Genomic DNA, 72089 nt, shown 5'->3' with positions numbered 1-72089 from the left:
GCCTATAACCCTAACCATTCGCGCACACACACACTCAAACATACTCTGCAGCCTATAACCCTAACCATGCGCACACACACACCCCACAGCCTATAACCCTAACACTGCGCACACACACACACACAGGTCCCCTGCAGCCTATAACCCTAACCATGCGCACACATACCCACACCCCGCAGCCTATAACCCTAACACTGCGCAGACACACACACATGTCCCCCGCAGCCTATAACCCTAACCATGCGCACCCACACCCGCAGCCTATAACCCTAACCATGCGCACACACACCCCGCAGCCTATAACCCTAAGTATACTCACCGCGCAGCCTATAACCCTAACCATACACCTCCCCTTCGCAGCCTATAACCGTAACCATGCACACACCCTGCAGCCTATAACCCTAACCATGCACACACCCTGGAGCCTATAACCCTAACCATGCACACACCTTGCAGCCTATAACCCTAACCATGCACACACCTTGCAGCCTTTAACCCTAACCATGGACACACCCTGCAGCCTATAACCCTAACCATACACACCCTGCAGCCTATAACCCTAACCATGCACACACCCTGCAGCCTATAACCCTAACCATGCACACACCCTGCAGCCTATAACCCTGCAGCCTATAACCCTAAACATACACCCCCCCCCACCCCCGCAGCCTATAAATCTAACCATACACTTAGCTTATAACCCTAACCATACACACACACATCCCGCAGCCTATAACCCTAAACATACACCTCGCTTCTTATGTATCGCAGGACACCCCAGGCCTCTCTACCTGTGTAGTAGGATACCAGCCAGGCCGCTCTACCTGTGTAGTAGTACACCCCAGGCTGCTCCCCCTGTGTAGTAGTACACCCCAGGCCGCTCCCCCTGTGTAGTAGGACCCCCCAGGCTGCACCCCCTGTGTAGTAGGACCCCCCAGGCCGCTCCCCCTGTGTAGTAGGACACCCCAGGCCGCTTCTTATGTATTGTAGGACACCCCAGGCCACTCTCCCTGTATAGAAGGACACCCCAGGCCACTCCCCCTGTATAGTATGATACCCCAGGCCTCTCCCCCTGTATAGTAGGATACCCCAGCCTGCTTCCCCCGTGTAGTAGGACACCACCTGCCGCTCGCCTTGTGTAGCGGGACACCGCAGCCTATAACCCTAACCATGCGCACACACACACCCCGCAGCCTATAACCCTACCCATGCACACACACCCCGCAGCCTATAACCCTAACCATGCACACACACACCCCGCAGCCTATAACCCTAACCATTCGCGCACACACACACTCAAACATACTCTGCAGCCTATAACCCTAACCATGCGCACACACACACCCCACAGCCTATAACCCTAACACTGCGCACACACACACAGGTCCCCTGCAGCCTATAACCCTAACCATGCGCACACATACCCACACCCCGCAGCCTATAACCCTAACACTGCGCAGACACACACACATGTCCCCCGCAGCCTATAACCCTAACCATGCGCACCCACACCCGCAGCCTATAACCCTAACCATGCGCACACACACCCCGCAGCCTATAACCCTAAGTATACTCACCGCGCAGCCTATAACCCTAACCATACACCTCCCCTTCGCAGCCTATAACCGTAACCATGCACACACCCTGCAGCCTATAACCCTAACCATGCACACACCCTGGAGCCTATAACCCTAACCATGCACACACCTTGCAGCCTATAACCCTAACCATGCACACACACCCTGCTGCCTTTAACCCTAACCATGCACACACCCTGCAGCCTATAACCCTAACCATGGACACACCCTGCAGCCTATAACCCTAACCATACACACACCCTGCAGCCTATAACCCTAACCATGCACACACCCTGCAGCCTATAACCCAAACCATGCACACACCCTGCAGCCTATAACCCTGCAGCCTATAACCCTAAACATACACCCCCCCACCCCCCCGCAGCCTATAAATCTAACCATACACTTAGCTTATAACCCTAACCATACACACACACATCCCGCAGCCTATAACCCTAAACATACACCTCCCCTTCGCAGCCTATAACCGTAACCATGCACACACCCTGCATCCTATAACCCTAACCATGCACACACCCTGCAGCCTTTAACCCTAACCATACACACACCGCAGCCTATAACCCTAACCATACACCTCCCCTTCGCAGCCTATAACCGTAACCATGCACACACCCTGCAGCCTATAACAGTAACCATGCACACACCCTGCAGCCTATAACCCTAACCATGCACACACTCTGGAGCCTATAACCCTAACCATGCACACACCCTGCAGCCTATAACCCTAATCATGCACACACCCTGCAGCCTTTAACCCTAACCATGCACACACCCTGCAGCCTATAACCCTAACCATGCACACACCCTGCAGCCTATAACCCTAACCATGCACACACCCCGCAGCCTATAACCCTGCAGCCTATAACCCTAAACATACACCCCCCCACCCCCCGCAGCCTATAAATCTAACCATACACTTAGCTTATAACCCTAACCATACACACACACATCCCACAGCCTATAAACCTAAACATACACCTCCCCTTCGCAGCCTATAACCGTAACCATGCACACACCCTGCAGCCTATAACCCTAATCATGCACACACCCTGGAGCCTATAACCCTAACCATGCACACACCCTGCAGCCTATAACCCTAACCATGCACATACCCTGCAGCCTTTAACCCTAACCATACACACACCGCAGCCTATAACCCTAACCATACACCTCCCCTTCGCAGCCTATAACCGTAACCATGCACACACCCTGCAGCCTATAACCGTAACCATGCACACACCCTGCAGCCTATAACCCTAATCATGCACACACCCTGGAGCCTATAACCCTAACCATGCACACACCCTGCAGCCTATAACCCTTCCCATGCACATACCCTGCAGCCTTTAACCCTAACCATACACACACCGCAGCCTATAACCCTAACCATACACCTCCCCTTCGCAGCCTATAACCGTAACCATGCACACACCCTGCAGCCTATAACCGTAACCATGCACACACCCTGCAGCCTATAACCCTAACCATGCACACACCCTGGAGCCTATAACCCTAACCATGCACACACCCTGCAGCCTATAACCCTAACCATGCACACACCCTGCAGCCTTTAACCCTAACCATGCACACACCCTGCAGCCTATAACCCTAACCATGCACACACCCTGCAGCTTATAACCCTAACCATACACACACCCTGCAGCCTATAACCCTAACCATGCACACACCCTGCAGCCTATAACCCTGCAGCCTATAACTCTAACCATACACTTAGCTTATAACCCTAACCATACACACACACATCCCGCAGCCTATAACCCTAAACATACACCTCCCCTTCGCAGCCTATAACTGTATCCATGCACACACCCTGCAGCCTATAACCCTAACCATGCACACACTCTGCAGCCTATAACCCTAACCATGCACACACCCTGCAGACTTTAACCCTAACCATACACACACCGCAGCCTATAACCCTAACCATACACACACACCGCAGCCTATAACCCTAACCATATATACACCCAGCTCTTTTCTGACGGCTCCATCGCCTGAGCTTCAAGTGAGGTCTGCTGTTCCTATGTTCATTTCTTTTAATTAATTGGGACGCCAGCACATTAAGTTACATTTTTTTACCATTAATTACATGTGATTTATGTATATTTTTGTATATATTATGTGTTTATAAAATATTTTTGATATTTCAATTGAACTGAGACTTGTATTATTATTGAAAAGGGGGACCTATATTACATTTAATTTTTAACTTTAATCAAAGGTATAATTGCTAATGCTGTGACGGCTTTCCAATTGTTTTCTTTTATTTCTTACAAGCTGGTTTGCTTGTTATCATATGCGGCTTTCATTGGCTATTAACTGTTTTATTAAATATAGCACCAGAGGTATGGTGTGACTCATTACCTCCCACCCTTTTTTTTTACACTAAAATAGGTCACATTCCTCTTATTAGAATTTGATCATAACTAAAAAAAAACAAATTTGATCATTGCACAAAGCCAAAATGTCTCCGGGAGGGCTGCTGCGCATGCACAGTCATGTGTAGCTCCTCCAACAGTCCTTTGCAGGGAGGACCGTGGGAGGAGGCACATGCCCAGCAGCCCCCCATCGACACTCCCTTTAACTCCTGTGATCCAGTCTGGAGACCGCACCACTGCCATGCCAGAAGGGGGAGGCCTGGCTCTGTGTTCCTGCTTCGCATCTGCGGACACCGGGGAAAAGGGGAGCGGCTGCCTGGAACTCGCTGCTGGAGGGGAAACCATCAAGTCAGACAGAAGGAACAGATTGATCGCCATCCCTGGGGGGAACACTCAGCCTGGTGGAGTTCCATGACCTGGTAAGGTCAGCATGCCATGTATAGGTAGGCATCATTGACTCTGGCACCTGTATCCTAACCCTGTACACAGACACACACACACACACACACACACACACACATTCTCACTCATATGGGTGTCATACTCATTGTCATGGGTTTGTAATGCTTGTAGCCAGTGGTAATGCTCGTTTACAAGGGTGTGTTATTGTTAAACATTTTTAAAAATCCAATGTTTATTCTTACAGTACAATTTTACATTTCTGAGTTCAAAAAATAAATTGAAAAAAAGCAATGAAATTCCATAGACAAAAAACCTTACGGTTTCACATGTCCCATTAAGGCTTCTTACACATGATCTGGCATTTCTGAAACCTGTTGTAACTCTTCCACTCAAACGCCAAAAAGCAATGAAATTCCGATCATTAAGGCTGATGCCTTAATGGACGTGTTCCTTGTGCAATACAGATATGGTACGCCATCACAGCCTGTGGGTAAGTGCAGATTCAGCACTCTCACAGAGTGAGATTGCTGTCACTCACACAATGGTGGAGCTGCTAATTCACAGATTTGTGTGCTCATTGGAATACACACATGCAGTCTATGCAACTGAAGGTCTGAGCAGTTATGTGGCGCACTCATCCTAATAAGTACCTACAATCATCTAAAACTGTCTAGCCCACTGAATTACTATAGTGTTCATTCTAGCACCCGCCATCTTTGAAAACCCATGCAGTTCCTCTTCCCTGCCTGGGGTGTAGCTGTCTGCTGCAGTGCTTCTAGCACAGTGTGATCTGTATATAATCACTGCAAACCAGACCTGTGCTAGAAACACTACAGCAGACAGCAACTCCCCAGACAGGGTAGAGGACCTGCATGGGTTTTCAAAGATGGCGGGTGCTAGAATAAACACTATTACTAAAACTATCCCACTGAGGGTCCAACATCTTTCACACCCATTTAATTTAGTATTCACATGCAGTTACCAGAAACATCTTTCATAATTGCAAAAACTATAATACTCCAAACTACTATGCATCTACACTTTCTTCTCATATACGCCTCATCCATGACACAGTTTCCTTCCATCTGTGCCACTGGCTTCCCCTCTATTAGTGATACTCTGTCTCTCACTCCATCCATGCTGCTCTGCCCGCCTCATCCATGACACAGTTTCCTTCCATCAGTACTGCTGTCTCCCCTCTTCATATGTACTACTCTGTTTTCCCTTTATCCCCTTTGCTCCAAACCCCCTCCCCCATCAGTCTTGTCTTTCCTCCAACTGCTCCTCTGTTTCCCACCAAATAGCATCACTCTGTCTTACTTTCCCCAATCTGTGCCACTGTTTTCCACCCATCTGCTTCGTTAGTCCCCCCATCAGTGCTGCTTAGCCTTCCTACCACACTGCCTCCTACCCCAATCAACACCATTTTTACCCCATCCTCTTGGCTCTGTTTACTGCTCAGACCTTCAGTTGCATAGACTGCATGTGTGTATTCCAATGAGCACACAAATCTGTGAATTAGCAGCTCCACCATTGTGTGAGTGACAGCAATCTCACTCTGTGAGAGTGCTGAATCTGCACTTACCCACAGGCTGTGATGGTGTACCATATCTGTATTGCGCAAGGAACACGTCCATTAAGGCGTCAGCCTTAATGATCGTAATTTCATTGCTTTTTGGCGTTTGAGTGGAAGAGTTACAACAGGTTTCAGAAATGCCAGATCATGTGTAAGAAGACTTAATGGGACATGTGAAACCGTAAGGTTTTTTGTCTATGGAATATATATATATATTGTGCAGAGCCTTGGCACTCCCAGTAACTTGGATATCTTGCGTGCGGTGCCTTCACAGTGGGAAAGTATAGTGCATGAAGGTGCGGCACTCGTACGTCAATAATAGTAGTCAAATAATCACTCGGCAAACAATGATCAGGATGACAAATGGAATACATTTGAAACGTTGACCTGCAAACTTGTTTGCCGAGTGATTATTTACCTTCATGCACTATATATATATATATATATATATATATATATATATATATATATATATATATATATATATATATATATATATATATATATATATATATATATAGAGTAACACAGAGGAGGCACTCCTGGGGCAACCAAACAATAGCAGGAGGGTATATAATTAACACTGGTGCCTTCTGGAAGTAGGGATCACCTACAAATGTAGCAATCCTGGCAGCGGCACTCAGCTATAGAAATAACCACACCGTAGGCAGTGGCTTAAGCCGACGTTTCAAACCCTTTGCGGGTTTTTTATCAAGGTGCAAAGAGATAACCACATACATACATGAACAACACTTAAATACCTTACAGATCCCGTTCACATCTCCTGCTGCGTCCCGGCCAGGCGCCGACTGATGACGTCACTGGGTGAGAGCGTCGCTGGAGACGCGAAGAGAACCTGTATCACATAGAAAACACCAATGGAAAAACATAAACAAACTGTAACCATGGGGACAAGACCGTGCAAGTGAATATATATTAAAAACACACATCTAGCAGGATAAAGATACAGATGGGTCTGTTCCCATCCTTGCAGGGGATGGCGCTGGCGTCGCCAGCCGCCATCCCCCGCCAGCGCCATGGCGATCGTGAGAAGGGGGCGCGCGCGCACGAGAGGCGCGCGCGCCCCCTTCCGACGGCGCTTCCAAACGTTTCCCCGGGTCCCCGCCGGCTTGCCGGCGGTAACCCGGGGTCCCCGCCGCCTGCCCGCATCCCCCCTAACCCCCCCCCTAACCCCGTCCATCTCCCTGAGGCGGAGACGGACAGGGTTTCCGCCACGCTAGCGACGGAGACTGAGACGCGCGTGCACGTGAGACGCACGCGCGTCTCAGTCTCCTCGCTGGCGAGGCTGCTGGCGGGTCGCCAGCGCGTACGTTCTGGCGACCCGCCAGCAAGGATGTGCATAGGCACATACTGTAATATAAGACCCAAATGAAAAGGCTATAAGCGGGTCACGCTAGAATCTACTGTCTCCACTACATCTTTGCATAAATGGGGACATTAAAGTATAATCAATGCACAACATAAATGTGTTAAACAGTCATACAATGGTAATGCTGTCACATTCCGGCGATAATGAATCAATGTAGAAACATAGGAAATAAAAACGGCAGTAACTTAGAATGATGATAGTCGACATATTGTGTCAACACATGTTATAATTAACACATTGAGACTGACAAAGTTACAAAAAGCATGAAAGACCCAAATGTTCATTTAGGCCTTTTGGTGACAGTGTATCAAGGAGATAAATCCAACGGCATTCAGCCCGCAATAGCATTAATGATCTATCGCCTCCTCTTTTAGGTGGCGGTATATGATCGATGATGCGGTGGCGGAGGGATGACAGCGAGTGTCTAGCCTGAGCGAAATGCCTCGCTACAGGCTGTTCACTGGTTCCAGACACTATCGCTGCCTTGATGGCAGAGCGGTGAGCCGCTGCTCTTTCTTTGAAAGTGCAGTCGGTTTTGCCGACGTAATGACGTCCGCAAGGACAGCTTATAAGATAAACAACGAAACGGGTGTTGCATGAAACCCGATGTCGAATGTAGTACTTTTTCCCAGAAAAAGGATGGCAAAATGAGTTACCCACTATCATATAACTGCAGGTGGTGCAACCGCAACACCTGTAACATCCAAGTTTGGGGGTCCCCAAGAATGTGGTGACAGGCAGAGGAAAAGTCACGTCATTTTTCACTAACAAATCGCGTAGGTTGCGGCCCCTGGAATAGGCGCACATTACCGATTTATTTTGCATGGAGTGTAGTGAGTCATCCGTGGCGATAATCGGCCAATGTTTTTTCACACTCTGTCTAATGGGTATGCTTTTTTGGTGAAAAGTGTTGACCCAAATCAGTCTATTCGCTGTTTTATCAGCAGTTACAATCTGATTTTGGTCAAAATTAGGTTTCGGTAGGGCCAGAATCTTGGATTTAGTTTGTTCCAATTCACAGGCAGGGTATCCCCTTTCGAGGAATTTAGTGCACATCGCATCTAAAGATGTTACCAGGGTATCACGATCACTGGTGATCCTATATACTCTAAGCATTTGGGACCTGGGTAAACCCTTTTTAAGCGGTAGTGGATGGCAACTGGACGCCAAGAGCATATTGTTGCGATCAGTAGGTTTAGAATAAAGTGACGTAACAAATTTTGCATCTGAGATCTGGATATTCACATCCAGGAATTGAACCTGTGATGGATGGATAGTATATGTGAATTTAACCGGGGAATTTGATTCATTATGTTCCTCAATGAGAATTTTAAGATTTTCGGCTCCACCCGCCCACCCAATTAGGAGGTCATCGATATATCTTGTAAACAAGAAAATCGAGCCTCTCGTGATGGGATTGTCAAAAAATAGCTTTTTTTCAATGATGAACATAAAAGAATTTGCTAGCGACGGGGCCACAGAGGAAACGTAATTATTTTCTTTTTAACAGCAAATACTACCTGCAGCTACGTGTTTGTGCGATGGGGTCCTCTGTGGCCCCGTCGCTAGCAAATTCTTTTATGTTCATCATTGAAAAAAAGCTATTTTTTGCCAATCCCATCACGAGAGGCTCGATTTTCTTGTTTACAAGATATATCGATGACCTCCTAATTGGGTGGGCGGGTGGAGCCGAAAATCTTAAAATTCTCATTGAGGAACATAATGAATCAAATTCCCCGGTTAAATTCACATATACTATCCATCCATCACAGGTTCAATTCCTGGATGTGAATATCCAGATCTCAGATGCAAAATTTGTTACGTCACTTTATTCTAAACCTACTGATCGCAACAATATGCTCTTGGCGTCCAGTTGCCATCCACTACCGCTTAAAAAGGGTTTACCCAGGTCCCAAATGCTTAGAGTATATAGGATCACCAGTGATCGTGATACCCTGGTAACATCTTTAGATGCGATGTGCACTAAATTCCTCGAAAGGGGATACCCTGCCTGTGAATTGGAACAAACTAAATCCAAGATTCTGGCCCTACCGAAACCTAATTTTGACCAAAATCAGATTGTAACTGCTGATAAAACAGCGAATAGACTGATTTGGGTCAACACTTTTCACCAAAAAAGCATACCCATTAGACAGAGCCGAAAACATTGGCCGATTATCGCCACGGATGACTCACTACACTCCATGCAAAATAAATCGGTAATGTGCGCCTATTCCAGGGGCCGCAACCTACGCGATTTGTTAGTGAAAAATGACGTGACTTTTCCTCTGCCTGTCACCACATTCTTGGGGACCCCCAAACTTGGATGTTACAGGTGTTGCGGTTGCACCACCTGCAGTTATATGATAGTGGGTAACTCATTTTGCCATCCTTTTTCTGGGAAAAAGTACTACATTCGACATCGGGTTTCATGCAACACCCGTTTCGTTGTTTATCTTATAAGCTGTCCTTGCGGACGTCATTACGTCGGCAAAACCGACTGCACTTTCAAAGAAAGAGCAGCGGCTCACCGCTCTGCCATCAAGGCAGCGATAGTGTCTGGAACCAGTGAACAGCCTGTAGCGAGGCATTTCGCTCAGGCTAGACACTCGCTGTCATCCCTCCGCCACCGCATCATCGATCATATACCGCCACCTAAAAGAGGAGGCGATAGATCATTAATGCTATTGCGGGCTGAATTCCGTTGGATTTATCTCCTTGATACACTGTCACCAAAAGGCCTAAATGAACATTTGGGTCTTTCATGCTTTTTGTAACTTTGTCAGTCTCAATGTGTTAATTATAACATGTGTTGACACAATATGTCGACTATCATCATTCTAAGTTACTGCCGTTTTTATTTCCTATGTTTCTACATTGATTCATTATCGCCGGAATGTGACAGCATTACCATTGTATGACTGTTTAAAGTATAATCAATGCACAACATAAACGTGTTAATGTCCCCATTTATGCAAAGATGTAGTGGAGACAGTAGATTCTAGCGTGACCCGCTTATAGCCTTTTCATTTGGGTCTTATAGTATCTTTATCCTGCTAGATGTGTGTTTTTAATATATATTCACTTGCACGGTCTTGTCCCCATGGTTACAGTTTGTTTATGTTTTTCCATTGGTGTTTTCTATGTGATACAGGTTCTCTTCGCGTCTCCAGCGACGCTCTCACCCAGTGACGTCATCAGTCGGCGCCTGGCCGGGACGCAGCAGGAGATGTGAACGGGATCTGTAAGGTATTTAAGTGTTGTTCATGTATGTATGTGGTTATCTCTTTGCACCTTGATAAAAAACCCGCAAAGGGTTTGAAACGTCGGCTTAAGCCACTGCCTACGGTGTGGTTATTTCTATAGCTGAGTGCCGCTGCCAGGATTGCTATATATATATATATATATATATATATATATATATACCCCTGACGAAGTCCAGACGAGACAAAACTTGTCGGGCGTGTTTCTACTGTGACGTACTTGGAGCTGGGAGTCTGTTTGATGGGACGTCAGAGGCTTCGCGGCTTCAGTGCTGTTTGAGAAGAGACATCCACCTGCTGCTACTTGTGTATACATGCTGGCAAGCTGTTTAACTTTTACCTAATATGTACGTGAACTGCTATTTCACTGGTCATCTCACGGCTTGACTACTGCAATGTTCTCCTCACTGGCCTCGTTCGATCCCAACTGGCTCCTCTCCAATCAGTCCTCAATGCGCGCAGCCAGGCTTATCTTCCTCTCCCGCTGCTCTAATTCAGCCACTCCCCTTCAACAAAATTTGCACTGGCTCCAGTTCCCCTACAGAATCCTCTTCAAACACCTCACACTCACATACAGGGCCATCTCTACATCCATTGCTCCATATATCTCTAAACTCATCTCCATTCATACACCCTCCCGCCCTCTACGGTCGTCAGACGACTGTCGTCTCTCCACCACCCTGATCACTGCATCCCATGCTAGAGTACAGGACTTTGCCCGTGCTGCACCCCTTCAGTGGAACGCACTCCATTAGACTCTCCCCGACCTTGCAAAGCTTCAAACGGGCACTGAATACTCACCTATTCATCAAAGCGTACCCTTCCACTGCATAAACTAGCTGACCCCTTGCCTGTTTACATCCGGCTATCTAGCTACCACCCACTTGCTTGCACCTCTTGTAATCTGTCTGTCTCCCCTTCCTACTAGATTGTAAGCTCCCCCGAGCAGGGCCCTCTTCCCTCCTGTTGTCAAAGCCCACTTCTCTTCACATTTCACTCACAGCTCTCCTATACTCAAACACTCAGTGACCATCTTTGTCTGCATACTCATCTCCATCATTGGCCTTGTATGTTGATTGAGTCTTCACTAATTATATTTAAGCTGTAATGTGTATTGAACTGTGGTGCTCTTTATTTGTACTACTATTTTTGTTATTTATTCAATGTTATGCCAAGTTTTGTCTCCCCGCACCATGTATACTGAATTTTATAGATTTTAATGTGCCAATATGAATGGAAATAAACCCACCACTGGGGATTTGTTATATATAAAAATCACCCCCAGTTGGTTGAGGGTGCCGTCAACTGATTAGATATATATAGAGTACAAAAAAAAGAAAGAAAAGCAAATCAGTTTATCATGACGCACTCTTCATTCATAGCGTCCAAAAGGACTAAAATTTGTGCAGTTCTTTTAATAAGTGTAGATACTTAGGGTGACATTCTATGGGATGCGATTTGGGTTTTTGGGCGTTAATTAGTCAACAAAATGGCGACATCGCATTTTTCCGTCAAATCGCCAATTTAATAGGGTGCGCTAAGGGACTGAAATCGCATATTATGTGCGTTAAGGCATGCGGACCAAAAGTGCGAAATTAATTCGCATTTTTATCGCATCCAGATGTTTTCGTATAGAAAAGTATACAACTCGCTTATTTAATGCAATGCGCATTTGCAAATCGCACGTTTTAGGTGTCTAATAATCGCACTTATTTCAGACCAGGTTCTGTTTGGCGATTTGGCCCAGAACTCATTTTGGTCAAGTGCACACATGGTTAATTTCACCACAGGTGCCCTCATTATCACTCACAAACACCCCTACATAAACCCCAACATCATTGAGGACACCTGTGAGGGTTTGAAACATGGAGATTTTGCAGAGTGGTTTGGAGTTGCTTATCTGTGATGTGGCCCATTTGGAGGAGCTGCGCAGGAGGGAGGAAGCTGCGCGCCAGATCCAGGTAGCCCCCCAACTACTGCGTAACCCCACGTATGTATCGTGCTCGGCTGTACCTGGACTCCCTCTTGGATCAACAGGTTGTGGGGATGTTTAGGCTGAACTGCATTAACCTGTTGGACTTATATGAGCAGGTGAGAGATGATTTGGACCCTTTTGGGGGAGGCAACTATGCAGTGTCTGGCCTGCACAAATTAATGTGTGCCCTCTACTATTTGGCCACAGGCTCCACTCAGTCTGTGACCTCATGGGCCTTGGGGGTATCACAGGCCACTTTCTCTAAGCATTTTACTCAAGTGTTACTTGCTTTAAAGAAGTTGTGGCGGACATACATCAGATTCCCCAGTTCTGAGCAGGAGTGGCAGGGCCACAAGTTGGCTTTCTATAGACTCTCAGCATTCCCTCGCGTGCTGGGAGCTATAGACTGCACACACATTGGAATTAGGGCACCGCACGTGCGGGGACATGTCTACGTCAATAGGCGTGGGCGGCACTCCCTGAACGTGCAGGTTGTATCCAATGCTCATTTGAAAATCCTGAGTGTTGTGGCAGGCTTTCCGGGAAACTGCCATGACGCCTATATTCTGAGACACTCAGCCCTCTGGAACAGATTTACCGACCACCAAATGCCAGAGGGCTGGCTACTAGGTAAGTACCTTTTTACATATTACCCTGTCTGTCCTTAATTGTACCTGCTGTAATGTGTGTGTTTCCTCTTTCACAAGCATATTGCTCTTCTACCAGTGTGTACTGTTTGAAATAAACACATACCTTACCGTATAAGGCATTCACTCCCATCTGTGTTTAAGGTGACTCAGGATATGGTTGTGTTTCCTGGCTCATGACACCTTTGCGCTCCCCAGAGGGCCCTGCACAGCACTGGTATAATGAAGCCCACATTGCAACCCGCAATGTGGTGGAGCGCACATTTGGCATTTTGAAGAGTCGCTTTCGGTGTTTGGACAGGTCGTCTGGTACACTGCTTTACCACCCTGCCAAAGTAGTGATGATTATCCAGGCTTGCTGCATGCTGCACAACATAGCCCTGTCCCAACCTGCCTATGTGGAGGAGGAACATGCAGCAGTCGTGCAGGAAGCCCAACCTACCACACCTCGGGTAGTGACGGGTATGCTGAGGGGGAATCTGGTGCGCACACACATCATCAGCCATTACTTTTCATGTGCCCTGTACTCCAAAATGTACCTGTGTTGTAAGTGTACTCATTAACTAATGTGTGACCAATACCATCTGCTTCCACCCACATTTAGCATAATACACAGTGCCCAACGGATGCACATGGTGGTGCTGACCTATCCCTTGCTGGTATCTAGCTTGTAAGTACATTTGATACACGTCTGAATGAAGTTTGCAGTCAAACATGGCTCACTGGTGTTGTGAAACTACATGTGCCAGCATGCCCTGACAGACTACAACCATTGCAGGCCAAACCATGAGTGTCAGAGCCTGCTGGAATATGTAGATCCACAACCTTTGCCGGCCATGGAGTTACCCCACACTACTTTAGTGCAATCCCATTGTCATATACCATTGCAATATGTTATAATTCACACAATAATTGGTTTTGCGAAAAAGACACAACCACAATGGTATGCGGTTAGACAGTTTTACTTCTGCCTACTTTTTCAGACGCAATCTGCATTTTTGCAGGTGAAACTTAACAACTGTGGGGGCATGTTACAAGATGTTTGGGATTAGACAAAATTAACAAACATATATATGAGCTACCTTCTCCCAGCACCCCTACACCACTTCTAGACCCTGCACCAAGGCCACCACGGGTCCTAACACTCCGACGGGGTGGGGAAATGGGGGAGCCACTTATTGGGGTGCTGGATACACTGCTGAGGGTTGATGCTGCGCCACCTCCCACATTGGCTTCCAGCTGCTGTATTTGGGCCTGCATAGCTAGTAAGGCATTAGTCTGCGCTGTGCATGATTGGGTTAGTGCAGCTATACTTTGCGCCAGGCTGCCAATATGCCTATTCTGTTCCCTTACAGCAGCAGTTTGTTCTGCAAAACTGGTGTCAATGCTGTTAGCAATGCGCACATGAGTGCCTACACATACCCGTACAATACGTGCCATTTTGCGTAACCGAAGGAAGGTGTCACGCATGTACCCCCGGATGTTACCTATTTGGAGGCTTTGGGAGGCCATGAATTCTATCTGCTTGTCCTTGAAATTGACCAAGGAGTTAGCTACTTGGGATGCAGAAGCTGCTGTATGGGGTGTGTTGGTGGGTGGGGGTGGGTTGGGAGACACCCCTCTTGGGGGAAGATCACTCTGTGACGAGGTCTGTATTTCTTCCTCTGCCGCAAAGGTCTCGACCGGATCAAGAATGATGTCCATTTCGTCTAACACCAGTATTGAAGAATCTGTTTGGTTGGACCCTAGTTGTATAGCACCTGTGGATACAGATGAAGAGGTAAGTACTGATGCATATATAGGCCACACTGTCGTCTATACTGTTTTACATAGGGCTTGAGATGCTGGACGCACATACCTAGGGGTGTTATGTACTTACACATGTACCCCGATACAGCATGTAACATTGACATTAATAATAAGTCACATGCCTAGCTCAGATGACATTCATTTCCGTTGCAATGTAGCAGCAGGAGATGAATGTAGTGTGAGATATTGTTGTTGAGACATGGGTGTGTGTACTGTATGTGTAATGGCGTGTTTTTTGTTCATTTACCTGCTTCCGCAGATTCTGCAGCAACGGGACTTATTCTCTTGGATGCTGCAGCACTTCGGGATCGACAATCTGTACAAGGAAAGATGGGCAGCCATTATGGACCTTACAATGGATAAGCATTTACAAAACCCATGCATTGAAATGACTATAATGGACAATACTTTCTTTGGATTTGGACTGCATTATTTCTTCACCACATTTTTTTTTCTTTTTGTAACACTATTATTTGGTGAAATTATTATTAAATTAGTGGCCACATGACAACTATTGGATAATCTGTGGTATGTAGTCATGGCAGCTAAACCACCAGTACACCTCTGTGTTTTTGGCCACATACATGTTAGGCTGCTAGAAAGAATGTTACAGTGTTGAACAATATGAGCAGTTGTGGAACTACAGGGCCCAGCATTATGAGCAATTTGAAAGTAGGAGCATGCAATTTCTTGTGCATGACCTTGCTGGGCTATGTAGTTCCACAGCAGCACTTTACTTAGCATACAGATGGGGCCGGGCTCATCTTTCCAGGGGATGGCGATGGCGACGCCATTCGCCATTCCCTGCTCCGGCGCCATCTGTGTGTCGGAAGGGGACGCGCGCGCACGAGGTGCGCGAGCGTCCCCTTCCGACGGTGCTGCCGTCCCCTTCCGACGGGCGCCCGGTGCCCACACCGGGCGCCCGCACCCCCCCACAGCCGCCTCGGGTCCCCCCAGCCCCCCTCGAGCGGGAGGCGGACAGTATTGCGTCCGCCTCGCCCGCCGGCCGCCCGGATACTGAGACGCACGTGCGTGGGGGACGCACGCGCGTCTCAGTCAGATGGCGCGCCGTGTTGCTGGCGGATCGCCAGCGGCATGCTGCTGGCGATTCGCCAGCAAGCATAAGGCTTGCCCCATCTGTAACAATACAAGTGAACATTATAGTTATAAAACATTGGCATGTATGTTTAAGTTTGCATGGGGTCACACTTACCAGCTCTGGATGGCGTTTGCGGCCTATCAGTATCCACCACGTGCATGCCAGGCAGGACCTCAGGGGGTATGATGTGCTTCAGCTTCACCTCATACGAATTGTAGCACACAGTGGTGGGGCTTCCTCCTCCAGTCTTGGTGGCCTCCTCCAACTCCATGGCCATTTTACTTTTCAACTGCCGTTTGATGTCGTTAAATCTCTTTTTCACATTGCGGACCAGGCGCTTGTGCTGACTGATAGCATTCACCGCCTGGGTGATGTCCTTCCACATAGCCCTTTTGCGCTGTGCAGTGGTCTTGTGGTGAGATTTGCCAAGCAAACGGTCAAACACTGGCAGGATAGCCCGGACAAGTGCTGCATTTTCCTCATATGAAAAACGGACCTTTCGGCCACTTTTTGTGCGGCCAGCTTCCACCTCCTCCTCCTCCTCCTCATTTTCTACTCCAGCCATGCACCCCTCCTCCTCCATGCCAGTGTCTTCCTCCTCCTCACCACCATCTTCCTCCACCTCTGACATGTGGCCCTCCTGCAGCTGCTGTGGGGTATGGTCAAGGTCTTGGCTGTAGGATGGGGATGCCAGCGGATCCTCCACCTCCTCCTGCTGGGGCTGGACGCCCAGGACATGGCCTGGGGCTGGCCTTGCTGTGGCCATGCTGCCTGCCACACTGCTGGCTCTCCCACTTGGCTGGCTGCTGCCACTGCTCCCTCTGCCACTCCTCACTCTGCCACCAACTCCTCTTCCTCTAATCACACTGCCACTGCTCCTCTCCATGCTCCTTACTTCCTATCAAAGAGTGAAATGGCGCCAATGCCCTTTTATATAGGGGGTGTGATGCATAATGGAGGGGACAGAGATGGGCCAATAGGTTGGGGGGTTCTTAGTCATGCGGAGACAGTTTTGTAAATCGCACTCCGGTTGGTCCAAAATTCGCACATGACGGGCGGAAGAACTCGCACTTTTTTGTGACTTAAAATCGCACCACTTCGCCGCAAATCGCACCTCTTCGCACTTTTCAGCCTCCAAAGCGCATCACATTAAATATGCGAATTATGACTGAAAAGTGCGATTTGAAAAAGTGCGAATAGCGGCGATGTGGTGCGCTAAAAAAACATGCGCATTTATCTCAAAGCATAGAATGTCACCCTTAGTATATTTAATTTTTAATATCACTTACAGGCCATCATGCAATACTGTAATAATCTTTAATTTTCATTAATATAGAAAGAAAGAAGTTATAATAGATTAAAAATTACTCTCTGCTAACCGTTGTAGTAGATTGTTGCTCAAATTAATTTGTAGATCCTGCTTATTACGCAGGTAAGTTTAGTATATATAGTCTTAGTGCAAATGTATATATTAAATGGTTTTATTCCCAATCTCAAGTCAAATGTCCACTCTTAATGTGTGTTTTATTTTAATTAATTGCGTGATCTCATCTTATATGGGGAATTTATTCAAGCTGCTATCCACATTTAGAGTGACCCTTCGCAACAGTTCAATGTATGTTACTCCTTGCAGGATACATACAGGTACACCACCGATTTTCTGGCATCATCGGTTCCAGTGCCGTTCCGGATTATCGATTTTTCCGGATTATCGAAGGTTTCATGGATGACTAGTTTTTTAGTGATTTTACACTTTCATCACATTTCTAAAGCAATAATTAGTAAAGTATATGCAACAGCATAATATTAATGAATGAATAAACACAGTAGAGTATGCAAAACTGTTTATTACAGTGTAGTACGTGCTGTACAACCAAATCAGGTACATTTTGAACAAACACAGTAAGGGCCTTATTCTAGTTCACTCTTTCTGACAAAATCCTTCTTAGATGGACAGAACCATGTGCACTGCAGGTGGGGCAGATATAACATGTGCATAGAGAATTATGTTTGGGTGAGTTATTTTGTTTCTGTGCAGGGAAGATACTGACTGCTTTATTTTTACAATACAATATAGATCTCATATAGAAGTAAAACCTCACCCAAATCTAATTCTCTATGCACATGTTACATCTGCCCCACCTGCAGTGCACATGGTTCTGTCCATCTAAGAAGGATTTTGTCAGAAAGAGTGAACTAGAATAAGGCCCAAAGTGCAGTATGAATTAAAGTCACTACAGGTACAGTACCTGTACTCTAAACCTCCTACAGCATGACAGTAACTCTAACCCCCCTGCAGCCAAACATCCACTACGCCATATGTACGTACCTCCAAAGCTGAACTCTAAACCTTCCACAGCCCACCTCTAAACCTTCCACAGCCCACCTCTAAACCTTCCACAGCCCACCTCTTACCACTTACTGTAAACCTTCCACAGCCCACCTCTTATCACTTACTGTAAACCTCCCACACTTACTGTAAACCTTCCACAGCCCACCTCTAAACCTTCCACAGCCCACCTCTTACCACTTACTGTAAACCTTCCACAGCCCACCTCTAAACCTTCCACAGCCCACCTCTTACCACTTACTGTAAACCTTCCACAGCCCACCTCTTATCACTTACTGTAAACCTCCCACACTTACTGTAAACCTTTCACAGCCCACCTCTAAACCTTCCACAGCCCACCTCTTACCACTTACTGTAAACCTTCCACAGCCCACCTCTAAACCTTCCACAGCCCACCTCTTACCACTTACTGTAAACCTTCCACAGCCCACCTCTTATCACTCACTGTAAACCTCCCACACTTACTGTAAACCTTCCACAGCCCACCTCTAAACCTTCCACAGCCCACCTCTTACCACTTACTGTAAACCTTCCACAGCCCACCTCTTACCACTTACTGTAAACCTTCCACAGCCCACCTCTTATCACTCACTGTAAACCTCCCACACTTACTGTAAACCTTCCACAGCCCACCTCTAAACCTTCCACAGCCCACCTCTTACCACTTACTGTAAACCTTCCACAGCCCACCTCTTACCACTTACTGTAAACCTTCCACAGCCCACCTCTTATCACTTACTGTAAACCTCCCACACTTACTGTAAACCTTCCACGGCCCACCTCTTATCACTTACTGTAAACCTCCCACACTTACTGTAAACCTTCCACAGCCCACCTCTAAACCTTCCACATCCCAACTCGTATAACTTACTGGAAACCTCCCACAGTCCAAATCCCCCTCCAACCTTATCATCATCTTGGACTTGAAGTATTTCAGGTGGGACAGTCGCATCTGGGATGCCTGGGGAATAGGGACCTGTTGTAGAAGTTGAAGGAATTGGAGATGCTAGAGTACTGGTTCTGCTCAGAGGCACATTCTTACATAGCTTCTTAAACACGACATCAAGTTGAGGTTGTTTCATAAGTTTTGACCTTTCCCTGTACAGTTTTTCTTTCATCAATTGAAAATGCATTAGTTCTTGTGCTGTCACAAAGTTACGTTGTTCTAGTCCTTTGATTAGCTCACTTGTCATCTCAATCAGTTTGTCAATCATCATCATCACTTTCAATGATTTTTTCAGGATTCAAAACCATATCTATTATTTCAGAGTCAGTACAGTGACGTACAACAGGTATTTCAACGTCAACCTCCATCCACTCTGCTAGGTTTTCTTCGTTCAGCCTACTGGATAGATCGTTGGCAGCAGTTCCAGTACCTGTACATCTTTTTGCATATTCAAGTAAATCAAGAACACATTCTTTATCATTTGCTCCACGAAATCCTGTGAAGGCAATACTTTGATCTTCATCAGGTGCATTTTCAAACACCATGGCAGGCCACAACTTATGCCATCCATTCTTTAGTGTTAATGAATTTACATTCTCCCAGGCACTAGCAACAAACCAAAGAACATCTTTCATGTTAAAGTCTTTGATAAATGACTGAATAGGCTTTCCTGAATTCACCACATCTAGCATGTGTTTCATGAAAAGTGTGCGATACTTGGCCTTCATAGAGCGCAATATTCCTTGATCTTGTGGTTGGATAAGCGATGTACAGTTTGGTGGTAAGTATGCTATAAAAACATTATTTTTGCGCAGCAGTTCAGCACTAGGGTGAGCTGAACAGTTGTCCAGGATAAGAAGAATTTTGCAGTCCTCTGCTAGGCCTACAGATGTGCAGTGTGCTCTGGCTTCTGCCACAAAATACTTTGTAAACCACTCTAGCATTAACTCAGTGGTAATCCATCCATTTTTATTTGCACAATAAATTACAGGATACACTTTAACACCTTTTAAAGCCCTAGGGCATTTACTTTTTCCGATCACTAGTGGCTTACATCGGTGAGTTCCAGCAGCATTGGAGCAGCCTAAGACAGTAACTCTGTCCTTAGATTGTTTAAACCCTGTGGGGGCTTCTTCATCCTCCATTGATAAAGTTTTCCTAGGAGTGCATCTCCAATAAAGTGCAGTTTCATCCGCATTATAAACTTGCTGGGGGGTGAGGTTTTTGTCAGACACAAGCTTTGCAAACTCAACCACATACTCTTCAGCTGCTTCATGGTCTGCAGATCGTTTTTCTCCACACACTTTACGCATCGAAATTCCGCGACGTGTCTTAAACCTATGCAGCCATCCTTCACTGTAATCACACTCATAGTCAAGGTTTAGTGCTTTATGGAACAACTTAGCTTGTTCCTGTACCATGATGCCCGACAAGTCTACACCATCACTCCGACGTTGTCGATACCATTCCAGCAACACTCGATTATTGCTCAGTGCTTTTACCTGTTTTCATAGTTTTGCGAATGCTCATTTGCTTCTTTGATTCACTTTCTGCAAAGAACTGCAATATTTTCTCCCTTTGCTTTTTCATGTCATACACTGTTGAGGAACCAAGACTGTATGTATCACACAGCTTCTTCACTGACACACCACGGTCAAGTTTTTGTAATATCTCAACTTTTGCCTGCACCGATATAGACTTGTGTTTACGCTTTATACCTGTACCACGACTGTTCTTGGAAGGCCTAGCAGCATTACTGTCACTTGAACTGTCCTGGGGATGCCATAACAGCCCCACTGCTGCTTGCTGTGTCACCTGCAGTGTGCTTGGAAGCTGTACCCAGTGGCACTTGCTCATGCTGTGTGTTCCGCCCATGTGCGGCACTTGCTGGGACCTTGGCCGCCATATCACCCCCACTGCTGCCTTCTGTGTCACCTGCAGTGTGCTTGGAAGCTGTACCCAGTGGCACTTGAACATGCTTTCTCTTCCGCCCATGTGCGGTACTTGCCTGGGCCTTGGACGACATATCACCCCCACTGCTGCCTGCTGTGTCACCTGCAGTGTGCTTGGAAGCTGTACCCATTGGCACTTGAACATGCTGTCTCTTCCGCCCATGTGCGGTACTTGCCTGGGCCTTGGACGACATATCACCCCCACTGCTGCCTGCTGTGTCACCTGCAGTGTGCTTGGAAGCTGTACCCAGTGGCACTTGAACATGCTGTCTCTTCCGCCCATTTGTGTGCTGCCCTGGAGTAGTCAGCCTGTGCCGGCATATTGGGGGCCCACACCCCAGACCCACACCCAGTGTTAGGGACCCCCAGTGACAGAGATGCCTTGACGTACGGCCTGGGGGCTTAGCCCTATATCTGCAGATATATGCAACCAAGATCTCTGTATTATCTGATTATTATATGTATATTTCTCATTCAGTGTGCAATTGGGATACAAACTGTTTTTTTCCTAACCAGATTAACCCCTCCCTGAATGACTTTACCTCTGATTGAGCAGCTTGCCAATAAAAGTGTTGTCCACACATTAACCCTCCAGTTTCAGGAGTTGTTTATCCGGGTTAACACTCCAGTGGTGCCCAATGAGGCAGCCCCCAGTGCTGGGAACACAGGGTCTGTAGTCAGGGAGCCTAAAGTTAACCTACCTCACCGCTTTTCGGGAGATAGGTCCCAATTTTTTAACTTCAGGGAGACCTGTAAGTTATACTTTAAACTCAGACCACAATCTTCTGGTTCTGAGAAACAGAGGGTTGGTATTGTGATCTCTCTATTGCAAGAGGATCCCCAGACATAGGCATTTGGTCTGGACCCTGCTAGTCCTGCCCTACAGTCCATAGATGCCTTCTTCTCTGCCTTAGGCATCTTATATGTTGACCCTGATAAAACTGCTTCAGCAGAGGCACAGATTAGATCCCTTTGTCAGGGTAATAGACCAGCTGAGGTGTACTGTACCGAATACCGCAGACTGGCTAATGATACGCAGTGGAATGATCCGGCGTTACGTAGTCAGTTCCGGGTAGGACTTTCTGATATGATTAAGGATCTGTTGGTGCAGTACCCAGCACCTACCAGTTTGGATCAGTTAATGCAGCTGTCTATCCGCTTGGATAGAAGGATACGGGAGTGTAAGCAGGAGAGAGGGCAAACTGCCATGGTTCCATTTAATAATATCCCTGAGACATCTGAAGAAATTGATGAGCCAATGCAGATTGGGGCTAGCAGGCTCTCCACTCACGAGAGGGCTCGCAGGAGGGCCCAGGGATTATGCTTATATTGCGGAGGCAAGGGTCATCTGGTGGCATCATGCCCTGTTAAGCAGGGAAACTTCAGGGCCTGAGGGTATTGGGGAATATCCTGTCAGGCCAAAATTCTGAGATCCCCAGTTAAACCTTTTTAATTCCTGCCGCAGTCTGTATTAATGGGGTGGTTCACCATGTTAAAGCTTTTGTGGATAGTGGGGCTGATGGAATATTTATGGACTCTCAGTATGTTCATTCTCATAATATCCCCACCAGACCTTTACCTTTTGAAATCAGGGTATGTGGTCTAGATGGCGAACATTTGTCTCAGGGAAGGATTTTTTCTGAGACTATGCCCATTTCCATGTCTTTAGGGGCAATGCACACGGAAAAATTGTCCTTCCTGGTAGTTGCCTGTTCTTTGCCCCTTTGGTACTGGGATTACCATGGTTAAAAAAACATAACCCGGTATTTGATTGGGGCTCTGGAGACATTCTGAAGTGGGGTGAGGAATGTTCTATGGGGTGTTTCATACAGCCAGTTCGGCTGGCTCAAACTCAAATGTCAGCTTTGCCCAACCAATATTCAGATTTTACCGATGTTTTTTCTAAAAAGGTCGCTGAGGTATTGCCCCCACATCGACCTTCTGATTGCGCCATTGAATTGTTGCCAGACGGCAAGCTCCCTAAGAGCAGACTGTACTCTCTGTCACTTCCTGAGTCCCAGGTGATGAATGAGTATATTAAGGATAGTCCTTCTCAGTCACCTGTGGGCTCAGGATTTTTCTTTGTAGAGAAAAAGGACGGTTCATGCATTGACTTTAGGGAGCTTAATAGTATTACCATCAAAAACTCATACCCTCTTCCTCTCATCTCTGTACTCTTTGATCAGCTCCGTTCTGCCACCATTTTTTCAAAAATCGATTTGAGAGGGGCATATAATCTCATCCGCATGAGAGAGGGTGATTAGTGGAAAACAGCGTTCAATACGCACTCGGGGCATTATGAGTATTTGGTAATGCCCTTTGGTCTATCTAATGCCCCGGCTGTATTCCAGGACTTTATTAACAATGTCCTTAGAGAATTTCTTGACAGATTCTTGGTAGTCTCTTGATGATATTTTCATTTTTTCAAAGTCTGTGAGTGAACATCGGCAGCACGTGCGGGCAGTCCTGCAGAAGCTCAGGGAGCATCACCTTTGTACTAAACTCGAGAAATGCGAGTTCGAAGTGAATAAGGTCACCTTTTTGGGGTATGTCATCTCCCCTAAGGGATTTTGTATGGAAGATTCCAAGGTGCGTGCTGTGTTGGAATGGGTACAGCCTAGCAGTCTTAAGGCAGTCCAGCGATTTTTAGGTTTTGCCAACTTTTACAGGAGGTTTATCCCGGGGTTTTCCTCTGTTGTGGCATTAACCAAGAAAGGTGCGGACACGGTTCATTGTCCAGAAGAGGCTATATGGGCATTTGCACGTCTTAAACAGGCATTTGTCTCAGCCAAGGTATTGCGTCATCCTGATCCTGAGCGTCCTTTTGTTGTTGAGGTGGATGCTTCTGAGGTGTGAATTGGGGCAGTTTTGTCCCAAGAGGATGATAAGGATGGTCGCTTGCATCCATGTGCCTATTTCTCCCGTAAATTTTCTTCTGGGGAAGCTAATTATGATGTGGGTAATAGGGAGTTGTTGGCCATTAAGGGTGCACTTGAGGAGTGGAGACACTGGCTTGAGGGGGCTAAATTTATGGTCACAATCACTGACCACAAGAATTTGGCGTATTTGGAGTCTGCTAAGAGACTGAATGCCATACAGGCTCGCTGGGCGTTGTTTTTCACCAGGTTTTATTTTCTGATTTCTTAACGTCCTGGTTCGAAAAATGACAAAGGCAGATGCGCTGTCTCTGAGTTTTACTCCTCTTCAGGAGACTGGCGAGAAATGCTTGCCTATTATTCCCTCCTCCAGTATTAGAGTGGGAATCACTCAGGATCTCTTGTCCTTGGTCCTTAGGGCACAGAGATTGGCTCCCCCTGGTCTTCCTGATGGTCTCTTGTTTGTACCTGAGAGACTTAGGAATGTCACAAACCTGACTTGATTCACATTTATTTCCTGATGCTGGCCTGGTTCCTAGCTGCTGCTGTTGCAGCTGCTTTCCATTCCTCAGTGATCAACTCCAATGAAGCTTCCTGAGTTCTGCACCAGTCACATGTTCCAGGTACTCAAGGTATAATTCTTGGTTCTGGCTGCTGCTGCAGCTGCAGACAATTAGCAATCACCTGGAGGAATATAAGCCAGCTTCCCAGAGTCCTCCTTGCCTTGAACAACTGTTCATTCTGCTTCCTGAGTGGTTACCCCAGAGACAGAGAGTTCCAAGGCTCCTGGTTATCCAGTCTCCTGTGATCCCATCTCCAAGTGTCCTGCTGCTGCTACTGCTGCTACTTACCTGGTTCCGGTCATCTCCAGAGACTCCTGCTATTCCATCCTGCGGTTGAGTGAGCAAGCTATTCCCTGCAGAGGATACCACTGGCACTGGCCAGCAATCTCCACTAGCTCCCAGGCTAGACCCCTTGGCTCCCAGGCCAAACTACCTTCAAAACCTATCAGTGACTTTCTTCCATCTCAGTCCTGATCTGCCGACAGGCACTGTCTACCTCAGTCGACACTCAGCTTCTGCCGTCTATTCCTGACTAACAACATCTGTGTCATCCCTGACGTCCATCAGTTGCAGCATCTGAGTATTGTCACGTTATCATCTATTGTCGACATTGTGTCAACTGTTTCCCAAAGGGCCTCCAGAGACTCTGTGTTTCCGTCATCTCCTGGTGACTAACAACATCCGTGTCATCTCCGACGTCCACCAGTTGCCGCATTCAAGCATTGTCACACCTACATCTGTTGTCGACATCCTGTGTCAACTGTTTTCCCAAGTGTCTCCAGAGGTTCTGTCACTCTCTCCAGGTTATCTACATCATGTACTGACGACGCCCAGGACATCACCACTGGCTCCCAGGCCATCCCGCAGCTCCCAGGCTGCCAACTGTCATCACCGGCTTCCAGGCCGTCTCGCAGCTTCCAGGCTGCCTACTACAACTCTGGCTCCCAGGCCATCCCGCAGCTCCCAGGCTGCCAACTGTCATCTCCGGCTCCCAGGCCATCTCGCAGCTTCCAGGCTGCCAACTACAACTCCAGCTCCCAGGCCATCCCGCAGCTCCCAGGCTGCCAACTGTCATCTCTGGCTCCCAGGCTGTCTCACAGCTTCCAGGCTGTCAACTATCTTCCCCGGCTCTCAGGCCGTCTCCAAAGACATTTCCTCATTTCTCCAGTGTCCTCACTCCCAGCCCGCGTCCAGAGGACCAGGACAGGGGGCCGCGACCTGCTTGCCAGACGCAGCCAAGCCCATAGTTCCTTGCGGGACTCCCTGGTGAACACCGCTGGTAAGTTAGACTCCGCGCCCCTGCTTCTGGTCTCCGCCAACCCTCTGGTTCGCTCTGCTCGGGTTCCCAGTGTATGTCAGATATAAAGTCTCTTGCTCAAATCTACTCCCAGAGTTCCTCCTGTGTCAGCGAGGCTCCCAAGACTCCAGGTTTCCCAGTCTCATCTGAGAATCCATCCAGTTGCTATACCTGTGCCTCCAGTCGTCTCCCATCTGACTGTCGACATCCTACGTCGACAACTCCCGCAGCTTCCAGACTGTTCACTGTCAGTAGCCAACACTGAGTTACTGTGCCCTGCTTTCCCTGTGTAGGTCATACCAAACCTTCTATATCCTGCTACCCAGCGCCCTCCACTGGCCCACCACGGTCACAGCCGAGTACACAAGAACCCTCGGTGCTGACAGATTGTTCAAGGCTGATGTACTTGGCTCACGACCCAAGTGTGGGACCAGCGGCTCTTCCAGGTGTCTCCGGCTGTATGAAGATCCAAGAAGCCACTCAGCAAGGGATAATGAAGAGTCTCCAGGGAGTATCCACCCGATTGGATACTATACAGCAGTCGTTGGCACCTCTTGCGTCGACTGCCAAAAAATTTTTTGCGTCACCTATTGCCACTTCTAGTTTGGATGATCTCCAGCAATTTCTGGGTACTTCTAGTCCATATTCCAATTCAACACCGGTTGTTCCAGTATCCTGTCCCCGGTCCCCTATGGATTGTCCGCGGATTTCCCAGTCCCCTTGTCCAAGGGATTCTGAGCCTCTGAGCGTTCTTCATAGATTGTTGGAACAGCTACAAAGTCTTCTGTCCACTATAATTCTGCTAATACCAGAGATTCTTCAGAGTACACAAGTTACCGCAAGAAGTTCCGTGCGAACCACTGCTACGAAACAATCTCCTGTTACAAACTCTCTTAGAAATAATCTATTCTCTTCCATGCAGTGTGAAGACAAAGTCAGGAGGTCCTCGCATTCCAAATGCTCGGAAGCTGAACGTCAGCGTCGCAGACAGCTCCACCTATGCTTCTATTGTGGTAGTGCTAGTCACCTTATTAGAGACTGTAACCTCTGTACATCCAGGAGGGGTGACAAGTCCCAATACCGCACTGCTCTTTTGCATAATACTTCTGAAACATCTGCTCCCGCCATCTCTGCCTCAGTCACGCATATTCCTAGTTCCAAGTCTGAGAACCAGAAGAGGATGTACAAGTCTCGCGTCACTCAAAGGGTCTCCGATTCCTTAGTCCCAAATAAAACATCTGTGTCCGTAGCCTCGGATGAGGTACCTGATCCTGTAGCTTGTGCTGGGACATCTGTAGCTACAGTCCAAGGAAGTGTTTTGAAAATATCAGCCTCCAGCGAGGCATCTGATGCTCTGACCCTAGAAGAGGTTTCTGTTTCTCCAGTTCCAGAAATGGCACCCAAGCCATTTACTCCAGGTCAGCCTTCTTCCTGTGCTATTATGTCTACACCCTGTGTAGTCCAGGTCCAAGACGGACCATCTGTATACCCGGATTCTGTCCGTTCCGGGTCCAGCCCGGACTCCGCCTTTCCCAGTGTCGAACTTCAGTCTGATTCTCTTAGTAATGGTCTTCCCAATAACCTCCCGGCATTTCTAAAAACAGTTCAAAGAGAATTCCCTCCAAAACCAGCTCCTTTGGGACCTTTGAAAGGTTCCACCAGGGTCACCAAGAGCTTATCCACTACTGCACCATCACTTTCCGAACAAGATCAAGTTATATTGAATCAAGACATTTCTCAATTAAAAAATTGGAATGCCTCCACGGTATATCAGCAGTCTCAAATTTCTGGAGTGTCCAAACTTGAACAAGACCAGACACTACAAGATCAATATATTAACAGTCATCATATCTCCAGAAATAAAGATGTTTCTATACCCCATTCTCCTGACTTAAGGTTGGGTGTAGTTTCACTCTGTTCTTCGGCAGGTCCTTTTAGGAATTCTAGCCCCATGGATGTACCAGCTAACATCACTTCGGTCCCTAAAGAGAAGAATACTGATCATTCAGAGTCTACAATCTGTATTGGGTTTTCTACTTTACATTATTCACATGACTCTCTAACTGATATCTCCAAGAGAAAGGATCATATATGTCCACTAGAATTGGACTCAGATTCCGATTATGACCCAGTTTATGATGAAACTCCCTATCCAGGAGGTTTTATTCTTCCCGACCATGTTTTTCTCCAGGACGATACTCCAATAAATTCAGTTTTTTTTGATGATGGATGGTCCACCTGTTCCGAAGATGAAGACTAAGAAGATATGTGAAAAACTCAGTTTGTGAGTTCTTTAGTTCTCCTGCCAAGTTCATTGGGGTGTCCGGAGTCCACCCTAAAAAGGGGGGGTACTGTCACAAACCTGACTTGATTCACATTTATTTCCTGATGCTGGCCTGGTTCCTAGCTGCTGCTGTTGCAGCTGCTTTCCATTCCTCAGTGATCAACTCCAATGAAGCTTCCTGAGTTCTGCACCAGTCACATGTTCCAGGTACTCAAGGTATAATTCTTGGTTCTGGCTGCTGCTGCAGCTGCAGACAATTAGCAATCACCTGGAGGAATATAAGCCAGCTTCCCAGAGTCCTCCTTGCCTTGAACAACTGTTCATTCTGCTTCCTGAGTGGTTACCCCAGAGACAGAGAGTTCCAAGGCTCCTGGTTATCCAGTCTCCTGTGATCCCATCTCCAAGTGTCCTGCTGCTGCTACTGCTGCTACTTACCTGGTTCCGGTCATCTCCAGAGACTCCTGCTATTCCATCCTGCGGTTGAGTGAGCAAGCTATTCCCTGCAGAGGATACCACTGGCACTGGCCAGCAATCTCCACTAGCTCCCAGGCTAGACCCCTTGGCTCCCAGGCCAAACTACCTTCAAAACCTATCAGTGACTTTCTTCCATCTCAGTCCTGATCTGCCGACAGGCACTGTCTACCTCAGTCGACACTCAGCTTCTGCCGTCTATTCCTGACTAACAACATCTGTGTCATCCCTGACGTCCATCAGTTGCAGCATCTGAGTATTGTCACGTTATCATCTATTGTCGACATTGTGTCAACTGTTTCCCAAAGGGCCTCCAGAGACTCTGTGTTTCCGTCATCTCCTGGTGACTAACAACATCCGTGTCATCTCCGACGTCCACCAGTTGCCGCATTCAAGCATTGTCACACCTACATCTGTTGTCGACATCCTGTGTCAACTGTTTTCCCAAGTGTCTCCAGAGGTTCTGTCACTCTCTCCAGGTTATCTACATCATGTACTGACGACGCCCAGGACATCACCACTGGCTCCCAGGCCATCCCGCAGCTCCCAGGCTGCCAACTGTCATCACCGGCTTCCAGGCCGTCTCGCAGCTTCCAGGCTGCCTACTACAACTCTGGCTCCCAGGCCATCCCGCAGCTCCCAGGCTGCCAACTGTCATCTCCGGCTCCCAGGCCATCTCGCAGCTTCCAGGCTGCCAACTACAACTCCAGCTCCCAGGCCATCCCGCAGCTCCCAGGCTGCCAACTGTCATCTCTGGCTCCCAGGCTGTCTCACAGCTTCCAGGCTGTCAACTATCTTCCCCGGCTCTCAGGCCGTCTCCAAAGACATTTCCTCATTTCTCCAGTGTCCTCACTCCCAGCCCGCGTCCAGAGGACCAGGACAGGGGGCCGCGACCTGCTTGCCAGACGCAGCCAAGCCCATAGTTCCTTGCGGGACTCCCTGGTGAACACCGCTGGTAAGTTAGACTCCGCGCCCCTGCTTCTGGTCTCCGCCAACCCTCTGGTTCGCTCTGCTCGGGTTCCCAGTGTATGTCAGATATAAAGTCTCTTGCTCAAATCTACTCCCAGAGTTCCTCCTGTGTCAGCGAGGCTCCCAAGACTCCAGGTTTCCCAGTCTCATCTGAGAATCCATCCAGTTGCTATACCTGTGCCTCCAGTCGTCTCCCATCTGACTGTCGACATCCTACGTCGACAACTCCCGCAGCTTCCAGACTGTTCACTGTCAGTAGCCAACACTGAGTTACTGTGCCCTGCTTTCCCTGTGTAGGTCATACCAAACCTTCTATATCCTGCTACCCAGCGCCCTCCACTGGCCCACCACGGTCACAGCCGAGTACACAAGAACCCTCGGTGCTGACAAGGAAGCGGGTGTTTGCGGAATTTCATGCCAAGAGATCTGCGGGTCACCCTGGCATTGCCAGAGCTCTGGAGTTGTTGTCTAGGGCAGTGTGGTGGCCGTCTATTTCTAGAGATGTCGACCAGTGGGTTCACTCCTGCGAGGTGTGTGCTCATAATAAGACCCCTCGTGGGATTCCAGTTGGACCACTGCATCCTTTGTCTATTCCATCCAGACCCTGGTCTCATATCTCGATGGACTTTGTGGTGGACTTGCCCAGGTCCTCAGGGATGAGTGCCATCTGGGTGGTGGTTGACCGATTTTCAAAAATGGCACATTTTGTCCCTCTTTTAGGGTTGCCATCAGCGAAACAACTGCCTGAACATGTCGTGCGCCTTCATGGCTTGCCTATGGATGTTGTTTCAGACAGGGGATCCCAGTTTGTGGCAAGGTTCTGGAGGTCATTTTGTTCAGCCTTGCAGATTTCTTTGAGTTTGTCCTCAGGCTATCATCCGCAGTCTAATGGGCAGACCGAGCAGGTTAACCAATCTTTGGAACAATTTCTTCGGTGCTATGTCACTAAGTGCCATAATGATTGAGTTGACCATTTGCCCTTAGCGGAGTTTGCCTACAACAATGCAGCTCACTCGGCCACTGGGGTGTCTCCATTCTTCTGTGTTTTCGGCTTTCATCCTAAAGCCAATTCTTTTGACCCTGTGGACTCTGGAGTTGGGAATTCTTCTGCAGCTTCCTTTCTCAGAAGGGTCTGGAAGAAAGTCAATAAAGCCCTTGTTTCTGTATCATCTAGGACCAAGAGACATTTTGATAAGGGTAGAAGGCCTTGTCGCTTTAAGTTGGGGGACTGGGTCTGGCTGTCCACAAAAAAATTGAGACTTAGACAGCCCTCTCATAAATTGGGGCCCAGATTCATTGGGCCTTTCCGGATTATCCGGGTCATCAATCCGGTGGCTTTTTGTTTGAGGCTGCCTAGATCCTTGGGGGTTAACCGGACCTTTCATTGTTCTCTTCTTAAGCCGGCCAATTGTAATCGGTCCACCCTTAGGAGACCACCACCTGTCAGTGGATGGACAGAAAGAATTCATAGTGGAGAGAATTCTTGACTCCAAGATTGTAAATGGCAAATTGTCGTTCCTTATCCATTATAAAGGTTATGGTCCTGAGGAGCGTTCTTGGGTCCGGGCCAGCAATGTTCATGCCCCTGGACTTATTTGTGCCTTTTTTCGTGAGTTCCCCAATAAACCTGGTTTTAGGGGTTCTTTGACCCCTCGTCAAGGGGGGGGAGTACTGTTACAGGCCAGGTTGTTAGAGCAACCCAAAGGCAGCATGACACAGGGGGGCATGGCTCTAGCAAGGGAGAGGACACCGCCCAGGATCACCATGGCAACTGGGCGAGGCACACTCCCTGATGTCTGCAGCAGCACACCCTTTATAAGGCTCAGTAAGAGAGCAGGGGGTTGCTGCTGAATTTGTATTGTACCTGTTAGCCTGTGTTAGAATTGTATTGCCATTGCTACAATATAGGTGATTGAGTCAGTGACTGGTTTCCCCCACTGGATTGCAACACCTAGTAGCAATATTGTAAGTTCAGTCTCTGTTTATTCCTAGCTTCTCTTTTCTGTGCTGGCCAGTACAGGAGAGTGGAGCAGGATTTGGAAAGGATTGTCATCTTCCTCCAGAGACTGAACTCTGCCACTTCTGTGTATTGGTTTCTGGTCTGGTTCTGGACGCTGCGCTCTGCTACCTTCATCTTCAGAGCCAGTGTTTCAGCTCAGATTCCACATCCAGAGGTTAGCTCTAATACCATCTGAGAGCAGGTGTCTGGATTGATCTTGGGCTCTGCTGTTCCCTCCTGCAGAGTAAGTGCTTCCAATCCAGACTCCATTCCGTGATTTACTTCCAGCCTGCCTGCGGTTCAAGTGTGTCAGTTTTATCTCACTTTTACACTTGAACGCAGAGGGAATTCTTCCTGGCTAGGAAGTTTATGGTTTTGTTATTATTAACTCCATCCTGAGCATTGTTGCTCCTAGTGAAAGCACATTACATCTTGCTAGTTCACTTTATCTGTGTGTCTGTTCCCCATTTGTCCCCATTTGTCTGTCAGTGACACTCATAACAATAACTGAACAGCTACAGAGAGCACTTACACAGGATAACCTCTCTGTGCAAACATTCTTCACCCTTCCAAAAATACACAAAAATATGACCAACCCTCCAGGACACACCATAATTTTGGCACAGAACTCCATATTTCAGCCCATCTCACAGTTTTTAGACAGTATTCTCCAGCCCATCATTTGCGAACAGCCAACATACATTAAGGACACTACTGATTTCTTGAACATCTTGAGACAAACACTTGTTGTACCGGCCGATGCTCTGCTTTGTGTTACGGACGTGAACAGCTTGTACAGTATACAAGTATTCCCCATGAGGAAGGCTTACAGGCCATGAAAGACTTCTTACTCAACAATTGCATGCAATCACTTGACTTGGAGCTCTTCCTGGACCTGCTACGGATGACACTTACCAAGAATTACTTTCTTTTTAATGGAAATTATTAAAAACAACTGTCCGGATGCTCCATGGGGAGCAATGTGTCTCCGTCATTTGCGAACGTGTTTATGTTCAGAGAAGAAAAATCCATGTTTTTTAAAAATGATCTGGCTCGTGACAAAATCATAAAATTCACCCTCTACATTGACAATCTATTTGATATGGAGTGGGAGTGAGAGCGAGTTTGAGGCCCTCATGTCAAATATCAATGGAAGTGATTCCCCAATCAAGTTCATGTACCAGTCTTCCAAGAAAGAGATAAGCTACCTTGATGTGGTAGCATAGAGGGTGGAAGAATAAGTACCGGCCTGTACACCAAGCCGACCGATAAAAATAATATACTAAGAGCAAACAGCTTCCACCCAATGGCATTGAAAAGAGCACTGCCTAAGTCACAGATGCTGCGGGCTGCCAGTATTGTGAGCGATGAGGAGAAGCTACCCGGCGTCCTTGATAGAATGGTGAACAAATTTGCACAAAGGGGTTACAATAAGAAGTCCCTTTTGGAGCAAAAGGATGAGATCATCAACATCCCTAGAGAGTCGCTGTTGATACCCAAGAAGAATACTTTGAAAGATAATAAGAAGAATGAACACGCACTTCCATTTGTTTCTAAGTACAATACATCCAGCTATGTACTACCGAGAGCATCTCGTGCTCTATGGCCAATCATCAAAACAGATGAAAGTCTTCCTTCTTTGAAAAACAAAACTCCTCTCATTTGTCATACTCGAGGGAGAAACATAAGGGACATACTGGTACGCAATGACATGACCGGGTTCTCATTCATCACTGGAGCTAACTTAAATTTATTGAAAAAGGCCAATGGATGTTATAAGTGCATAAATTGCGCCACCTGCCAGCATATGCTCACGGCCCCAAATTTACACATCCCATTGATGGGAGAACATTTTCCATCAATCATGTTGTGACATGCACCACCACACATGTTATCTACGTGATACAATGCCCGTGTAAACTACTATCCTCAGGACCAGGATGGCCCTGCATAGGTCAGCGATAGGAAAGGCACTGTCAGGAAAAGAAAATGACCAGCCGGTTGCGAAACATTTCGCCCAGAAGTCACACTGACTAACTGATTTGAAACATATCATAGTGGACCACATCCCAGAAACACTGAGAAGAGGGGACAGAGATGGAGCTTTACTCAGAAGAGAAACTACTTGGATCCATCGCCTGAACAGCATTAAGCCTCATGGACTCAATGACAAGCTTTCTCTTAATGTATTTCTATAAGGACACATGTGAGGCCGACAGCAGCTACTATGCTTCCTCGCATATTCAGTGACAGATTTGCCTCCTCAGATAGATTGTCCATGAGAGGCCCAGTAAGGCCGATCGATGTGTGCTTTGTTTTCTTCTCCTTCTTATCTTACTATCCTTTATATTCACGTTTGAGCACTATAACATATGTAATGCATATACTCAGAGATGTTGCCTAATGAGGCCGATCATAGGGCCTTATTCTGGTCGATGCGTACTTTCCTGAATTCTTTCGGATGGCGTTTTTTAGCTGTCTGCGCATGCGTGGGCAACGCTATGTGCATGTGCCATGCATGGTCTCCGTACTTGTTCGCACTAATACCGTACAGAAATGTGCACCGCATTCACTCGGGAAATATGGGCGTCTTATGGGTGTCATTCAGAACTACACAGGGGCGTAGTTTCAAAGTGGGCAAAACTGGGCGTAAACATGGGCGTGCACGAGGGAGTGCACTCATTCTGGTAGGCGTGCATTCGGACAGCAGACCGAATGCACACGAACCAAAAGGCAAGAAATATGCGGTGTCCATAAGCAAGTATTTCTTTGCGGACACCACTCGGTCATGCGCTAGGCAATTGGAACGCCCAATCAGTAGGGGCGCACCTCAACCAATGTCAGCTGAACACAATACAATCCACTCCTTTACTCATTATTCATTAATTACACTCTTGTCATTGCTTCAATTGGAACCATTGCAGCTTAAATGGACCATTACTAAACACACAAATATATGCTGCAGTTTTGACACACATTTACACTGCAACCAATGGACAGAACTTACTATCACTAATATAAATAGACATGTCACTTCTACATTTACCAATAAAACCACACATTTGGGGATAAAAATATAAATTTATTACAATAACGTTAAACAGAAAATGGTAAAAGCATGTTTTTGGACACATGCAACAAATTAAAAGGTACCATGCCAGGAATGTACAAAAATAAATCAAAATAAAACAATGTATTTTTGACATACATAGCCACAGCAGAATCATTAGGAACACATCAGGTGGCTTCACAACAAAAGTATAGCACCAACACTTCAAGTACAGCAAACAGTAATGGTAGCCGAAAGAGGGCAACAGGGGAACCAAACAAGACATTCGAACCGATGGCAAATGTGGGTACCCTCTGCAGGGGATTGGACACAGGAAGCTGACACACACAGCTAAATGAAAGATTTGAGAAGACATAAGGGTGGAGATTAATGCGGACACAAGTTCATTTTCTGGCATGTTTGGGCCTGGTAGGCTCCTTGCCACGTGCAGCAGCTCCTTGGCCACGGCCACGTTGGGATGGTGGCCCAGGTGGAGCAGATGCTGGTGAAGGGGGGATGGTGTTCCCCCTCTGCCAGTAGGGAGTGCTGGTGGTGGAAATGCACCAGAAACTGATGACAATAGGGCCCTATTGCTGGAAACTAGCTCCACCTTAAGCTCATTATGGTGGAGGAGGAGGTAATTTTGGCGCAGGGCTTGATCTGCCAGCACCTGCAGGCTTGCAGCTATGGACTGCTGGGTGCCAGCCATGGCCTGCTGAGCCTCAGCAATAGCCTGCTGGCTCCCAGCTATTGCCTGCTGGGTGCTGACCAAACCCTGCATGACCTCCTGGGTCCCACTCATCCGCTCTGATGCTAACTCTCCCTGCTGGTGAATCTGCCCAAGCATCTGCACCCACCTGTCATAATCCGTTGTGGCCGTTGGCTGCTGCTGCTGCACATGGCTGCCACTGGTGGCAGGTGGCAAAGACTCCTCCACCTCCTGAAGACTTGCATGACCAAACGGCGGGGATGCTGGTGAAAGAGAAAATTACAATTACAACACATTCCAAGAAAATTAGTACCAACTACTTATGCCATGCCAAATAATTACCTTCAACAAAAGCAGAAAAGACTTCCGCTGGGGCCTCGCTATCCATGTTGCTCACCCCCGGACCTCCTCTATTGCAATACAGCACTCGGCCATCTCCTCCAGGGGGGTGAGCTTCAGGTGGCCTGGCATGGGGCCAGCCCCAGAGGTGTGGCTGTGTTCCCACCGTTTGGTTAGTTTCTTCTTCAAGTTGGTTTTGAAGTCGTGCCACCTGCAATCAATGTTTACATATTACTACATGTCACTCCTGATGTTTGCCGTAGCAGCCATTGCAATCTGCAACAGATTACAACATGTGCTTCATTACACATAACTTACATTATATTAAACTATAAAACCAACCCTTAGAAGATACATTCACACTCACCCTACAATAACTATCGACTAAGTGACATGGCAATCATGTCTGTTGCTACTAGCAACGTGACCGACCATTTACCAACTCCATCTAACATCTAATTAAAACATTACTGGACTTGTACTGCTCAAATGTAACACACATGAACTTGCCTCTTCTTTACGTGCTCCGCCTCACGAACTTGTGGAGCTACCGCATTAATCTCCACAGTTATGTCCTCCCAAATCTTCCATCTCCATGTGTGTGTCAACCTGTCCTGTGGACACTGTATCCAATCCCGTGCATGGGGTACCAGTATGGCAAGCTCCTGCGGTTCGAATGGCATGTTCCTGCTGCTTGGTTCCTCTGTTGGCCTCTTTCGGCCACGCCACCTGTCGCTGTACTTGAAGTGCTGGCCAGGCTACTCTGTTGGGAAGCCACCTGCTGTGTTCCCAATGATTCTGCTGAGGCCTAAGACACATTGAAGACGGACAGCTCTATTTTAATAATTTTGATCACTTTAATGCACACTTTTCTTCACACTGTTTTAATATTTCGCAGTTCTTAATCGAATAAATAAAAGTTAAGTTTTAATCCATTTTTCTTGGGACACTTTGAAACAATATAAAATACAAGCTGATTATACCCGAATATGTCAGCCTAGAGTGCCCCTTGTAGGAATTCTTTTTTCTCTTCTTTTGTTTGTAGAGGCAGAAGATGGCCCAGCTGCAGATTGGCCTGATGTTGCTGGGCCAGCTGCCTGCTCTTCTCCCACTGGCTGGTCTGTGGTGAGGGGCACATAGGAGGTGCTGGAGTCCAGGCGAGCAAAGAGTTCCTGGTTCTCCTGGTCTCCCTCAGATTGAGATCCAGCCATGTTTGCAACAACATTTTGGTTTTCTAGCACACCTTTATATACTATTTCGGTCATTGACGTACATCAGCCACACCCTGCGTTATTTGCGGCAGCGTTCCGTACACCAGCGTACACCGTGCGGCGCATAGGCCACGCCCATACCAGCGGACAAACAAAAGTACAAAACCAGGCATACTTTCAAAGTCTGATTTAGTACTTATTGGCAGATTTGAACACCAATAAACACCTACAACTGTGGCCAGACATGAAATCTATATGTGAATGTTCATTTGTACTGTGCACTTGTTTGGTATGTACAACAAATGACACTAACCCATTCCATATGTTAATCCAGTCCACCACTCAGGCAATAGTAATCAGTGCTTGCATCCAAATCACATGTGAAAGGTCTCTCAATACTGCCTTGATGCTAGGTACATTTCATTCCACATCTCTAGTGTGGGCCGGTATAAGGTAAGTGTTTACATGGCACCATGGCCTAATATTGGGAAAAGGTCTTGCACTATTTGCTATGTTTCAGGTGTATAGCTTTCACACTAATAAAGCTGTCTATTTTAGTACCTTGTAGAGTTATGTGTAACTGAATAGTGTTGCACACTATTTCACCTGTTGTTTTCAGCCATGTTTGGTGAGTAAAATGGTTTCCCAACTTCTTTCACCCTGTCTGTTTTGTAGATACTAAGTAATACCAAGATCAGCTTAGCGATGCAAAGCTACAGAAAGTGTTGTTTTGCGATGCAATGTTTTAGCCGTCTGTTGTGGCGCATACACGCTGTTAATGTAAAAATGAACAATAAAGTTAATACCAAATATCACTGTGAACAACCAATTACAGGACATGATTGCTTGTATTGCGCCATTGCTAAGATGGCGGCCTATGGGAAAGCAGCCCCATTTTCGCCTGCGGAGCTCAGGGCACTGGTCTCCGTTATGGAGACCAGGCTGGGGCGTGCTGGCCCATTCATCACCAACAGGCAGAAGCGTAATGCTTATGCCGCGGCCCGCCGCCGCATATTCGCACGCACCCAGGTGCGGAGGACCATCGCTCAGCTGGAGTGGCGATGGTCAGAACTGAGGCGTTGACACCCAGATTTGCTCCAGCAAATCAGGGCCAGGATTGCGCGATTTGAGTGTTTGCACATTAAATGGGCATTTGTACATTATTGCTTACATGACCTTTTTTAAGCCAATAAGGTAACCTGGCTGATCATGAGTTAAACATGGCATACACTATATGTGTGCTACTTCCTGTTTGACATCCTGTAATGTGGATATAATATGTAATTGGCTAGGAGTATTGTTTGTGATGCATACAATGGGCCAAATGTCACATCATAACTGCCATGTTACAGGCTGTGTTTGTTAACATTTATCTCTACTTATCACCTTTGCATTTATTGCTTGTTAAGGCATAATACATCTGTCCCAATGACCCCTAATTGGCACTAATGTTTTTTTTTCTCCAACACAGCACGGGATCGAGCACGACAGGCCTGGGAGGAGGCAGAGGCGGCCCAGGAGGAGGTGACAGAGGAGATGGCCGAGGAGGTGGTGTTGGAGGAAGGGGAGGCGGAGGAAGTGGAGGCGGAGGAGGTGCCGGAGGAAGGGGAGGAAGTGGAGGAGGTGGTGGCAGTGGAGGAGGAGGTGGCGGCAGTGGAGGAGGAGGTGGTGGCAGCTGAGGAGGCCCGGGAAGAAGAAGAGGAGGAGGTGGAGCTAGAGGAGGATGAGGAGGCCTGTGAGGTGGTGCAGGCGCCCGAAAGTGGTATGTATACATAAAGAATCATTATTCCTTTTCTCATCTACTATTTGCTATGTAGCACTGGTGATTCAATTGTGTTTTAAAATACTATAAAGTCATAAAACAAACTGGGTAGCAACAGACACACTTAGGGGTTAGATAGGGTGCCCAAACCATCACTTTCACCCTGGACACATATTAATTACACAGGTTGTGGGGATGGCTTTCAGGTCGATTTTAACTGCCACTGAACCTGTGTAGTTAATCTGTATCCTGGAAGAAAGGGATGACGTGCTCATCTAAGGGTTACATGTCCCTGCTGCAAGCGTACAATCTGTAGCCTCATATAGGTGCATTGAGTTTACAGTTGATTGATATTTCTAAACTAGATTAAGTATGGCATAAATGGAGTATGGACAGGCGTGGCTTAGAATGGAGTCACAAGTGGTCAGTGCCCCTGGGCCCTCCTCTAGCTAACCACCCCCTGCGGTCTGCATGTATTGTTGCCACCATAATTTTTGGTTGATTTTGTCTTAATAATGATTTTGTGCATGGGAGTGGGTTAGTGCTGAAGCTTCACCTACCTGGCATTATGACAATGATTTATGGAGCAGACCATCAGCAGGCAAGCCATGCTTGATTGCACAAATGTACTGTGCATTCCTGAGAGTTGACTAAGTCCCATGCCACGTTGCATCAGAGAACAGACACTGAGCGCTTTTTGATGAGTTGTTATTGGTGGAGCTCATGACATGCTTCTCAGAGCTTAGTCATGGGTGGGTTTGGATTCAGAAGGAGCACTATGACTGTGAGGTGTTCTACAGAGTAAAGGGTAGAGGGAAAAAAACAGGCTTTCCATCTAGTATGTATGCATGTATGTATAGCTGTATGGGTCATATATATAGTTATATATGTCTCTATATACATATATATATATATAAATATATATATACACACACACCTGTCACCTTGCATTTATTAAATTTATGTATGACTATGTTAAATGTATTCATGAATATCATTACTAATTTTACCCCCTTTAACATGCCCACAGATGAGCCTACCCAAGCAGATGAGGGTGTCCGTGGGGCCCTCCTGCGTCGCAGGGCACACCTGTAGCTGGTCCTGGCCGATCTGCAGGACCCAACAGACCTGCTACTTTGATTTTATTTTTATTTTTATTTTCAAAATTTTGTTCATACAATAAATATTTGTTAACAGTTAGAAGTTGTCTGTGTGTTTTTTTTTACATTAAACAGTATATGGGTAAATTGTTTAGAATATTTTTAATTAGCAAATTGTAGAATATTGCATTTGACGTGCAATTATGATATAATATGCATACATAAAAACTAGTTAAACGCATCAATGAATAAATGGAACTTCACATGATGTAAGGGTTAATGTCTGTAATGAATGTAGTAGTAATGTGTTTAAGTATGTATTAGGATTTAATTGATTCCAATAGGAAACAAACACTTTTTAATGAGGTTGCCTAATTGCATAAGTGTGTCAGGTGATCGATTTCGGAGGTCAGATAAGAGTGGTGAATTTGGCGTAAATACACTGCATCGGTGCGTACGGCCAGGTTCCCGTCCGTTCTGACGCGGTAAGACCGTGCAAACGCTGTAATACCGTGCAGAATATGTGTGTTTCCACCGCACACGCAAGGTTTGGATGTCGTCCCGTTCTTCCAGTGTGAGTCCGTCCGTATGCGGAGGTCCGGTGGGCGTTTCTTCGGACGATGTCCGCACAGCGTGGCGTGCGGCCCGCTCCGAAAGATTTCGGAAATGTACGCACCAACCAGAATAACCTCCATAGTGTGCTATGTTTCTTCTCCAACTTATCTTACTATCCTTTATATTCACATTTTGAGCAAAGTGATATATCTGACATATGTTATAATAACCAGATTTAAGGCCTAGGGAGGCTGATCGCAGTGTGCTTTATTTTCTTCTCCGTCTTAACTCACTATCCTTTATATTCACATTTTGAGTGTCATGATATGCATGACGTACAATCAGATATGTAGCCTATGGAGGCTAATCGCAGTGTGCTTTATTTCTTCTCCGTATTATCTTACTATCCTGTATTTTCACATTTTGAACGTTATGATATTTATGATATACAATCAGACATGTAGCATATGGAGGCTGATCGCAGTGTGCTTTGTTTCTTCTCCGTCTCATCTTAATATCCTTTATACTCACATCTTGAGCGTTATAATATGAACAATAAGATATGCAGCATATGGAGGCTGATCGCAGTGTGCTTTTTTCTTCTTCTTTGCCTTATCTTACTATCCTTTATATTCACATTTGATTGCTTATGATATATAATATCAGGTGACATTCTATGATATGCGATTAGCGCTATTTTGCGGTAATTAGACCACAAAATGGCGCTATCGCATTTTCCCATTAAATCGCCGATTTAATGGGATGCGCACAGGGGCTGAAATCGCATATTTTGTGCGTAAATGTCTGGTGAATAAAAATGCGAGATTATTTCGCATTTTTATCGCATCCAGATGTTTGCGCACAGAAAAGTATACAAGTCGCTTATTTAATGCTATGCGCATTTGCACATCGCATTATTTAACCCCTTCCTGACACAGCATGTTTTTGCCTTCCTGACAGAGCCCTTTTTTTCAAATCTGACATGTATCACTTAAGTGGGGATAACTTTTTTTTGCTTTTACTTATCCCAGTGATTTTGAGATTGTTTTCTCGTGACACATTGTACTTCAAGTTAGTGGTAAATTTTCGTCGATACAGTCAGTGTTTTTTTGTGAAAAATACCAAAATGTCGTAAAAAAATGGAAAATTTAGCAATTTGCAAAATGTTAAATTTTCTGCTTGTGAGACAAATAATCATACCACTCAAAATAGTTAATAACTAACATAGACCATATGTCTACTTTATGTTTCCATCATTATTTCAACCTCCTTTTAATTTTTTTGGACACTAGGAGGCTTAAAATATGAGTAGCAAATTCTCAAATTTTCAAGAAAATTTCAAACACTGATTTTTTTAGGGACCAGTTCAGTTCTGATGTGACTTTGAGGGACTTGTATGTGAGACACCCCCATAAATTATGCCATTTCAAAAACTGCACCCCTCACAATATTCAAAACAGCATTTTGGAAGTTTGTTAACCCTTTAGGTGTTTCACAGGAATTAAAACAAAGTGTAGGTGAAATTTCAAAATTTCATTTTTTTTGCAGATTTTCAATTTTAACCCCTTCCTGACAGAGCCAGTTTTTGCGTTCCTGACAGAGCCCTTTTTTTCAAATCTGACATGTATCACTTAAGTGGGGATAACTTTTTTTTGCTTTTACTTATCCCAGTGATTTTGAGATTGTTTTTTCGTGACACATTGTACTTCAAGTTAGTGGTAAATTTTCGTCGATACAGTCTGTGTTTTTTTGTGAAAAATACCAAAATGTCGGAAAAAAATGGAAAATTTAGCAATTTGCAAAATGTTAAATTTTCTGCTTGTGAGACAAATAATCATACCACTCAAAATAGTTAATAACTAACATAGACCATATGTCTACTTTATGTTTCCATCATTATTTCAACTTCTTTTTAATTTTTTTGGACACTAGGAGGCTTACAATATGAATAGCAAATTTTCAAATTTTCAAGAAAATTTCAAAAACTGATTTTTTTAGGGACCAGTTCAGTTCTGATGTGACTTTGAGGGACTTGTATGTGAGACACCCCCATAAATGAAGCCATTTCAAAAACTGCACCCCTCACAGTATTCAAAACAGCATTTTGGAAGTTTGTTAACCCTTTAGGTGTTTCACAGGAATTAAAACAAAGTGTAGGTGAAATTTCAAAATTTCATTTTTTTTGCAGATTTGCAATTTTAATACATTTTTCTAAGGAACACAGTACATTTTACTAGAGAAATGTGACTAAAAATTGATTCCCCCAATTCTTTTGTTTTCATAAATATCCTATATGTGGCCCTAGTGTGCACGTTGACCAAACCACAGGCTTCATAATAGAAGGAGCACCTACTTGATTTTGGAGCCTCCTTTTTATGAGATTATTTTTTAGGCACCATGTAGGTTTCTAGGCACCATAAGATGCTAAAAGTTAGGAACCTCTCCCACAAGTGACCCCATTTTGCAAACTACACCCCTCAGGGAATTCATCTAGGGGTATAGTGTACATTTCAAACCCCCAGGGGTTTCACAAATTTTGATACAACTGGGCTGTGAAAATGAAAAAATTTAATTTTTCATTTTCACAGCTCAGTTGTATCAAAATTGGTGAAACCCCTGGGGGTTTGAAATGTACACTATACCCCTAGATGAATTCCCTAAAGGGTGTAGTTTGCAAAATGGGGTCACTTGTGGGGGGTTCCACTGTATGGGTGCTTCAGGGGTCATTCAACCAGAATCTGTGCTGCAAAATCCAAAAATCACTCCTTCCCTTCTGAGTCCTGCCATGCACCCAAATGGTATTTTTGGTCACATGTGAGGCATTGCCGTACTCGGGAGAAATTGGGGCACAGATTTTGGGGTGCTTTGTCTCCTTCATTCCTTGTGAAAATGAAAAATTTGGAGCCAGAACTGCATTTTTGTGTAAAAAATTTAATTTTTCATTTTCACAGCTCAGTTGTATCAAAATTGGTGAAACCCCTGGGGGTTTGAAATGTACACTATACCCCTAGATGAATTCCCTAAAGGGTGTAGTTTGCAAAATGGGGTCACTTGTGGGGGGCTTCCACTGTATTGGTGCTTTGGGGGTCTTGCTAATGCGACATAGCACCCACCAAAATTCCACCAGAATCTGAGCTGCAAAATACAAAAATCACTCCTTCCCTTCTGAGTCCTGCCATGCACCCAACTGGTATTTTTTGGTCACATGTGAGGCATTGCCGTACTCGGGAGAAATTGGGGCACAGATTTTGGGGTGCTTTGTCTCCTTCATTCCTTGTGAAAATGAAAAATTTTGAGCCAGATCTGCATTTTTGTGTAAAAAAATGTAATTTTTTACACAAAAATGCAGTTCTGGCTCAAAATTTTTCATTTTCACAAGGAATGAAGGAGACAAAGCACCCCAAAATCTGTGCCCCAATTTCTCCCGAGTATGGCAATGCCTCACATGTGACCAAAAAAAACCAGTTGGGTGCATGGCAGGACTCAGAAGGGAAGGAGTGATTTTTGGATTTTGCAGCTCAGATTCTGGTGGAATTTTGGTGGGTGCTATGTCGCATTAGCAAGACCCCCAAAGCACCAATACAGTGGAAGCCCCCCACAAGTGACCCCATTTTGCAAACTACACCCCTCAGGGAATTCATCTAGGGGTATAGTGTACATTTCAAACCCCCAGGGGTTTCACCAATTTTGATACAACTGGGCTGTGAAAATGTAAAAATTTAATTTTTCATTTTCACAGCTCAGTTGTATCAAAAGTTTTCATTTTCACAAGGAATGAAGGAGACAAAGCACCCCAAAATCTGTGCCCCAATTTCTCCCGAGTACGGCAATGCCTCATATGTGACCAAAAAATACCAGTTGGGTGCATGGCAGGACTCAGAAGGGAAGGAGTGATATTTGGTGGTGGAATGAATAGTGGGGGAGGGGGGCTGGCGCTGCGGCTGGTGGGGGGTGGGAGGGGTGCTGGCGCTTCGGCTACCGGGTGGGTGGGAGGGGGGCTGCCGGGTGGGAGGGGGGGGGGCTGGCGATCGGTGGTGATCGGTGCTGTACTTAACAGCACCGATCACCACCGATCACTGTGTTACCGAGCGGCTTAGCCGCCGGTAACACAGAAAACGCTGCAATTGGCTGTTCACATTTGAACAGCCAATCGCAGCGATCCATCAGAGGGGGTGATCGCGACAAATTACTGCTGAGATTGGAGGCACGGTGGATAGACCGCCTACAGACGGTACATCCACTAGGTCTGAATGAGCACCTCTCGCTACTGTGTTTCCTTTAAGTTATTTAATGTGTTCTCCGCAACAGAAGTCAGTTCCAGCCTATGATTGGATCTGACCTCACCACATTCACTTGTACTCTGACATTATTTGTATTTGAGTCATGTCCATTTTTTCTGTGTGGTCGACCCCAGTGTCATGTAGACTGTTTCATGTTGACTAATGTGTCTATTATCTCCTTATTGTGCGTACATTTGCAACAGTATTTTGCCATTATTGTTCGCACTTCCCATGAAGCCTGGTACATGTTTTCTGCCAGTCTATTTCTTCCATTGATTGGTCTTTACTGTTTTAATGGGATTTTTATATTTTTTTCACTAGATGTTTGGGTTACCTGTCACTCTCCCACATACACGCCCCCTGCCCTGACTGACACCGACACATCATCAGCGCCAGGATGACGTCACAGGGTCCAGGTTGGCGCACTTACAGGGAGTCATTCTTGTCACTGGGTGGTTTGCACTTGATTGTTCTGCATAAAAGTAAGTTCTCCAGTTGTATCTTGCATGTCTTGATAAAGGGTTTGAGTACCTGAAACGTTGACTTACCGCACTGCCTGTTGGCTGATTTATTTGCGATGTACCTGCTGTCTGATTGATGAGTGCCGCTGACTACATCGTTTGCCATATCTTCTCTATTTTGAGATTGCGCGCACCACACAAGCTGTTTGAAGTACGGATGAGTGCTGGGCATTTCTGCTATATATATTCCACGTCTGTTCCACAAACGAGGAGCCCGGGCACCACCGCCGTTTTACTCATTGTTCCAAGACTTTCCACTCAGCACCTGCTTGCTCTCTTGCCCCATTACTAAGGGCATGACTGAGAAGGAACCTGTTCCAGGCTTCAAGGAATTAACTCTACAGATTGGACATTCACTGGTCCTCACAGACTCGGACGCTGACCAGATACTCTTCAAAGACCAATTAAAGGATGTTGGCTCAGGAGATACTGTTGAGCAACTCATCACCATACTCACACGCCTGAAGAAACGAGAAGTCGATTTCTATCTCCACGGGGTCACCCTCTCGGACTATTTTAGAGAAAAAAAGATTCCGAGAGGTTTTAGGATAAAGAACATTCCTACAATTGGCCGCTCAAATCCTGAATTCTGCAAGAAATGGACGGCGGTTTTGAACAAATGTTCTTATGACCTTATCCTTCTCGTAATCGAGGAATCCAAGAGGGAATTAACTGCTACACGTACGAAGATAGAATCATTTGAAAGCATCAACCTCAATACCATTAAGAGTGATAAATCTCAGGACTGGCTGGCCCGCCTCAACACACAAATTGACCAGTACCAAAAAGATCTCATTCAGTTCAAAAAAGCAAAGTGTGACACTGTTAACCGAGATTACGCTGAGTTTAAGGTGTACAGCTGGGCATACGGCCGTGACCAGCAAGAAGGCAAAAGACGCACTCAGCGCAGAAGGTACCAATTCGACATGGATAGGTCGAGTGACCAACCTTCATCAAGTGATACAGAATGTGTCAAGCGACCAAGAGGCAGAGGCAGGGGAAACCCACGCCCCCCTCTAGGTGTTTTAACCCGGGCGAGGAGAGGGCCCAACGACGTACTAGAACCCGCCGTGGAGGCCAGTGGGTCAGGTACGCAAAGAAAAAATGCGTCTCAGAGGACATAATCCATAACCTGTCTTCAAGAACTCTCTCCCCCGCTGAACACGCAGTCCTAAACAAAGGTCTTTCCTTCGTCCCGACTACATCCCCCAATGACTTTGAGGATAAAATTGATTTATTCAAATTCGGACGGCGCCTAAGATTAAGAGAACACTTTGGCATCAATCCCATGAATATGGCTGATCCGACCATCAAGCTTTCCAAAACTTCTATGTTTGATCCTAAATCCAACAATGTGGCTCTGAAATCCTTCTTGGATTACATGGACAATGTTATAGTGTCCACAACCAACAAAACAGATGATAATTCCCAGAACCTCACTGCCGATGAAAGGAAAGCCCTCATAGATCTGGAAGGCTACACTGATATTGTGTTACGCTCAGCGGACAAAGGGGGTGCCTTGGTAATCCAGGACACAGTGGATTACAAATCTGAGATCTACAGGCAATTATCGGATGCTACTGTTTATCGAGAACTGAAAGATGACCCAACGGCCCTGTTCAAAAAAGAACTGGATGATCTACTACAAGAGGGAACATCTGCATCGATCATCCCTGACAAAATCAAGAAGGTCTTATCCACTGACCACCCTAAGGTACCCTTACTGTACACGATACCTAAGATCCACAAGGACTCTTCCAAACCTCCGGGTCGGCCGATCATCTCGGCAAGAGACTCGCTGTTTTACACTGTGTCACAGTTTCTGGACATGTTTCTGCAACCGGTGGTGCAGAGCCAATCCACATACTTAAAGGACACTAATACTTTCTTAAATAATCTGATTGCCTTACCATGTCTTCCCCCAGGTTGCTTGCTATGCACGATTGATGTTGTCTCGTTATATACCTCGATTCCACATCACCGTGGTATCGAAGCAGTAAAACGTGCTGTTTTGGCAAGTGATGTGTATAAGGGCCCTGACGCTTTGTTTTTCATACAGTTACTCGATCTGGCACTATCAAGAAATTATTTTCTGTTCGATAACAGGTTCTATTTGCAATGCTCGGGGGTCGCTATGGGATCTTGCGTGGCCCCCAGCCTTGCAAATATTTTCATGCATGAAATAGAACGTGACATTTTCTTTTCTGACCCCTCGGTTGCTTCGGCCATAATTTCATTTTACCGCTACATAGATGACATTTTCGTGATTTGGTCCAAAAGTGCCAGTGAATTCCATGACCTGATGACGTTAGCCAACAGCTGTGACAGTTCCATCAAGTTTACCTATACGTGCCATTCCACATCCATAAACTTTTTGGATGTCACTGTGACGCTTAACTCCAGTAATGAATTACACACGACTCTGTATAAAAAGCCAACTGATCGCAATACCATTCTCCTTAGCACGAGCCATCATCCCCCATCACTTAAGTGGGGTCTCCCCTACTCCCAATTTCTGCGAGCGTTCAGAATTTGCAGCAGAATTGAGGATGCAGAGGTAGAGATCAATTCCATGATCAATGACTTCCTCTCCAGAGGTTACCCGTACTCATTACTTAAAAACACTAAAGCCAAGGTGCTCAGTCTTAACAGACATACTGTCCTAAATACAGCTACCACCAAAAATCTTGATAATAAAATCGTATGGACACAAAAATTTACCACCAATAGCAGTGAGCTAGTTAAATCTGCAAGAAAAGTGTGGCCCATAGTTTCTACTAACAAATCTCTTCCCAGCTTGCGCAACAGTTCCTTCTTGCCCTCTTACAGGAGGGGTAAGAACTTGAAGGACTGGGTGGTGCATAATGATGTGAGTAAACATGTACAGAAACCACAACCACATTTCTTATCCCGCAAGAATGGTAATTATAAATGCATTGGCTGCACGACCTGCTCTAGCCTTGAGACCGGTGACCATTTTTTCCATCCCAGGACAGGAGAAAAATTTCTCATTAAATTTCCCCTCACCTGTAGCAGTCGGCACGTCATTTATTATATCAAATGCCCATGTGGTCTCTTGTACATTGGTAAGACCATAACGCAATTTAAGGAACGCATTGCCAACCACAGGTCAGCGATCAGAGCTGCCCTGGATGGGAAAGGTGCCGAGCAACCTGTTGCTAGGCACTTCAAGGAGTTCAAACATACGCTGCCCTCGATACGCTATAAAATGATTGACAGCGTACCGCTCTCCATCAGAGGGGGTGATCGCGACAAATTACTGCTGAGATTGGAGGCACGGTGGATAGACCGCCTACAGACGGTACATCCACTAGGTCTGAATGAGCACCTCTCGCTACTGTGTTTCCTTTAAGTTATTTAATGTGTTCTCCGCAACAGAAGTCAGTTCCAGCCTATGATTGGATCTGACCTCACCACATTCACTTGTACTCTGACATTATTTGTATTTGAGTCATGTCCATTTTTTCTGTGTGGTCGACCCCAGTGTCATGTAGACTGTTTCATGTTGACTAATGTGTCTATTATCTCCTTATTGTGCGTACATTTGCAACAGTATTTTGCCATTATTGTTCGCACTTCCCATGAAGCCTGGTACATGTTTTCTGCCAGTCTATTTCTTCCATTGATTGGTCTTTACTGTTTTAATGGGATTTTTATATTTTTTTCACTAGATGTTTGGGTTACCTGTCACTCTCCCACATACACGCCCCCTGCCCTGACTGACACCGACACATCATCGGCGCCAGGATGACGTCACAGGGTCCAGGTTGGCGCACTTACAGGGAGTCATTCTTGTCACTGGGTGGTTTGCACTTGATTGTTCTGCATAAAAGTAAGTACTCCAGTTGTATCTTGCATGTCTTGATAAAGGGTTTGAGTACCCGAAACGTTGACTTACCGCACTGCCTGTTGGCTGATTTATTTGCGATGTACCTGCTGTCTGATTGATGAGTGCGGCTGACTACATCGTTTGCCATATCTTCTCTATTTTGAGATTGCGCGCACCACACAAGCTGTTTGAAGTACGGATGAGTGCTGGGCATTTCTGCTATATATATATATATATATATATATATATATATATATATATTACCACAAAAAGAGTCCAATTAGCGCGCAAGTCCTTATCCTTTCAGTAGGATTAAAATCAGTCCTTTAGCTTTGGGGGAGAAGGAGATAGTTCCCAGCACTTTAGATCAGATATACAACCGGCAGCTTCCTCCTAATTACCCTTGCGGGCACCTGGATTCTCAGGTAAACGGTATTTCTAGGAGAGGAAAGAGGAGTGCTCCAAATAGTGCTTTATCTTTTTATTTCAATCGAAAAAATAATAACATCCACAGGTACATTGTAAATGGTGTCACGTACCACAATAAACGGTTAGGCACAACCGCGGGTGATATACAGCATGAACTGGGGCTGTCTCCGACAGCAAACAGAATGGCAAACGGGTGCTCTCACCACTCTCACATCCACCATGGAGTTCAGACCGACGCCAGGCCACGCCCCTACGCGTTTCGTCACGAGGACTTCGTCAGAGGGCTGGTCCTGGCGTCGGTCAGCAACCCCTTTTAAGCCTGGATACAGCCTGCGTCAACATCTAATGACTAACAGGCTGTTGCGGCTGTTATCAATTAAAAGTGCCTGTGCATAGTAATACATAATGAGAAAAAAAGTTTCTTAACACTAAACACAAAAGTGCTTACATTAATATATAAAACAACTGTTTTACAAGCAGTTAATACAATATAAAGCGCTAATTTAAAAATCTCTATAAAAACACAGCAATATATATAAAACATAATATATAAAAAAACATGATAAAAAAACATCGAAAATCATCGAAAAACATCGGTGGCATCTTTAGTTGATTTTTATAAGTTTTGCGATAGGTAATCCTGAGCTTGGTCGGATTCTCGGGCATTTGAGGACAGGAAGATGAAATAACTTTGAAAAATGATGATGAATTTCTTCATATTATAATGCACAATGCACATAAACTGGAATCGGTGATATATACAAATGGAAATAAAAATATGATAAAAAATACAAGTAGAAAAATACAAACATTATAGAAGAATATGCAAAAAAGTACAAAAATACAAATATACAAAAATATCAAAATAGAAAACTCTACAGTGATGCAGACAAATGGATGTCAGATCATAATTTTCTCAGACTCATAGAGTATTCCCTAAAAAAGGCAGACTGGTAATTGATAATAAATTAGAAGTGTTGGATGACCCTTAGCAGCAATATATTTTATAGAACCATAGTTCTTTCACCGTACAATCGGAGTGGTATTTCTTTAGGAAGATAAAGATAGTAAAATATGGTATATTAAGTACTCAATATTCACATAGACGCATGATCCTATATAAATAGTTTTATAACACTTAAACCATAAACAATAATAAGGCAGAAGAAAGCAGAAAAGCAGCATGATAACTTTAAAAGGATAATTACCTTCATTAACACAAGTTTTTTTCCCTTCTCTCAGTAAACATACAAAACGGAACGTCTTTCATAAAAGGATGTTCATCTTGAAAAAGGATATTTATCTTAGGAAGGGGGTAATTTCTACTCCTTCGTTTAAACCAATTGGGCACAAGGTGTTTAATGTGACAATCCAAAAGGTTTCTCTTTTTGCCAGTAAAACATCTCTGTTACCTTTTCTAATATCCAGAGTAACATGTTCTAATCCAAAGAAAGACATCCCCGCCGGGTTACTGTTTTGACAGGTTTTGAAATGCCTAGGCACACTATGATTATCCACTTTGTTTTTTATATTTCTGTAGTGCTCTAGGATTCTTATTTTCAAACTTCTCTTGGTTTTACCTATGTAAAGTTTCCCGCATCTACATTGTAGCACATAAACAACATAGGTGGTGTCACAATTGATGAAACCTTTTACCTCAATTTTTTTGTTATTCCTGTCATTAAATGTTTTAAGTCCCGATTGTGCATGAGAACACATTTTACATTTTCCACAGCTAAAAAAGCCCTGTGGTTTTGAACAATTAAAAATACCTGGTGTTGCATTAGTCAATACAGGCAACATACTAGGAGCCAATTTGTTTTTTAATGTATTGGCCCTTCTAAACACCAACTCAGGTTGAGATGTTACTTTATCCTTTAATATTGGATCCATTTGAATTAGATGCCAATATTTGTTCAAAGTCCTACGGACTGTTTTATTTTCTGTGTTATACTGCGTTACAAATGGACAGTAAGGTGCATTTCCTTTATCGCTGTTGCTTGGAGTTTTATATTCTAAGAGTTTATTTCTCTCAAGAGTTTTAGCTCTCTCCATAGCGTCAGCGATAATGGGTTCTGGATATCCCTTTTCTCTGAAGCGCTGTATGTAAACTTCAGATTGTTTTAAAAATGTACTCATGCTGCTGCAATTTCTGCGTAACCTATACAATTGAGAGTATGGAAGATTCACTTTCCATTTATTGTAATGGCAGCTCTTAAAGTCAAGATAATTATTGCTGTCAACTGGTTTAAAATATGTGCTAGTTTCCACATTTGTAGATGTGGAACTCACCAGTTTTAAATCAAGAATATCTATTTCTTTACTCTCAAATTTTGAAGTGAAACTCAAATTAAATTCCACATTATGAATAAAGGTTACAAATTCATTAAAAACCTCTTCTGTGCCACTCCAAATTACTATAATATCGTCTATATAGCGCTTATAAAGCGCTATATAGTCGATATAGGGATTTTTAGTATATATATGGGATGATTCCCATTCCCCTAGGAACAGATTTGCGTACCCCGGTGCGCAAATCGTCCCCATCGCTGTCCCATTTAATTGGATATAATAATCCCCCAGAAACGAAAAATAATTATGTTGCAATACAAAAAGAAGGCAGTCACAGATAAATGTTGTTTTTTCAACTGAAACTTCAGTATCTCTGCTTAATACTGCCCTTATACACTCCACCCCTTTTATATGGGGTATCGATGTGTATAAAGAATTAACATCGATTGTCCCCCACTTGTATTCGGGTTTCCAATCGATGCTATTAACCTGTTGCAGCATAGCTGTAGAGTCTTTGAGAAAAGAAGTGAGTTTAGGTACATATTTCTTCAGGTGACAGTCGACATACTCTGACACACGCGATGTCAGAGAGTCGATTCCTGACACGATAGGGCGTCCAGGCGGGGGGTTCTGGCCTTTATGGATTTTGGGTAAATGGTATATTATTGCAACCCTTGGTTGGACATTCCAAAGGTAGTCATATTCCTCACGGGATAGTAGTTTCTTAGTTCTACCTTGGTCTAATAAGGATTTCAATTCTAGCAAGAATGTATCGGTGGGATCTCTGGATAATTTCTTATAAGATAATTCATCTCCCAATAAACGGTACATTTCTGCAGTATAATCCACCCTATCCATTATGACCAGGCCCCCTCCTTTGTCTGCCTGTTTTAGTACAATACTATCGTCTTCCATAAGTTCTTTTAAAGCGACAGTTTCACTTTTACTTAGATTTTTATCTTTTAAGTTGACTCCATCTTTGATTTTTTCAAAGTCTCTTCTAACCAATTTCTCAAAGAGTTCCAAATTAGGTCCTCTGGATTCTATGGGATAATAAGTGCTTTGGTTTTTAAGCCCTGTGGGATTATTTTCTCTAGTATTATCCCAATTTTTTAAGACTGCGCCTGTTTTCAAATCATTTTTAAAAAAATGTCTTTTTAAAGTCATTTTCCGAATATACAAGCTTAGGTCTGTAAATAAAGAGAATTTATTTACCCCTGTAGAGGGTGCAAAAGACAAGCCTTTAGACAAAAGGGAAGTTTGGGAGTTAGAGAGTGTGATTTTAAAAAATGTCTTTTTAAAGTCATTTTCCGAATATACAAGCTTAGGTCTGTAAATAAAGAGAATTTATTTACCCCTGTAGAGGGTGCAAAAGACAAGCCTTTAGACAAAAGGGAAGTTTGGGAGTTAGAGAGTGTGATTTTAGATAGATTAAAAATACCTTTAATATTAGGTGTCTCTAGTTCAACGTTCTTTTTTTGAAAAATGGGATTTTTTCCCCTCCCTCAAAGATGGAGTCAACTTAAAAGATAAAAATCTAAGTAAAAGTGAAACTGTCGCTTTAAAAGAACTTATGGAAGACGATAGTATTGTACTAAAACAGGCAGACAAAGGAGGGGGCCTGGTCATAATGGATAGGGTGGATTATACTGCAGAAATGTACCGTTTATTGGGAGATGAATTATCTTATAAGAAATTATCCAGAGATCCCACCGATACATTCTTGCTAGAATTGAAATCCTTATTAGACCAAGGTAGAACTAAGAAACTACTATCCCGTGAGGAATATGACTACCTTTGGAATGACCAACCAAGGGTTGCAATAATATACCATTTACCCAAAATCCATAAAGGCCAGAACCCCCCGCCTGGACGCCCTATCGTGTCAGGAATCGACTCTCTGACATCGCGTGTGTCAGAGTATGTCGACTGTCACCTGAAGAAATATGTACCTAAACTCACATCTTTTCTCAAAGACTCTACAGCTATGCTGCAACAGGTTAATAGCATCGATTGGAAACCCGAATACAAGTGGGGGACAATCGATGTTAATTCTTTATACACATCGATACCCCATATAAAAGGGGTGGAGTGTATAAGGGCAGTATTAAGCAGAGATACTGAAGTTTCAGTTGAAAAAACAACATTTATCTGTGACTGCCTTCTTTTTGTATTGCAACATAATTATTTTTCGTTTCTGGGGGATTATAATATCCAATTAAATGGGACAGCGATGGGGACGATTTGCGCACCGGGGTACGCAAATCTGTTCCTAGGGGAATGGGAATCATCCCATATATATATACTAAAAATCCCTATATCGACTATATAGCGCTTTATAAGCGCTATATAGACGATATTATAGTAATTTGGAGTGGCACAGAAGAGGTTTTTAATGAATTTGTAACCTTTATTCATAATGTGGAATTTAATTTGAGTTTCACTTCAAAATTTGAGAGTAAAGAAATAGATTTTCTTGATTTAAAACTGGTGAGTTCCACATCTACAAATGTGGAAACTAGCACATATTTTAAACCAGTTGACAGCAATAATTATCTTGACTTTAAGAGCTGCCATTACAATAAATGGAAAGTGAATCTTCCATACTCTCAATTGTATAGGTTACGCAGAAATTGCAGCAGCATGAGTACATTTTTAAAACAATCTGAAGTTTACATACAGCGCTTCAGAGAAAAGGGATATCCAGAACCCATTATCGCTGACGCTATGGAGAGAGCTAAAACTCTTGAGAGAAATAAACTCTTAGAATATAAAACTCCAAGCAACAGCGATAAAGGAAATGCACCTTACTGTCCATTTGTAACGCAGTATAACACAGAAAATAAAACAGTCCGTAGGACTTTGAACAAATATTGGCATCTAATTCAAATGGATCCAATATTAAAGGATAAAGTAACATCTCAACCTAAGTTGGTGTTTAGAAGGGCCAATACATTAAAAAACAAATTGGCTCCTAGTATGTTGCCTGTATTGACTAATGCAACACCAGGTATTTTTAATTGTTCAAAACCACAGGGCTTTTTTAGCTGTGGAAAATGTAAAATGTGTTCTCATGCACAATCGGGACTTAAAACATTTAATGACAGGAATAACAAAAAAATTGAGGTAAAAGGTTTCATCAATTGTGACACCACCTATGTTGTTTATGTGCTACAATGTAGATGCGGGAAACTTTACATAGGTAAAACCAAGAGAAGTTTGAAAATAAGAATCCTAGAGCACTACAGAAATATAAAAAACAAAGTGGATAATCATAGTGTGCCTAGGCATTTCAAAACCTGTCAAAACAGTAACCCGGCGGGGATGTCTTTCTTTGGATTAGAACATGTTACTCTGGATATTAGAAAAGGTAACAGAGATGTTTTACTGGCAAAAAGAGAAACCTTTTGGATTGTCACATTAAACACCTTGTGCCCAATTGGTTTAAACGAAGGAGTAGAAATTACCCCCTTCCTAAGATAAATATCCTTTTTCAAGATGAACATCCTTTTATGAAAGACGTTCCGTTTTGTATGTTTACTGAGAGAAGGGAAAAAAACTTGTGTTAATGAAGGTAATTATCCTTTTAAAGTTATCATGCTGCTTTTCTGCTTTCTTCTGCCTTATTATTGTTTATGGTTTAAGTGTTATAAAACTATTTATATAGGATCATGCGTCTATGTGAATATTGAGTACTTAATATACCATATTTTACTATCTTTATCTTCCTAAAGAAATACCACTCCGATTGTACGGTGAAAGAACTATGGTTCTATAAAATATATTGCTGCTAAGGGTCATCCAACACTTCTAATTTATTATCAATTACCAGTCTGCCTTTTTTAGGGAATACTCTATGAGTCTGAGAAAATTATGATCTGACATCCATTTGTCTGCATCACTGTAGAGTTTTCTATTTTGATATTTTTGTATATTTGTATTTTTGTACTTTTTTGCATATTCTTCTATAATGTTTGTATTTTTCTACTTGTATTTTTTATCATATTTTTATTTCCATTTGTATATATCACCGATTCCAGTTTATGTGCATTGTGCATTATAATATGAAGAAATTCATCATCATTTTTCAAAGTTATTTCATCTTCCTGTCCTCAAATGCCCGAGAATCCGACCAAGCTCAGGATTACCTATCGCAAAACTTATAAAAATCAACTAAAGATGCCACCGATGTTTTTCGATGATTTTCGATGTTTTTTTTATCATGTTTTTTTATATATTATGTTTTATATATATTGCTGTGTTTTTATAGAGATTTTTAAATTAGCGCTTTATATTGTATTAACTGCTTGTAAAACAGTTGTTTTATATATTAATGTAAGCACTTTTGTGTTTAGTGTTAAGAAACTTTTTTTCTCATTATGTATTACTATGCACAGGCACTTTTAATTGATATCAGCCGCAACAGCCTGTTAGTCATTAGATGTTGACGCAGGCTGTATCCAGGCTTAAAAGGGGTTGCTGACCGACGCCAGGACCAGCCCTCTGACGAAGTCCTCGTGACGAAACGCGTAGGGACGTGGCCTGGCGTCGGTCTGAACTCCATGGTGGATGTGAGAGTGGTGAGAGCACCCGTTTGCCATTCTGTTTGCTGTCGGAGACAGCCCCAGTTCATGCTGTATATCACCCGCGGTTGTGCCTAACCGTTTATTGTGGTACGTGACACCATTTACAATGTACCTGTGGATGTTATTATTTTTTCGATTGAAATAAAAAGATAAAGCACTATTTGGAGCGCTCCTCTTTCCTCTCCTAGAAATATATATATATGTGTATATATATATATATATATATATATATATATATATATATATATATATATATGATTTCATTTTATACATTTTTAGACTTTTACATGCGGGGGGGTTGGAGCTGGGGGGGAGCGCTGCGGCTGCTTCTAGCTGACAGGGAGCGAGGGAGGGAGAGCGGCTGCCGGAGGGAGAGCAGCTGCCGGGCGGGTGGGAGGGAGGGAGAGCAGCTGCCGGGCGGGTGGGAGGGAGGGAGAGCGGCTGCCGGGCGGGTGGGAGGGAGAGCTGCGGATCGGTGGTGATCGGTGCCAGCACCGATCACCGCCGATCCCTGTGTTACCGAGCGGCTTAGCCGCCGGTAACACAGAAATAGCTGTGATTGGCTGTTCACATTTGAACAGCCAATCACAGCGATCGCCGACCGGTGGGGGCCTCCCTGCCCCCCCCGGGCGGCGAGGGGGGATGTCTGCTGTCAGGGACAGCCGACATCTCCAAACTGTCACCGCGTCTATAGACGCGGTGACAGTTAGAAGCCATGACGTACATGTACGTCATGTGTCGGGAAGTACCTCCCGGCCATGACGTACATGTACGTCAAATGTCGGGAAGGGGTTAAGTGACTAATTTTCGCACTTATTTCAGACCTGGGTCTGTTAGGCGAATTAGGCAGAACCCTGCACAGATCGCAATGTTCCGTGCAGGGTTCTGCTGTAAAAAATAAAATAAATGGTTAAATAAAAAAAAAAAACGAGCGCGGGATCCCCCGCCCGAGTGTAACCAGCCCCGGGCTCACTGAGCCGGTGCTGGTAACATAAAATCAGGGTCCCCGACAAATAGGGGTCCACTTGATTTTATGAAACCAGCACCAGACTCAAGGTCCGGCGCTGGTTCCCAAAATACGGGGGACAAAGTGACTAGGGGTCCCCCGTATTTTAAGAACCAGCACCGGACACAACCAGCCAGCAGGCTAATGCCACAGCCGGGGGGAGACTTTTTATACAAATCCCCCCGGCCAAAGCATTAACCCCCTGGCTGGTCAGCATGGGCAGGGGTCCTGGGGAAGTGGGGACCCCCCCAATGAAGGGGTCCCCCCCCTCCAGGACTTACCAGCCCATGCTGATAGTCCGGGGCTGTCCTCCATGCCCCTGGGCTGTGGGCATGGAGCTGATGCTTTGTGTAAAAAAAAAGAATGTCAACTATTGTTTTACACTGGCGAACTATCAGTCCCAGCAAGCCTACCCCGCATGCTGGGACTTGGGGAACCAAAAGTCCCAGCATGCGGGGCATTAAAGTGCCCGCTGGCACTTGTAGTTCTGCAGTGTAAAAAATAGTGCACAAAATCACACTGACACCCTGAAAAATAAAACTTTAATACACACAAAACACACTGATACTTACCTACCTTGAGCCCGTAGGTCGGTCCCTGGATCCTGGATTCGTCCTCCGGGGCTCCAGGGCAGAAGAGTCCGGTTCCGGGGCCTTGGTCCTGGTTCCGGGGCTAGTCCTGGGGTTCCGGGGCTCCTGGCGTGAAGAATCCGGGGTCCGGGATCCGTGGTAGTCCAGAGGGGTACCTAAGGAGCAAAATCCAACTCACCTGCTCCCCGGCGGCGACCTCCGCTGACAGCGCTGCTCCCGAATGGTACCCGGCTTCAAGGAGTTGGTCAGGCGCAGAGATGTTGCTCCCTCAACGTCTCTGAACAGAATGATTTCTCGGACAATCAGGAGCCGAGAAAGTCGGCTCCTGATTGGCCAGAAATCATTCTGAATATAGACGCCGACGGAGTAACATCTCTGCTCTGGATGCGCTGAGATGTTACTCCGTCGGCGTCTATATTCAGAATGATTTCTGGCCAATCAGGAGCCGACTTTCTCGGCTCCTGATTGGCCGAGAAATCATTCTGTTCAGAGACGTTGAGGGAGCAACATCTCTGCGCCGGACCAACTCCTTGAAGCCGGGTACCATTCGGGAGCAGCGCTGTCAGCGGAGGTCGCCGCCGGGGAGCAGGTGAGTTGGATTTTGCTCCTTAGGTACCCCTCTGGACTACCACGGATCCCGGACCCCGGATTCTTCACGCCAGGAGCCCCGGAACCCCAGGACCAGCCCCGGAACCAGGACCAAGGCCCCGGAACTGGACTCTTCTGCCCTGGAGCCCCGGAGGACGAATCCAGGATCCAGGGACCGACCTACGGGCTCAAGGTAGGTAAGTATCAGTGTGTTTTGTGTGTATTAAAGTTTTATTTTTCAGGGTGTCAGTGTGATTTTGTGCACTATTTTTTACACTGCAGAACTACAAGTGCCAGCGGGCACTTTAATGCCCCGCATGCTGGGACTTGTGGTTCCCCAAGTCCCAGCATGCGGGGTAGGCTTGCTGGGACTGATAGTTCGCCAGTGTAAAACAATAGTTGACATTCTTTTTTTTACACAAAGCATCAGCTCCATGCCCACAGCCCAGGGGCATGGAGGACAGCCCCGGACTATCAGCATGGGCTGGTAAGTCCTGGAGGGGGGGACCCCTTCATTGGGGGGGTCCCCACTTCCCCAGGACCCCTGCCCATGCTGACCAGCCAGGGGGTTAATGCTTTGGCCGGGGGGACTTGTATAAAAAGTCTCCCCCCGGCTGTGGCATTACTCTGCTGGCTGGTTGTGTCCAGTGCTGGTTCTTAAAATACGGGGGACCCCTAGTCACTTTGTCCCCCGTATTTTGGGAACCAGCGCCGGACCTTGAGTCTGGTGCTGGTTTCATAAAATCAAGGGGACCCCTATTTGTCGGGGACCCTGATTTTATGTCACCAGCACCGGCTCTGTGAGCCCGGGGCTGGTTACACTCGGGCGGGGGACCCCGCGTTCGGTTCTTTTTTTTACAACCTTGCGCTGTCCTGCAAATGTGCGATTTTCAGACATGAAAATCGCACATTTTCAGGACTAAAAACAGCGCACCACATCGCCGCAAATCGCCCCTATTCGCACTTTTCAGCCTCCAATGCGCATCACATTAAATATGCGCATTTAGGCAGAAAAATGCGATTTCAAAAAAGGCGATTTGCGGCGATATGGTGCGCAAATAAAACATGCGCATTTAGCGCAGATCATAGAATGTCACCCATCATGTCAGATGTTCACTGACATGATATAAGATGTTGAACATATATTGATTCACATACATACATCAGTCCTCCTCCCCTTAAACCACGCACCACGCACAGTTTAACATTAGAATGTGTTGAGGTGTGAGATCAGTACATAGATCCATCATCAGCACACATCTCTGATACACAATATCATATATAATAATTGATGTAAGAACGCTTGTCCCGTTCATAGATGGGACCTCAATTGACCCAGGTGATAGCGACATCCCCACAGCTTCATTGATTTGTCTGAACTCATCGGGACTATAGCGAGATTCACTTAGATTCGCTTGATCTGGAACTGTCATTTAAGATTGACAGTTTTTTGCGGGACTGGACTATACTCCATTCTATTCCATTACATTATTTTCCTCAAGCTTTGGCTTACCCATCACACACAGCACAACCCATCAACTCTTCACTTTTCACGCAGTGCTGATTTTATTACAGCAGCCATAATCACACTCGAGATACACACACACACTTCACTTTTCACGCAGTGCTGATTTTATTACAGCAGCCATAATCACACTCGAACTATACACACACACGCTAATTCATTCACAGCAGTTAGTTCTGTGATCTTTACACTTATAGCAAGCTTTTGTAATATGCGCTTTTTTATGATGTGATCTTAATGCTGTTTTTTATAATATATTTGCAGGGCCGGTGCAAGGTTTCTTGGCACCCTAGGCAAATTGTCAGCGCACCTCCCCCCCCCCCCCCCCCCCACTAGTCGGGGGACTACAGATAGGCTGTGGGAGGGGGGGATATGGTTAGGCTGCAGGGAGGGTGGGTTTGGCAATTAAAAGGGGGGGTTGCAGTTAGGTATGCTGTGGGGAGGGGGTACGCTTTAGGGCAGGGGTCTTCAACCTTTAAGACCGAGTGGGCCACATAAAAAAATTCGGTACTTGTTTCCTATCTGGGCGCCCACGATCATAATCGCGGTCATCGGGGGTAAAAATCGCGGTCATCGCGGTAATCGCGGGCATCGCGGGTAAATTGGGATGGCCGCGATGCCCGCGATGACCGCGATTTTCCCATAGGGAACAATGTTAAAAATCCTGATTGACCGCGATTTTACTGTTAAATGCCTCAATGGACCCGATTTGGGGCCAAATAGCCCCAATTAACCCTTAAATGTCCCCCCCAATTTTTGACGCCACCCCACGATCGACGCCAACCCGAAGCGTGGCGAGCGCAGCGAGCCCGCGAGGGGCGGCGGTACGCGTCCTCCGACCTTTTCATGCCCTACTATCCACTAGGGCGTGGTGTGAGAATATAATAGTGTGGCGAGCGCAGCGAGCCACCGAGCCCGAAGCGTGGCGAGCGCACGCGGATAACTGTGAAGGTATCCGCGTCCGCTCGCCTCGCTGCGCTCGCCACACTATTATATTCTCACACCACGCCCTAGTGGATAGTAGGGCATGAAAAGGTCGGAGGACGCGTACCGCCGCCCCTCGCGGGCTCGCTGCGCTCGCCACGCTTCGGGTTGGCGTCGATCGTGGGGTGGCGTCAAAAATTGGGGGGGACATTTAAGGGTTAATTGGGGCTATTTGGGCTCTGTGGCCCATTTAACATTGATTCCTATGGGCAAATCGGGTCCATTGAGGCATTTAACAGTAAAATCGTGGCCATCGGGCCTTTTAACATTGATTCCTATGGGAAATCGGGAGCATCGCGTCGCGGGCATCGCGGGTACATTTATGGCCGGCCGCAACGCGACCGACACGATTTCCATGTTTAACATGGGTTTCAATGGGAAATCGCAGGCATCGCGTCGGTCGCGTCGCGGCCAGACATAAATGTACCCGCGATGCCCGCGACGGGCGCCCAGATAGGAAACAAGTACCAAAAATTCAACTAAGCCCGAGGGCCACTAAGTTATACTGAGGTGTTTTAATGATTAAAACTATTTTAACATGTGAAAGTAAGATTACAAGACCTTTTGCATACTAATAAACCCATAATAAACACTTCAAACAATAAGGTTTCACTCATAAAAGAATTGTCCGCTTACTTTTGTTTTCTTCAAGTCAGTGCGGAACTTGGCATTGCTTTTGCTTGCACAGCTTGTCGATATTGGCTTCAATGTTGGAAGTCGCTATGCGCAGAGTGTTCTCAAGATGTTGGTCTGTGAGCTGAGTTCTTGTCTTGGACTTTGCATGCTTCATTCTTGAGAATTGCTCACATAAGTATGTGCTCCCTAACAAAGCACACATCTTCAAAGCATGCTGCCTGAGATATGGGAATTTATCCAGAGAAATATAATCTTTGTAAAATGAAAATAAGGGCACATTGCAGAATTTTTCACGTAAAGAAGAGTTATTTTGGAGATCCAGCAGCTCCATTTGTACTGAGCCTGGCATTTCGGCAGCATGGACAGTAAACGGCAACGAAAACAAATCAAAAGACGACTGCTGAATACGGAAATCTGTAAATCTTTCTTCAAATTCACTTCGCAACATGAATAATTTGGTACAGTAATCTCCAGGACACAAACAGTTGGTCTCTGCAAGATGTGTAAAATGTGTGAGGTCTTTTTTCGTGAGTTGTGCCTCCCAAAGTTTGAGTTTTTCTATAAAAGTTTTGATGTGATCAAACAGAGTGTGCACCAGCTGATCTTTGGATTGTAGCCGCATATTTAGGTCATTCATATGCAAGGAGATGTCGGTCACAAAGGCGAAATCTGTTAGCCACTTCGGATCATCAAATTCTGAAATCGGCTTCCCCTTGGCGTGCATGAACTCCTGTATTTCATTTCTTTCATTTAATTTCTTAAATCAAGGACCTTAATTAAGGACCTTCCCTCTGCTCAGCCAACGCACCTCACTGTAATAAATCACGTCACCGTGATCTGCTTGGCAATCTTGGTTTAAAAATTCTTTGAACTGTCGATGATTCAATCCTCGTGCCCTAATAAAGTTCACCACAGACACAACAACCTTCATGACACTCTCATATCCAATATTTTTTGCACACAAATTCTCCTGGTGGATTAAACAGTGGTACTGGATGAGATCTTTTCCCTGTAGTTCTGGTTCTTTTCTTAGAAGTGCAACAAACCCTTCATGCTTTCCCACCATAGCAGGGGCACCATCAGTTACTAGTCCCACAAGGTTTTTTAAACTGAGGTCGAAACGCTGCAGTGTTGCCTTGGTGGCTTCCAGGATATCGGTGCCTTTTGTCGTTCCCTTCATGGGTACAAGAGCGAGCAGCTCTTCTGTCACACTGAAGTGCTGATCAATGCCGCGGACAAAGATAGCCAGTTGTGCTGTATCCATGACATCAGTACTCTCATCTAAAGCAAGTGAATAAGACTGAAATGTGTACAACCGTTTTTTCAAAGTTCCTTCAATATCATTGGCAAGGTCTTCAACACGTCGTGCAATAGTTACGCCAGACAAACTTAATTTTTTAAAAAGTTCATTATTCTTTGGGTACAGAACTTCCCCTGCAGTGATGAGACATTCTTTCACAAACTCACCATCCACGAAGGATTTTGATTTTTTAGCAATTTTCTCAGCTATTAAATAACTTGCTTTGACACACGCTTCGCTCTCTTCCATATGCCTTTTAAAAGTACCCTGCTGGCGTTTCAGTTCGTTTTGCAGACTGTTCACTTTGTCCACACGAACCTGGCCTTGAAGCTGACTGAACTTGGATGCATGTTTTGTCTCAAAGTGTCGTTTTATATTGTATTCTTTTAATACTGCCACTGACTCACGACAAATTAGACACACTGGTTTTTCGTCAATTTCCACAAAGAAGTACAAATTGGTCCACCGTTGATTAAAAACCCGGGAAGCTTCACTTGATGATTTCTGCTTTTTACTTGTAGACGCCATGGCAAAGCTAGATGAACCAAATGCTCTTTTCTGTAGTACCCTAGAAATTAGATATTTCATATTATATATTATTAGATTATATTATGCCAGTCACTTATGTCGCCAGCAGTGCCAGTTATATATCCTGTCCCCAGCAGTGCCAGTTATATATCCTGTCCCCAGCAGTGCCAGTTGCATATCCTGTCCCCAGCAGTGCCAGTTGCATATCCTGTCCCCAGCAGTGCCAGTTGCATATCCTGTCCCCAGCAGTGCCAGTTGCATATCCTGTCCCCAGCAGTGCCAGTTGCATATCCTGTCCCCAGCAGTGCCAGTTGCATATCCTGTCCCCAGCAGTGCCAGTTGCATATCCTGTCCCCAGCAGTGCCAGTTACATATCCTGTCCCCAGCAGTGCCAGTTTTACTTGTAGACGCCATGGCAAAGCTAGATGAACCAAATGCTCTTTTCTGTAGTACCCTAGAAATTAGATATTTCATATTATATATTATTAGATTATATTATGCCAGTCACTTATGTCGCCAGCAGTGCCAGTTATATATCCTGTCCCCAGCAGTGCCAGTTATATATCCTGTCCCCAGCAGTGCCAGTTGCATATCCTGTCCCCAGCAGTGCCAGTTGCATATCCTGTCCCCAGCAGTGCCAGTTGCATATCCTGTCCCCAGCAGTGCCAGTTGCATATCCTGTCCCCAGCAGTGCCAGTTGCATATCCTGTCCCCAGCAGTGCCAGTTGCATATCCTGTCCCCAGCAGTGCCAGTTGCATATCCTGTCCCCAGCAGTGCCAGTTGCATATCCTGTCCCCAGCAGTGCCAGTTGCATATCCTGTCCCCAGCAGTGCCAGTTACGTATGTCCCCAGAAGTGACCGTTACATATGTTCTACAGACACATATTATGTTACATATCCTGTCCCCAGCAGTGCCAGTTACGTATGTCCCCAGTAGTGACAGTTACATATGTTCTACAGACACATATTATGTGTCTGAAATAGTCACTATAAATTCGGCTCACCTGTAATGAGTTTGTTGGTGAAATGTATTCGTTGATGTTGCTTGGAATGTCTGGGGTGTCCGCTGCAGTGGTCACTTCCTCTGTCTGTGTCAAGCAAGGAGAAAACAAGTAGTAAGCGGTGAAGTGGACACTGCATGGCAGTTGGAGCCAGGAAAGAGGTGCTGGGTGTCTTAAGGCAGAGCGCAGCTTGTACTCACCTGTGGACCTGTATTAGGTATATTCAACAGGACTCTAGTCGGGTAACAGAAGGCTGTGATGCAGGAGAGGTGTGCCTGTCTTCAGGTATCTTCAAAAGTGCTCTAGTCGGGGGTCCGGCTGGCTGCGGCAGGTAACAGGCGGCTGTCATGCAGGAGAGGTGTGCCTACAGTGAATAAACAGAAATATTACTTTTTAAGGAAAAAAAAAAACATGCATGGCAGTTGGAGCCAGGAAAGAGGTGCTAGGTGTCTAAGGCAGAGCGCAGCTTGTACTCACCTGTGGACCTGTATCAGGTATCTTCAACAGGGCTCTAGTCGGGCGTCCGGCTGGCTGCGGCAGATAACAGGCGGCTGTGATGCAGGAGAGGTGTGCCTACAGTGAATAAACAAAAATATAACTTTTTAAAGGAAAAAAAAACATGCATGGCAGTTGGAGCCAGGAAAGAGGTGCTAGGTGTCTAAGGCAGAGCGCAGCTTGCACTCACCTGTGGACCTGTATCAGGTATCTTCAACAGGGCTCTAGTCGGGCGTCCGGCTGGCTGCGGCAGGTAACAGGCGGCTGTGATGCAGGAGAGGTGTGCCTACAGTGAATTGGAATATAATATATATATTTTTTTTTTTTTTAAGTAAAAATCCTTGCTTGGTAATTAAGTAGCAATGGCTGAGCAGAATACCACTTCTCTGACTTATACCTATTGCACACATACCACACATTAGGAGAGCAAAATTGCAATGATGCCACAAGGAATTAGCCAGAATTTACATTATGCCACACAAATAAGATGTAATTCACATTTAGCCATACAGTATGACCCAAAATTCACATTATGTCACATGCTTCAATGGTGTACTATAGAGTAGAAGTATTATAAAGCTACACCAAGAAGAAAATTGATGGGTGAAAATATTTCAACACAGTAATTAGCGGAATAACACTGGTATTTCTTTGGTGTGAAAGTCAACCCGCAGGGTCACAGGTCAGAAAGGGGTAATTAGAGATAGACAGCACAGCCCCTATAAAGCACCCTCCCTATATACAGGACCACATTGCACTGCCAGCCCCCCTCCCCCATAGTCAGCACCACATTTGGGCACAACCACCACCCCCACCCCATGTTCAGCAGCCGCCACCCTAACCCCATATTCAGCAAAACATTTCAAAAGGCAGCCAGCTCACCTCTCACCCCCCATCTCGTCAGCACCGTCCCCATAGTCAGCACAGCCAGCCCCCCACCCCATGTTCAGCAAAACATTACAAAAGGCAGCCAGCTCACCTCATCCTCCCCCCCTTCAGCACCGTCCCCATAGTCAGCACCCCATGTTCAGCACAGCCACCCCCCACCCCATGTTCAGTAACACATTTCTAAATGCAGCCAGCTCACCTCAGCCCCCACAAACATTTCTAAATGCAGCCTGCTCACCTCACATGACCCCCCCAAATAAACATTTCCAAATGCATCCAGCTCACCTCACCCCCCCCACCCCAAAAAAAAAAACATTTCAAAATGCAGCCTGCTCACCTCACCCCCCCAAACATTTCTAAATGCAGCCTGCTCACCTCACATAACCCACCCCCCCCCAAATAAACATTTCTAAATGCAGCCTGCTCACCTCACCCCCCCCCCAAACATTTCTAAATGCAGCCTGCTCACCTCACATGACCCACACCCCCCCCCCCCAAATAAACATTTCTAAATGCAGCCTGCTCACCTCACATGACCCACCCCCCCCCCCAAATAAACATTTCTAAATGCAGCCTGCTCACCTCACCCCCCCAAACATTTCTAAATGCAGCCTGCTCACCTCACATAACCCCCCCCCCCCAAATAAACATTTCTAAATGCAGCCTGCTCACCTCACCCCCCCCCCCAAACATTTCTAAATGCAGCCTGCTCACCTCACATGACCCACACCCCCCCCCAAATAAACATTTCTAAATGCAGCCTGCTCACCTCACATGACCCACCCCCCCCCCCCCCAAATAAACATTTCTAAATGCAGCCAGGTCACCTCGCAACCCCCAAAAACATTTCTAAATGCAGCCTGCTCACCTCACATGACCCCCCCCCCCCCCCTCCAAAACATTTTTTTATAAATGCAGCCTGGTCACCTCACACCACCCCCACCCCCCCCCCCCCAAGCATTTCTAAATGCAGCCAGCTCACCTCTCACCCCCCATCTCGTCAGCACCGTCCCCATAGTCAGCACAGCCAGCCCCCCACCCCATGTTCAGCAAAACATTACAAAAGGCAGCCAGCTCACCTCATCCTCCCCCCCATAGTCAGCACCCCATGTTCAGCACAGCCACCCCCCCACCCCATGTTCAGTAAAACATTTCTAAATGCAGCCAGCTCACCTCAGCCCCCACAAACATTTCTAAATGCAGCCTGCTCACCTCACATGACCCCCCAAATAAACATTTCCAAATGCATCCAGCTCACCTCACATGACCCCCCACCCCCCCCCCCCAAAAAAAATTCTAAATGCAGCCAGGTGACCTCACACCACCCCCCCCCCACCCCCCAAGCATTTCTAAATTCAGCCTGCTCACCTCACATGACCCCCCACCCCCCAAAAAAAAAAAAATTCTAAATGCAGCCAGGTCACCTCACACCACCACCCCCCCAAGCAGTTCCAAATGCATCCAGCTCACCTCACCCCCCCCAAAAAAAAACATTTCAAAATGCAGCCTGCTCACCTCACCCCCCCCAAACATTTCTAAATTCAGCCTGCTCACCTCACATGACCCCCCACCCCCCCCCCCCCCAAAAAAAAATTCTAAATGCAGCCAGGTCACCTCACACCACCCCCCCCCCCCCCAAGCAGTTCTAAATGCAGCCAGGTCACCTCTCCCCCCCCCCCCCCCAAAAAAAAAAGAACATTACTAAATGCAGCCAGATCACCTCTCACACCCCCCCCCCCAAAAAAAACCATTACTTAATGCAGCCTTCTAACCAAGCTCACCTCACCCTCGTCAGCTCACCCTCACCCCCACCCCCAAGAACAGACAGCTCACCCTCTCCTGAGGCACCTGCCTCAGTGTCCCTTGCAGAGGGCGGCTGCTGCTGCTTCTGCTGGCGGCGTCGGCGTTTGCTGCTGGCACTGGTGCGCGGCTGGCGGCGGTTGTCAGTCTCCTGCCGGCTGTCTGAAAGGGCACGGGCGGGACGTGTGTGCGGCGTCAGGAAGTGGACAATGCGCTTGTCTGCGCACAGTCCCACCCGCCCCAGCCTCCATGTCACCCAGCAGCATCCTCCGCCGCGTCCCTCTGCGGCGGAGGTCAGCGCGGAAGGATTTTTTTTTTTTTTTCATGCAAAATAATCTTTTGACTGGCGGGCCAGGCAAAACAAGTTGGCGGGCTACTCATGGCCCGCGGGCCACGGGTTGAAGACCTCTGCTTTAGGGGGTGGACACAGGGGTTAAGTTTATGAACTAACATGGAGGGTTAGGGTCATGCTGTGGGGGGGATGGTTAGGGTTAGGTTGGAACGGCAAAGGAACTATTGGGGCTCTGTACCCCCCACCCCCCCAACCTTGACATACATATACACATTAAAAGTGTGTGTGTGTGTATATATGTATATATATATATATATATATAATATACACGCACATATAGATACTTAGAAATATACTTGGACATATAGATATCTCTATCTACAGTATATGTCCAAGTCAGCCGGCAGCACTATATGAATGAACTGGCTCCGGTGCCTGGAAGGAGGGGACTCACCACAGCCGGGAAGTATATGCTTCCTGGAGGGTTCGTGCCGTGGCTGGGCTGCAGGCGGCTTCTCTGCACTTGTGAAAAAACCTGAGCCCAGTGCTGACGGGAGACTGTAGTCTCACAGCCACCTTGCTAGGCGCCGTGCAGGCTCAGCTCTACTCCTCGTCGGCGCCGGCAGCATCAGCAGCAAGAGCCGGTCAGCGGTATTACCGGCTGCGCCAGTTAGAGGGTATGGAACGGGGGGAGGAAGTCTGGAGGAGATGGTTGCTGCAGCTGGCATGTGAGTACCGGCGAATCGTGGGACTCTTCTCGTGCCGGGAGCGAGGATAATCAGAGGGGGGCGGATGTGCGGGAGAGGAAGGGCTGAGCTGTACTACTAATAGTAGTACATACAGTAGCAAAATAAATATTCATCGGCTGCGTGCGGTGTCGCCCTCCAGAGGGCACCGCCCTAGGCAAATGCCTAGAGCTGCCTAATGGTAGCTCCGGCCCTGTATATTTGTTTGACCTTGTTGTCTCCCGGCTGCCAGGTAACCGCTTCTGTTTAACGGTTTCATCCATACAGCGTGCGTTTCAGACTCTAGCAGTGACACTCACAGCTGACTTAGATCCAGCTTCCGACTTCCGGTCCTCACACTTCTGGCAGCGGGCTCCCAGGCAGGGCTTGAAGACAACTCATGGTATTTTGTACATGCACCCCTATATAAGTTTTGTATTTAGTGTTACACATTGTTTTTCAGCACCTTGCCAAAGGGACTAGTCCCCGAAATGTTGGAGATTGAAATACACTTGTTTGGAAATCCTATTGAGTGCTGCAGCTTGTTTGCTATTCTGTATATATATATATATAGGAAACAGGATGAGGCGGCACTCAACAGACTGGAATGATGAGGTTCTTTATTCCGACATGTTTCGGGGTTACCCCCCGTCGTCAGGGACAGAACAGCTTGACAAACACATGTAATACAAAACACAATATATACCCACAAACACATACAGGTCCCACCCCCAATCCAAGCAATTACCTACCAATTCCCTGCACCTGCCGGGCAAAAGGGTCCATGCCATACATTGCAGCATGGACCGGAAGGTCCCGCTGCTGTAGCTGTCCCTCCACGCCCGACAGCCGAGCAGAATAGTTCCCCCGCCGCAGCTTACGTCAGGACGCCTCTCCAAGTCAGACCGGAAGCTGGCGGGCGGCAAAATTAAAGAATTGCCAGACATCCGCCAACCTGGCAATACTTGTGTTTGTCAAGCTGTTCTGTCCCTGACGACGGGGGGTAACCCCGAAACATGTCGGAATAAAGAACCTCATCATTCCAGTCTGTTGAGTGCCACCTCATCCTGTTTCCTGTACCATGCTGATCCAGTTGGATTTATTTAGGAAGGCACCCCAGCGCTTGTACCCTCACTTTTATTTAGCATCAGAGTGCCAGTATTCTTGCTATTGTATTGGATTTTTCCCTTCTCCTTCCGGGCTGAAGGGATTACCTTACGTGGCACCAGCTACTTTATGGACATTACATTAATAAGCCTATATTAACAGCCAGTTACCTGCCTCCACTGAAAATTACAAGAGATATCCGCCAGCTTTATCTTGTGGATTGAGCCCAGAGTCTCCACCATGACATCAGCCAGTCAGGAGATGGATAGTGCACTGGAGTTTATGCAGATGGACGTCAGAGAAGTAGTGAGCCTTTCGGACACAGATGCTGAGTCTATTCTGTCCAAGTTAAGCCTTAATGAAGAGGCTCCCTCCCTAGCACCTGAGGCTCCCTACAAACAATTACTGCGACTCAAGCAGCGGAAGTGTGACTTTAAATATCATGGCATCAGTTTGTCTGATTACTATAGAAGCAAGATGATTCCCCGTGGGTTCCGGGTGAGGAATACTCCAACCATCGGTCGGCATAATGCGGCATTTTGTCGCCGATGGTTGGGAGTCCTCAACAAGTGTTCCATGGACTTGCTACTTTTGGTGGTGGAGGAATACACCCAGGAACAAACTGTATCAAGAAAAGATTGAGCAATTTGATAAAATACACACACCAGTATTGCTGGCAGACTCTAAAAACAACTGAATGGAGAAATTACAAGAGCAGATGGACCTGTATAGGGCCAACCTTGTAGCATTCAAACGTGAAAAACTGCTCAAAGTTCAGGCGGATTATGACCAAAAACGTGTGTACGAATGGTTAAATCCCAATCGCCCTCAGGGCCGTTCCAGGCCATACCGTAAACGTGCCCCCCATCCCAGAGGGGGAGCAGGTGATACTGGGGGCTCCAGTACCTCGCTAAGTGATGGAGATTCGGGTCCTTCAGCCTCGGGGAGTGATAAGCGCCCTTTAGGGATCAAGACGAGCGCTATGCTGTTAAAAGACCCAATCACAGCAGCAACAGGAGGACGCGGCGAGCAGGCCAAAACATCCGGCAAGCGAGGCAGCAAAGCTCAAAAGGGCAAAAGGACTTAGTGTTTAACTTATCATCGACCCCCTTATCTGAGGAGGAAACACAAGTCCTTGCCAAGGGCTTATCGTTTATACCATCTAAACGTATGGATCCCTTCCAATGGAAGGTGGACACTTTTAGGCTTAGTAGGTCATTACGCCTTAAAGACCATTTTGGCAAGCAGCCAATGCCTATATCATCCGGCTCTGAAGCCACAATCATCCCTCCTAAACTGACAAAGATAGCACCCAGATCCAAGTTTGATCCCCTTACGTCCAACCCAGCCGTAAAAAACCTTTATTCGGCTTATGGAACAACAAGGAGAGGATTTACATCGGTCTACTTTTGGGACACCCAGGTTTCAAAACCTCACCCCTGCTGAACAACAGGCGTTGAAATCCTTATCGGCACGTAAAGACATCATACGAGGGCCCGATAAGGGTGGGGCTGTGGTGGTCCTAGATGTAAATAGTTATCGACAAGAATGTGACTGTCTCCTTAGTGACACCAACACGTATGGTTTGTTGGAGAAAGACTCTACATGGGGGTATAAGGTGGAACTGGACTCTATCCTCAATCAGGTAGTTCGTGAGGGTCATATTCCCATTGGTCTTAAGCAGGCTCTTACAGTGGATTACCCTCGGGTTCCCTTGTTTTATTGCATCCCAAAGATACATAAGGGTCTTAGGGACCCGCCTGGCCGGCCCATTATTTCGACCAGGGGGTCCCTATATCACCCTGTATCAGTCTTTCTGGACAGCCTGCTTAATCCTTGTGTTCAAGCCTTGCCCTCATACCTGAAGGACACTACTTCCCTTTTAGTTATTCTAAGAGACTTACATCTTACCCAGGACCTGACTCAAGTAACATGTCTGTATACCGCGGATGTGACTAGCCTCTACACCTGTATCCCCCATGATGCAGGTGTGGAGGCAGTCAGACAGTTGCTCACGGACAATCCATTGTACCTTGGACCTTCTATTGAGCTGTTTATTCAACTACTGCAACTAG

This window comes from Crinia signifera, chromosome 2, assembly GCF_055691185.1.
Source record: "Crinia signifera chromosome 2, ASM5569118v1, whole genome shotgun sequence".
In the NCBI taxonomy this organism is placed as follows: Eukaryota; Metazoa; Chordata; class Amphibia; order Anura; family Myobatrachidae; genus Crinia; species Crinia signifera.
This window is presented reverse-complemented; position numbering follows the sequence as displayed.